Here is a 72089-nt window from a genome sequence, read left to right as displayed (position 1 = left end):
TGACATTTTAAAGCTTCTTTTTTTTTTATGGAAGCGATAATTTTCTTGAGTATATTATCGTGAATTCATTTAAACACCTAAAAGCTCAGCTGTAGTCTAACTGTGACATAGATATTGGTAATATGAAATCTGCTTTTGCAATGCAAATACCTGTATATTAGCAGAATCTTGTAAATTTGATTTTGAGTTTGGAGCAGCAGCTGTTTATTCAGTTCACAGGTTTCTTGTGGTTTGTGGTTTCTTGTGGTTTAAACATTTGCAGGGTGTAGACACTAACGAGAGCACTGAATTGTTTATGGTGATCTTTGAAGCAGCATGTCAGATTTGTTATGATTTTTTGCCAGGCCAGCAGAAACATATTAGCCTCTCCGTATGCAAAGTCCCACATGCAGAGTAACCTCACTAATCCAGTGCTTTGGGACCATGTCACCATGCAGGTCAGTGAGAGTTTATATTGCTACTGTATGGCAGTTGATCACGTCCTTTCTTTAGATCTAGATTTGGAGGATCGTCTTTTCCCCGAAACAGGGCATTCAGGCATAAAGCAAAAAAAAAAAAAAAAAAGAAAACTACTTTTAAAGTGCTCGCAGCAAAAGCCCATGTAAGAGCACTGAACGAGGCAGCAGGTTAGCGGTCATCTCAGCAACTTGTGAACTAGCTCTGTAACGCTGGCTCTGCACCGGGAGTGCATGAATGGGCCCTCCTAGTTGGAAACCCGTCTCTTACCACAACAATCTCCTACCAGAATCTGTGAGGCAGAGCTCCTCTCACCTTTTCTGTGTACTTTTGCTGGTAATTCCACGCCAGTTCCACCACCGCCTGTTTTCCACTTCAGTAGTCAGCAAAATGACTTTCCATGAGCCCCATCAGTTCATGCCAAGCTCCCTTGCATGAGCTTTGGGGATAACGGACTGGTTGTCCCAAACTCAGAGATCAAATGGCCGGACTTGTCCTAACGACTCCTAATTTGATAAATATTGATTGCAGAGTGGTACACTAGATTGTTGTCACCTCTATAGGGAAGGAGAGGAAGCTTATTTGAAGTAGGTTGGGCAACCCTCTGAAGAGATGTAATTGTTGAAAAAATATTGTGCTATGGAGGAATAGGAAAATTAATCTCACAAGCCCTTTCTACCTAATTCTTGATGACATGCCGTCTTCCTTAGGTACAAGGTGAAAGGGAGCCCTCTAGGGTAAGTGTTGTATAGGAAGATTTCAGTTTTCAAGATGCGTCGCAGTTGGTTTCATTTTGTACTTCAGCAGCTATGAAGGTTCATGAAACACAACGATTTATGTTGCAACCTCCAGCTCAAGGGAAACCCGAGCTGCTCACCCAAGCCCAGGACACTTTGCTAGCAGAAAGATCTCAGCATCTATGCCCTGTTGCTCTAAGCATCCATCAAAGACAGGCTGGAAGGGCTGAGAGACCTTTGTAATGGCTCAGACTGGCCATTCTCATGCTCCCTAAAATGAGGTATGAATGGGTGAATGAATGCTGGGGAGTGGACACCCCTCTTACCAATGTCCCATGCTGGTCTTCACTTTTTGCACTCCTATGAATGTTTCACAGCTGCCAAAGCCCCATGTAAATGTGCTGCTTCTCCTTTTCCCATCGTTATCCATCATCACACGCTGCTCCCACTCCCCATTACCTACGTGCTGCCAGTACTGCCAGCCATCATGTCCTGTTTGTCTCCTTTTTCTGTAATTGTTGTGTCTTTTCCTCCCCCTGCTCTCAGACTCCTTCAATAAACAACCAAACCCATGCTGCTCGGCTTGTGTATGCTGCAGCGGGGTTGAGGAGCACAGAAGGGCAGGAAAAGGAGAGCAGTTGTGGTGTCAGTGCTGTGCTGTGAGAGAGGTGAGGGAGGAAAAGGGACAGCTGGAAGGAGTGGGATTGACCATGATATCTAAAAATACAAGGAGATCTTTGTACCTAGCAAGTTAAGTGGCTTCTGGTTTATGTAGGGTCCCTTCCTTGCTGTTGACTGAATGCAAGACTCAGACCTGCTCTGGTCCTGTGACGGCAGCCCCGAGGACAGGAGGGTGCAACAAGACCCTCAACACCCAGTGGGATGGACGTCCTTCAAACCGGGCACGGCAGACCCCGGCCAGCTGCGGCCATCCTGCCGCTGCCTCGCCAGCCCTCCCGTCGCACCTGGCTCGGAGGCACCACATCCGCTGGGCTCCATAGCCTCATTCCGTTTTCTCAGTAAGGATTTACTGTCATGTCAAGTCTAACGATACTCCCTCCATTCTCCCTGCCATTTTGCTAAAGCACACAGCCATAGCTCAGGTAAATTACAAGCCTGCAACAGAAATTACTGGATGTAACTCCCTGGCCTGAGTTAAAAGTATGATAGACCCGGGATTGCAGAGCTTCCTCCTGAGCCTGAGAAACCATGAATCGCCTTGTGAAGCCTGCGGCTTTGCACAGGACTGCAAAGTCTTTTTTTTTTCCCAATCCCTTTTGTTTACCACCCCAATGGCAGTGCTTTTACTGGCTCGGGCAGCTGCATAGCTAAAGGATCATATGACTGTATCTTCTCTGGTCTTTCCATCTAATCCAGAAATACCACAGACAGTAAGAAATTCTGGTTCAGAAATTACTGTCAGTGAGGCAGTGTAAAGCATTTTTATTTTAATGGGATTTCCCATTTCTTCTTTTTCAACTCTCACACCAAAGAAATAGAAACAAGCAGTTTTGCCTTGGGTGCCAGCCTGTGGTGTTTCCTCTGCCACGTGTGGCAGCTCGGCCTCACACTTCCACCGGGATTGAGCTTTCTGCGCAGCGCTTGACTTCGGGCAATGAAATATGAGGTAAGAGAGTGCAGCTGTTTGGGTGAGAAAGGCACCGCAACTCATGTATTGCTGTGCTTGTTAATATTGGACTAGAGCAAGGGTAACAATAGCAAAATTCATTTCTGTTTCTTTCCTAATCAGGTGCCATGGCAGTGTCAGAGATAGTTATGCGAAAACTTCCTCAGACTTCACTGCTGACCTGGAGTGTGCTTTAGATTTCAATTTTTTAATTCCTCTAAAAGTTTCATCCAGTTTTGAACTGGCTTAACTTGGGGGCCATCCCTATGTGAATGTGCCCCTCTGCTATGTGCTGGGGTGTCTGGTGAGTGCTGTGGGCTAAGCCCGTCATGCTTCGCTCTCTGCAAGGATGCTTCGTTCTCCCTGCCTGGACTACATCTCCTATCATTCCTCGCTCTCCCATCTGACTGAATTTCTGAGGTGCATCCTGGTAACCACACAAGCACAGAGGGGCTCCAGGCACGGGAGCACGGCTCACGGGAGTGGGGAGGGCTCCGCTGGGCGCAGCTTATGGTGAGATCCGGCTGGAAGAGAAGGCAAAGGGAGCACTCACTGGAGGGCAAAACATTTTCAAGAGCTATCATCTGGCACAGTGCCCTTACCTTCCCCTGATGGGAACAGCCTGTCTTCATCAGAGAGGCATGAAGGCTTTGTCTTGGGTCACTAAATGGCATCAGTCTCCAAAAATACCTTCCTGCTTCTAGCACAAACCTGGTTATTGGGTCAAGCATATTCAATATCCAGTAACTAATACAAGGGTTTGGCTGTGACAGATGCTGATTGCAAAAGGCCTCACCTGATAAAGAATTGCTCCATTAGTTGCTCTGAAGGAACAGAGAATGGCAAAAGACCAGATTTTGGGGTATTGGCTGCCACCTCTGAAGTGACAGAAATCAGAGTGTAAAACACAGCACACAGGCGAGTTACGCAGTGTTTCCAGCCAGTGTCCTGGTCTCTGGACCAGAGAGTGGAGGTCAGACCGTGACTGCCTTTTCTTTCAAAAAGGCCTTTCTATCCCAGCAAGCTCCATGTTCCCAACACTTACACTCCTTTTTATCCAAATACTCCCTCTTTGGAAAAAAATCCTTTAAAAAGGATTTGGCCAAAACCCAACCAACAACAACCAAATAAACTAGCAAGCAAAAACTCCAGGAGCTCCCTCAGGACAACATTTCTGTTGCCTCTTGAACTTGGGAGACTCATTTCTCATGGCAGCAGGGCAGCACTCTAATGCCTAGCTAAGTAGTGATGATGCCACTTGCAAATTAGTGTCATCCACTGTATTACAAAGATTGATTCGTCAGATGCTCATAGAGACGATGTAGCTCCAGAGCATTTACAAGAGCAAAGAGTAACTTAACAGCTCCCAATTAGCTTGTAGAAAAGAAGATATGGTGCTTAAGGTACGCCAAAAAAGCAGCATGCAACTTTTCTGAAAAAACAATGCTGCTACTCCTTGTGATGCTTTAGCCTCCTGCGGTGCCAGATGTAGCTAGTGTTTTACTATTTCTTTCTTCAAATAGCAGTGCTCAGGGGGGATAAACTTTACTTAACCTAATTAATTTTAATCACAGCTTTCAAATCTCATACTGTGCAAAGAATTACAAATTGGAATACATTAATAGAAGCCATGGTTTATGCTGCAAGCTAATCGGGAAGTGTGCATTTACATTTTCTGCATGAGTTTGCAATTACCATTAAAATAAAATTCAGTTATGTCCTTTTAAATTACTAAAATGTGAAGAACAGATTGAGCTGGTCCCATTTGTTGTAGAAAATGACTTGAAAATGGCCTACATCTGAAAGAATTAAATGATTCTTACTGAATATGAGGTTTTAGAAAATGATTTCCAGTTGTCTAGAGTTAAGGTGCTTCCAGGCATTCTGGTTTAAACAATCTTTCTTTTAAAATAATGGATTGGTTAATGTTTCCTACCTGCTTCAGTACAGGTTCATGGAGGGAACAAAGAGAGTTCTCCCACAAAGCCTCAGCTACGTCTTCCTTTAGGAGTAAACCAGAGAAACAACATCTCAGCCAACCACATCCAAAACCTAACTCCAAGGTACCACAGCACTGAGCATCAGTCCAGAAAATTTCCTTCCCAATGGGGACGTTCCTCCTCATGTCATGAATAAGGGGGGGTGGGGGGCAAAAATACCCCCAAATACTAAATTGCAGCAGTTCTGGGGTTTCACTACAAACACAAAACTCCTCTGTGTGTCTTTGAAATTGTAATTCTGGTAGGACCAGGCTAAAATTTTTACATATACCCAATGATTTAAGAGCCTTTGTCCCATTTAAAAGTAATAAATGTATGCACTTGGAAGACTGATCCCTTCAGCCACTGATGGTGACCCATTCCCCAGTGCCTGGCTGTGGGATTACCGGACCACTCTTCAGCAATGCCTACTTCTGTATGTGAAAGGTTAGGTGCCAAATTTCTGTGTCACCCCAAGTCCAGGGGCTTCAATTTCAGGGGTGCCAGTGACTACAGAGGGAGTAAAAATAAGGTGGCCTTGGCCTTGCTGATATATGCCAAAAGAGCTGATTTTTTTTTTTCCCACAAGCTGTGATGCCAGGTCAAAATGATTTGGCCAGCTAGCGCTCATCTTCAAAAGCAACTCGACCATTTAGGAAACTAAGTCCCATTGACTTCAGTGGAAACCTAGGTTTCAAGGTGCCAAACACCCTTCTGAGCATGCAGCTCAGATACCCAAGTAAGTCACCTGGCTCTTCTGAGAAAGTGTTGTCTCACTAGAAATGGCCTTGTTTGCAAGAAAAGTTGAATCGTTCCCGAAAGGAGCATTGTCCTCAGGGTGTATTCTGTGTTGCAGTCTGACAGTGCCCAAAATTGGTTTTAATATAAAGTTTTACATCATAATGACAGTGTTCAAGAGAGTACAGCAGTGTTTGTATTTATTTTCCGGCGTAAACCTGCTGCAACTTAACTTTTTTTTTATTCAAGGTCATGTAAAGCAAGCAGTGCAAAATCAAGAGGAAAACCACAGTCTCATCATAGTTTGTACAGACACAGAAACAGTTTACTCTTTTGTATAGAAAAAAGGTCAAAATGTATGGCTTTCAGGAAAGCACAAGCAGATGTATCTATTATAGATGATAACCTTTAGCTAAGTTGTAAACTTCATGCTTATTAAATAATTGATAGTACATCAGAGCTTCAGGAAAGCCGTGTTTAACATGCTGAGTTTAAATAAAACGGCTTGTGATAATGATTTCTTGTAAAACATAATATAAAGTACAAATACTGACACAGAGACGAACAAGATGAAACATTTCCATTTTATTAAACAGATTATTATATCTAAAATAGCACTGAACCTCACTAAAATCTCTGGAAGAGGAAAATTAACCATGTTTTTACCGTGAATTATCACTTCAAACTTGTATTTGCAACAGAAAGCTTGTTGAGGGTTTCTTCTCTTTAAAAATGCAGCTTAAATGCTCTGTAGAGTGCTCATAACCACAGAATGATATAAGTAGCTTTAAAGGAAATGATGAGCTGATTCTTAACTGATGTAAATCACCAGAGCTCTGCTACAGTAAGTGGAAATCTACTCAATGGACAATTTTAATTTTAAATAAGATACAGACTGCGGATCCACCAAAATAGTTTCCGTATGCTTTCTTTAAATTGCAATGAGAAGAGGAAAATTCACTTTTCCACCCCTCCAGTTTCCGTAGGTGATTGTGAGATTACATGCTCATTTGGCAGAAGGAAGTGCAAAAACACACCTCATTTTCCTTTCTGTCACGCTCAGGTAGATCACCGGTAAGTTTAGAAAGGTTGCACTGCTGCAAAAAAATAGTCAGAGGGAGTACGTAAACACGGTGATGCCTCATCTCTAAGTAAGTGATTTGTCTGCATCTTTGATGCCAGGTAGGAGGATGAGAGTGGTGCAAATGCCACAATTCTGCCTTCAAAAGAGCCCTGCCCACTGCTGAAGCAGAAGTTGGACTCCAGCAAGCACTTTTTGAATCCCTTCAGGGTTAAAAGCCACTATGGGTATGAGGCTTATGCCAGGGCTTACCCATGCAGTCACCACCTGGAGCAGGAAAGCCCTGCACTTTGGCGACAGCTGAAAATACTGCAAGCATCCTTTGGCTGCTTGAGTCATTTCAAAGGCTACTCTAGTAATTAATCTGGGTGACCTAGGTACTGTGTTGTGGTTTTTTTTTTTTTTTAAATGTCAAAAATCCTAAAGCAAAAGTAACATCCAAGGTGTTTATTAAAAATAAATAAAGGCTAATTTCAGATACTTCTAAGATTACTTCTTCTTAACTGCTATAATCCAACTTCCTTTTTGTGTCCAAGCCTGTCCAGCTGTCATCAAGGTCAGCCTGGGTTTTAAGTAGGCTCTTTGTAGTAGCTGCAAACCCCAGCCTCTACCCAAGTGCACGTTTTCTTTGCTCTTAAATTATTAACAATGTCTAATTTCAGACACAAAACCATTTTGCACCCATTAGAGAGGCTTTGTGCATTGAACAGGCTCCACGTGACGTTCCTTCCCAACAATTCCGGACCAGAAGGAGGAAACCACTGCAATTCCCATTTCCAAGCTGTAAAGCAGCTTTCAGCACCACCAGCTGACTACTTAGTGCATTTTAATTAGCTCAGGAACATTCCCAGGCCACTGTGTCGAAATGAAATGTGCGCACAACTGAAGACTCCGCTCATTGGCAATCAAATTTTTAAGTTACCAGGCCTGCCGAGTACTCTCTGCAGAGCAGAGCTGCTTCTTCAAAAGCAGTGATATTCCTCTGGAGGCAAGGGGAAGAAAAAAAAAAAAAAGCCAGATTTTTGCATAATCACAGCTTTCAGTAGTACAAAATTCACTGCTCTGTGGGAAATTGCAAAACAAAAGTCTTAGGAAGTATCAAGTCCTCAGTGCTCTGACATGTTAATGCAAGGGAAAAATTGCCTTGCACAAAAGAGATTATGAGGGCTATTTGGCATCATTTTTCTGTTGCCAGGTCTTTATTCAGGGTCTCATCACAGTTACGGAGCGGAGCGTCATGGTTTGAAGGGCTCCGTGAGCAATATAGCTCAAAAAAAAGCTTTCTCCTGCTGCTCAGCCCTCCTTCAGCAGAAGTCTCTCTCACCTCCAGGAAACCCAGGTTATAGCATGATGTAATTTAGTCTCTGCTGGCAGTCTCAGTATTGTTTAATTAACTTTTTCAAATTTACTGTGGTTCCTCGCAGATCCAGCGTAAATGCTGTGTCTTAGCTACTGCAAAGCTCACACTGAGAAGTTTTGCAGAAAAACTACATGTATTTATTACCACTTACATAGTGAAAATATATTGCTTTTGTCTACTAGTATGCACAATAAAAAGAGGAATAACACATTTTTCTTTTTCACTTTGCTTGAATTTAGAGGCTAATTTGTGTCTATCATGTATTTATTTCTATATATTTATTTCTATATATTGGCAAATAAGGTCAATAATTAGGTAGTTTAAAACCCATCTGTGCACATGTCCAGTCTTACAACAGAGATTACAAGTAGAGGTTGACTGCGTAAGACCTCTGTACTTGCCTAAACTTCAGTGATGAAGAATATCAGAAAAAGAAACCTGAGCTGGGCATGAAGAAGCCATTGATCAAAACCATCGACTGATCATTCCAGTCATAATTTAGGGTATTGGTGGCGCAGATCTTGGGCACGCTCCACTGGACAGGCGTTGGCCTTGGCTGGCTCCCTGGCCAGGGCTGGGCGAGAGTCCCCAGGGAGGTTACAGCACCCCAAGCTAAGCATGTATAGAAATTTCTACAAGATTCAAAAAGGTGATTCTCCCAGCAAGAGACGACAAATCAGATCTTCACTAACACAGCAATGGCACACTGAGAGCAAACACAGAACACAGTGCCATTCTGTAGTGTGCTGGGTTTTGGCTGTACCCGCCTGAATTCAGCTGTATTTTCTGGATCATTGCAAGAAACTCTGGCATTTATTTTTTGTTTTTTTAAAGTAAAGAGAGTTTGGCTCGGTTTCTCAAGCCAAGTAGGCCACAGTTCTCTCAAAATGATGGGCCTCCAGGGAGCCAAGAGTAACTCAGCTAAGTCAAGAGACTAGCAAAATTTAGTATTTTGTAGAGCCTTAAAGGTTTTCTCCAGATATAAGTGAAACATGCATTTATTTAATTTTTGTTCGCTCTCTCACTGGTGTCACAAGGAAGTAATGCATTTTTATTTACAGCTTTCCAGTCACTGCTGGATTCGTAAAAGGAAGATGATCTTGCACTTCCTGCATTTTAAATAGTAGAAAAGAAAGAATTTGAGCTTGGTGAGAAATTCTTTCTTATGAGCACTGCATGTGGAGATACAGCTTTAGGCACATTCTTTCCTAATGGCACAGCATTTTAATGTAATTAAGCACAGCCACTTGTAGTGTATAACATAAATAGATCTCTGTTAACCTCTTATTTCAACAAAAAATGATACCATAATTTTTAAATGCTTTTACGGAATTTTTAGCAAGTAACAATGTGTTTGGTTTAGAATATTTTACTCCCTCCCTGAATTACAAAGTTCTTTAGAGCATTACCAGAAAGTTGTCTCTTAGATTATTTCATTAATAGTTATGACCCTGAGCAAGATTAAGCAGAGTCAGCTAGTCTGTAGCAAGCCCAAAACCCATGGTACTTTATTAAAGCCTTTTATACGTAGGAGACACATTATCTCATATTAAGATGTAATTTCATCACCCTGCTATGCATATCCAAAAGATGTACCCATTCATTCATCGCTATTGCACTTTCACAACAACAGCTGACCTGGTTTGTAATTGGTTTACTTCCATTTGTATCAGTCTAATCAATTTAGCTGCAAACAGCAGTTAAAAATAATTAAAAAAAAAGTACCCAATCCTTGCTAACTAAAAGGATGTACTCTCTAGCCAAGCTAGGTCCAGGAAACCTCTCCTGAATTGTGCTGCTCAACTGATATTTAATCAGGGACAGAATCACTGGAGCCCACTATATAAATTACTGGATGGACAGGAAGGAAACTTGAATCTTATTCCCAAATTAGGTATGGACCTTCTGGAAGGTCAGCTATGCTCCCTTGAGCCTCTATTTTCCTGTAATCGTGCTTTTTGGAAAGCGATTTGAAGCCTTCAGGTGAGAAATAGTCTGCAAGTGTTATATATCAGTAATAAAAGTAGGCCTCTTTTTCCCTTAAAGGCTTCCATGGGGCCACCATCAGCCATGGAGGCTGTTGTGCAGCATTTTGCTGGTGTTTTTACCCTACGAATTGTTGCAAGATGGGCTCCAGTTACTGGTTTATCATTATAAGCCTATGCTGAGACGTGTGCATCTAAATACTGGTGAAAATCCAATCACTGCTGTAAATTTTCTTATTACCTACGGTCTGTACGTTGCCAAATAAGCTTTTGCCTCCTGTTGCAATGACATTTTTTACAAGAGGCTGCTGCCTGTGAGACCAGATGACAGTGCTAATGACCCATGTCCTCGTTCTCTGCTTCCCTTGCTTACGCCTCTTGTTTCTCCACACTCAATTAAGGAAAGGAATTGAGGTTAATATTCCTGTCCTTGAAATTAAATCCATCCTTGCCCCACAGTGCAATTAATGAAAACAATCTGGATACAGAGCCTTTCATCTCTAGGTCACTGGTTTATTTAGTAGGAGTTGACAATGACTCACACCATTAATTTGTCTGCTGGGTGGCAAACAGAGAGACAATCGGCGAATTTAACCTAGATTGTAGACATTCACCTTGCAAAACCACTGCCACAAGTTAACACCCCTGCTGCTCTTTGAGGTGAAGAGTTGTGGTGGCTACAAGACTTCTCCTTGTATCACAGGTCCTCCTGCAGCCTGCCTGCAGACACACCAAGGGTACACATGGCCTGTGCTGCTCTTGATACTACTAATTCTAGGGATAATTAGATAAACGTGGTTATTGTATGTCAAACATTAGCCTTGTTCCAAATAACAGGGCAAGTTATGCTACGCACTCTTACTGTGAAAACTGCAGGTCAATTATATATTTGGCTATTAAATGATTTTAAGTTTCAGAACATGTTCAGCAGCACAAACACAACAGATGGGTCAAAATGGGTGTAGGTATCATCTCTGGTTTTCCTCATTGGCAGATGCTGACAAATGGGGAGTTGTTGGGGTATTCACAAATGCTAAAGGCATCTGAGAGTAATCTCTCCCAGATCCACCCGTGTAGTCTATGGTGAGACTGACTTGCAAGGCAGAGAGATGTATGTTCTCCATCATCCACTTCAGGAGCCTAAATTAGGCTCACGGCTTGAATTACTGTGGAGGAACACATCTGCCCCTTGCCTGTAAAGCAAGTGGGAGAAAGAGTCTTTATGAATACTTCTACCACCCCCTCCAGTTACCTGCTCCGAGGCTGAGCTCTGAGAAAATGGTAAGTATGGGAAGAATAGCCATATCCTGAGTAGAAACAGCATCATCCCTCTACAACCCTGATCCTTGTTATAGAGAAGGCTGCGTATCTTCAAGCTCACAGCAACAGGAACTTCTTCCATTTGCTGCTGCCCTGATATACTGGGGTAGGCTCTCCAACCCTGACAACCACGCTCAGCTCTTGAAAACAAAGAGAAACCTGTAGTTTTCTTTCCCATGTCTCTTGAGAACAAAACAAAAAAGATTCCCAGAGTCACGGCTTGCTTACAATCATGTTGAAAATTTTTGAACTCTGCTGTGCCTGAAAGAAAGGGGAGCCGGCATTAGTGCATTATCATCACTCACAGAACAACGATTAGGTCTGAGCAGATACCATGGGGAACATTAGTCCAAGTAAATACCAGCCACTGGATCATAAAGGTTCAGGAGAGCTCAAAGTGCTTAGTGTTTATCATCTGATTCTTAAGGGATTTGTATTTATGCCAAGTTAGTAAGCGAACAGCATAGCTTGCGATTCATTGCCATACTGCACAGCAATATTTTAATGCAACTGACTGCACTAACAGTGATGTTGCATTCAATTTTTGACTGGCTTGTGGAGGCAGCCACTTTTCTTCTCTTGACACACTCAGGCTGGACCGCAGGACAGACGATGGAGTTGATAGCATCGAGATTTGAGGAATCTGTTGTGATGATCTTGCAAAAAAGTGCTGCTGTGGTGGCTTGAATACAGATGAATAAATGCCTCGCCTGAATGCTTCTGTATTTAAGGTGTATTTTAGAGCTACCGCACACTTGTCCATCACACAGCAGGAGGGACACTGAACCAGAACATAATCAGTCAGCACTTCTAAACTTCTTTTAAGCACTTTTTAAAACATTCAGCTTATTCATCCTGCAAGCGAAAAGGGCTCTTGGGACCTGGCAGCACTGGCTGACAGAGGGCTACAATAGATAATTTGTATTACACTGCCAACATGGACAGCTCTTTTGTTTTAACAAGTGATCTAAACCTCAGATTTCTTAAATATTAATTTATAGATTACCTTTTAATTGATTCTAATGTTTTCTTTGGGCAGGGGAATAAGTAATTATGAGAAATACTGTCTTTTGGTGCAAGAAGCCAATTCAAATGAAGAAACCGCAAGCAGTGAGTTGCTTATCACTATAAACCATTTGTAAGAAACTTGGCCATTGCAGCTGCTCCTGTGATATTAGTGAGACTTTCCCGGGAAACGTGGAAGAACACACCCTCTTCCTAGCCCTGCACGAGCTGTTACCGATCACGGACTGTACTGTCTTGGGAGCCTAATGTTTGTTAAAGAGCAAAGAGTGCGATACTATCTGTAGTTGTGACAGCGAAAGAGTCTCAGCCGGGCACGGTTTGCTGGAAGAGTAACGACCTCTCAGACCAACTGACAGAATTGGAAAAAGCAAATTTTTTGTAACACCATCTCCCTCCTGCAGGTCTGAGGGTAATACACCATTTGCTTCCCTGCCCAGCCAGCAGACATCTGGATTAACATGCCAAATTGACTGCAAATTCATTTTCCTCACTGGCATTCTCCATTTTTCTTGGAAATTTTTGAGATTTCAGCATTTTGTTTGATTTCAGAAAGGGACTTTGCAGGTTCACTTTCTGTGAACCCAAAGCTCTGCTTTCTCTCAGCAACTTCAATATCCAGGCTAGAAGTAACCACTTAGGCAAACGAAGACACAGTGCTGCTTAAAAACTTGTAACATCAACACCTGCCATTAGTCTGATGTTCTCTCTACTAAAGATATTCTGAAAATGACTCACTTCACTGTTACAAAATCTGCTCCCAAATAAATCAGGTGAAGGCTAAACTTCTCTAGAGCCATCTTCTTTGTAATTAGATTTTATGACTTCAGCAGCTGTCTCATCTCTGTAAATGAGCCTCATTGGCAGAGACTGAATTTGTAGGAGCTGAATAGAATACAGAAAAGCTGTGCACAATTGGTTATATCAGCTAGCTCCTCTTCTAGCACTGAGACTGGGCATCAGGGAAGGAAAAAAATCCCCCAAATCTGAGCTCTGAGACAATTAAAACCAAGTTAGATTCTTAATGTTCATCCCTTTTTGCACCTTTCATGATTTATCACAATAGGATTTTACTACAAAGAGATCAAGTTCTTAGCCTGAGGTCCTGCTCCAGAAGTAGTTAGATAAAAAGTTATGCTTTATGGAGGGGCAAATTCATCTGCCCCTCCACCTTGCTCAAGTCACTGACTTGGAGAAAAGAAGTTGCTGCTGCTGGTAGCTCTCACATGAGTACACTAGCTCCTTCCACTCTTGGAAAGGAATAGCCCTCTCAGCTGTACCTGCTCAAAGCCAGTGAAGGCTCAGGTTTGCCCAGGAGGTACAGGTTACACGGTCCTAAAACCATAGAATTAAAGCAGCTGAGATTGAAAAATCAGTTTTACCTATAGCACTTTTTGAGGGGGCATGCCATAATATGCAAAATAAACAATAAGCCAGCCACATTCAGAGACCCAGCTGTCTTGGTAAGGCTTTTTCCTCTTTCTCCTTTCAGGTCTGAGAAGTCAGAGCACTCAGGAAAGCAACCGTGAAAGATTCCACCACACCACTTGTTTCACCACGTGGTTCCTTTGGTAGCGCACTCAAGAGGAGGGCTTCTGCCAAGGCTACAGGTGTGTTTCCCTGATCCAGAGATGTGGGATACAGTGCGCTCAATGACCCTCACCCTTGTTTTTTGTTTGGTTTTTTTTTCCAAAACAAATCCCTCCTCAGCCATCTCTCGGTACCTAGTGTTTTTGATGAGCGTAAAAAGATCACCCTAAACCTCACACTTGGCTACAGCTTTGGTGTCTGCCAGCACCTAAGGACACCTGGAGCGGTGGCTAAAGACCTCTAATGAAAAACAGCAGCACGGCTCTCACCCACAGGCCTGCTAACATTCAGCCATGGCACTGTGCTCTGATGTAAAGCACAACTGCACTGACCAAAATGGCTCCTTGCGCCGTCTCTGCCTCTTAGGTCCCATCCGAGCACTTTACTGACAGAGCAGTTTGTGCCCGGCAGCCCCCAGAGGATGAGCTAAATTAGCTTTACCTCCTACCTCACGAACAATTCCCGGCTATGCTCTAGCCACATTGCTACTGATGATGTAAGAAACTTTAATAAGAGTCTGATTTGCACGTACCAGGTTTAACTTTCTGGACACAGCTGTTCGAGGAGTCCTCTAGTGACGGGCCCAGGCAGGCTCTTCTGGGGCCTTGGGGAACAAAGATGTCCACAGGAACACTTCTGCAGCGGTGCCTTGGCAAATACATCCTATCATCTGAGGATGTCCAACTTATTCCCTCTTAGCCTAATCTTTGTAACTTTGCCTGTTTTTGGAAGGGAGTCTTGAGTAGTCTTAAATGTATATTGTATTGACACCAGCAATGCTGAATAAAAGGCTCAGTGCAAACAGCTCTCCTCCTTTTCTTAAGCTGCTTTTTGGCCACCCCTTTTCACACCGCAGGAGCTACCAGGAGAGTCATAGTGGCTCTGCACGTCGCTCAAAGGTGGCCCAACAGGTGAAGTCCACCCTGCTGCTCCTCATGAAAGAGGGGAACAGACCCCGATAGAGCTCTTAGGCATATCCACCTCATCATATGATCTTCAAGACTCCTACAACTAGGGATTTTTTCTAATTTTCTCCTACAAGCTAAAATCGTGTCCCATCCCACATGCTGAGCCCATAGGTTATATGACTGCAAGTCACTCCTTGGTCCTCTGCCTAAATACCACAGGAGAGCAGCCTACGTGCAGCTGCTCCACAGCCTCTCCCGTTCAACGCCAGTGGGAGGGAAAAGTGCGGCCAGGAAAAGGGAAGACCATTCCATTTCCACCAGCCTGTATGTCAGCGTTAGCAGATTCGTATTTACACGGGGAGCACCCACTGCTTAAGGACAGGAAGAGGTCTGAGGGAAGCCAGAACTCACAGCTGCAGTCTGCGCACTGCTAGGGAGCCACAGTCGGGGTGCACTGTCACCCCCCCATCTCACCCAGCACCGGCAAAGAGCTGTGGTCTCACACCAAGGAGGCAGGGGCTCCACTCCACCCGCATCCAGGTCTGCCTCTCCCAGTGCCTTTTGCTTCACAAGGCTGGATATGCTTTTAACTTCTTACAATGCAATGATCTGCTCCTCTCTTTCCATCCGTAAAAGGCAACAGTTCCCAATCATAAGAGTAGCTAGGCTCCCGTTATGCAAGTCAGAAGGGGGCTATCGACAAAGCATGTGTAATTATGTGAACACAAGCCTATTTTATCCTTTGGAGTATCTCACATTTTTAGCTACTAAGTGTAAAGCACACAGCTATGAATAAAAACCTTTTTTTTCATTAATACTTGGTTCAGGTTAAAGCTCTAGGATTAGCAGTGCTCTAAGTATTTTAAGACAGTATTTTATTAATAATTAAAAATGTAAAGTATTTGGTCTAAATTCAGTTTTGCTCTTTCATTAAGAACCCCTCCATGACCAGAGTCAGGATGTAGGTTCAAAGTCAAAACATTTGTAGCAAATCTGTCCAAGTGCAGTGGGAGATCTGAATTGTCCCTGCAAGAAGCAGAAAAGGGTTACATGGGCACAGAAAATAACTGATGCACTCTCACATACACACACCTGTATTCATCTGTCTCTATAGAACTTGATCCTCACAGGCTTAGAGCACCACTCATCTAGCGACATTATTAAAGTAAATAAAAGCTAACTACAGAAAGCCTAGATTTTGGAAATAAAAAGACATCTATCAATTCTGATTTGATATATGCAGCTTTCTACACCTATACCTACGTAAGTACGTAACAGTGTGTATATGTGTGCGTATACACATACACAGGCTTACTTTCGTAAGATCCTCTTCTTCAACCAGTTCACCACAGGGAAATCTGTATTTTGAGGGGCCGAGTGTGCCGCACCTTTTTTTCGCCCTTATCCTTTCGAACTTTCCTGCAGGCTGGAGCAGGGCATCTGAAACGGCCGAGTTGTTCAAAGCAGCTCAGAACAGATCTGAAGCACGATTTTGTGTTTTTCACAGGCAAGCAGACAGTTAAGGAGTTGTCTCTGTCTGTGGTACGGCAACGGAAACTCTCAAGCAGTAAAATCCATTATGAGCAAAATAGAGAAGTTCCAGGGAATGGAATTTGTCCAAACCGAACAACGAAAGATGAGCGCTTATCTTTTTGCGGAACATCCGTATGAAAGATGTGACATTCTTAAAATATCTTGATACTCAGTTATGAGTAGGACTATTCATCCTACACCCTACTTCTGCACACAGGAAGGGAAGAGCTAATAGCAGAAGAATTTTCTTTCGGCAGTGGGAACAACTGCATGATGATTATCCCCCACCCTGTGTGGGATTCCATCGGAGATCAAGGATGCCCTGGCAAGCGTTGGGGCATTACTACATGTTTGTGGAAGTCTCTCAGCTTTTATTAATTAGATTCCTGACAACGCAGTAAAACCCTGTAGCAGAAAGCCACACTGCTCATTCCTGAATCATATGAAATCATTCACCATTTTATGTACAAGTTTTGAATTACAATCTTCAACTTCTCATCAGAAAAAAAACCCAAAAGCTAAAAAAAAAAAAAAAAGGCATTTTTGGCAGAACTGCAGTGTACAGAAGCATACTTTCAATTACACAATATCTTACAGAACACATACTGTAACAAAAAGCAGAGCCTGTTACCTTTTCTGAAGGCAGTGCCCAGACAAAACTAGATGTTTCACCTCCATTATTAGAGGAACAGCTTTAACTGGACAAAAGAGTACATGAAAAAATTCCTGAACACTCCGGATAGTTTAACAGAAAAATAAAAGTACATTTGTAAACAACTTTAAAACAAGAGCCTTATGAAAATAATAAAGGTCACTGAAAGTTAAGCTGTTAAACTCTTTTTAGCCCAAACTGCTATATTCTACCCTTATCGGGTTTTTTTAATGATACACAGATTTTGCCACACAGAACACTTCACTGAGAAATCTGGGCAAATACTTTTTAAATTTTTGGTGGAATTAAGAAAGGGACAATTTGAAGGCAAAAGATCAAACTCCAAATTCCCTTTGACAATTACAAGAGCAATATAACCTAACTATTGTATGGAGCCAAGTTCAACAGTGCATGGTAGCACAGTACTTATTTTACTATCTGAGACCCTTTTTAATGTAAACCCTGAAAAGTCATAAGCAACTGTTAGAACAGACTTTTGTATTATGTACCATTAAGTTATGACAAGGCGAACTGTAAAAACTGTCCTGGGAAATGATTTTGTGTATGTAATTATCAACCATGCATCTGAAGTTGAGCATTAGTCTTTATGCTGCTCTACTTCATGCTTCAGCATATGTTAAGTAAGCTGCTGATCACCACGTGTGTCCATTTTGGTAGATGGACAGATGTATGTGAACAGCAATGCTTTGGATAACTTGTGCTATTCCTAATACTACAGTTATTTTCTCTGCCAATTACATTTTGCTATAAATATGTGTGCCCGTAACTTGATCCCAATATCAGTTTCAGCTAACTAATCAAATTATCTGCTAAGGTTTTGGGAATGATAACCCTTCCTTTATTTAAATAAAATGAGGGAATGGTTTCTAACTCCCAAAGGTTTGCCAACAACAGATTTATTTTCAAGACAGGATGACACTGTTCAGTGTCTTTGTTGTTCACAGATAAGCACAATAGTATTAATGGTTTTTATCAGGTAGGCAGGAAGGGGAAGAGAAAATACTGTGAGGTTTTTACCCTTAATGTTTTTCCAAGTTCTGCTCATGGGCTCTTATGAATAATTATTCATTTGAAATAAGCGTAAGTCAAATCTCAGATTACTTCTCTTATATTTTGAGGGCTCAGCAGCTAAACTTCAATTTTCTATTTTCCTTTTGCAAAAGAGTGTTATTAAAACCCCACCCACAACTGAGTACACCAAGAGCTTATGTAAGGAATAATTTCTCATCATATTTAGAAGTGCCTCATTTTTGTACCAGTTAAAAGTTAATTCATAATCCAACTAATCAATCTGCAATGTAAACAAGTAGTTATTTTCTCCCACGTAATAATGGTAAATAATGACACTGATCATTACATATTCTACTGGAGTTCATTAAATGCAATTCTTCAGTCACAAAGGCAGCAGGCATTCTGTGATGGACTTCCTTTGAACTATGTTCAAATGAGTGGAATAACTGAGATTCCTGATGGAGATCTAAGCCATTTCCCTCATTTTCTTAATAGCTTCCGCTATTTGCATACTCAACTCCATTCCATAATTTGCCTTTTAAAATAAATTCATTTCCCCAAACCCTTCTCTCCCTATCTAAAACAAACTTATTTACATTTATGGTAAATGCTTTTCAGCAAATAAGTTGTAAGAAGAAAAAAAAAATTCAAGAAGTGGTATAAAGGGAGCAAGTATTTAAAGTTTTGTATTAATTTGCTTTCTGAATTTCCTTCCAAAGATGCTACAGGGACAAAAGCTTTAAAGGTCTAAAACACACTTTCACACATTTTTGATTCTTTCTCTCTTTTATACAAGGGACCAACTTTGCCCAGTGAACCACCTTCGTAACTCTTGCCCAGTAACTAAATGAAACTGCATGTCATTCCCCCCAAGAAAGTAAAGAAAATACAGCCTTTTACTTCAAATATTTTATGAATGCAAGATTACAAGAAATATATTAGTCAAAATGCAGGGCTATCAAGCACTGAACCAAGGATGCTGGCATCAGTTTGCCTACCATTTTGCATGTGGAAAAAATACACTACGTCTACAGGTAAAAGGCATCACTAACGCATCATGAATTACTCTGGTCAGCCAACATCACCTCTGCAGCTTGGTGCATGTTTAAGTCCTGAAAATAATCATCATATTAATAGTTTGAGATGAGACACTGGAACAAAACCATTCTGAAACAGGAAAGTTTTTGTTTTGCTCTTATCGAGGTAACACCAAAAACTAAAGACAAGATCTTACAATTTAGCAGCCACTTTAACACTTGTTAGGCTAGCCTTCACACAAGGAGCATGCATACAGCCACTGTTCTTGCTTTAAATTGAGGGCTGTTGGTTAATTCAAGTCACTGTTTTCTCACCTTATTCGATTAACCTGTTGAACTGGATGTCCACCATAGGAAAAAGAAAATTAAATGATGTTAAGTGTAGCAGACAAATACAGATCACACCAAGAAGCTAACACTCATGAGTTCTCATAATAAGGGATAATAATAACAATAAAAAAAATATCAGTCTTTTCTGTGCATATTTTTCATTTGAAAGGTCCCAGGAAATCATGATGTGCCTGGCCGTTTCTGTTGCTGATTTCTGATGACCTCTAATTGTTTTTTGCATTGCTGATAGTAAGTTGAGAGACTTTTGTTTTCATCTAACAGCTTTTTATGTTCTTGTACCAGACGGGATGTATTTTGCTGGTCTTTTTCATCCTGGTCCAGTTCTGCTATTAGTTCTTGTCTAAAATTAAAAAAAAAAAAAAGTAATTGGCATTTATAATCTACTTCTATTTCTGTGTATAGATGACTTCAGGTGTTTCAAATGAGTATTTGATTATCAGTCTGAACTCATGGCTAGTGATATTTCGTAGAAAAAAAAAGTTGACAAAAAAAAATCTTATTCTTTACTGTAGTCTGGCGAAAAATTCTCTTCCAAATCAAATCCACATTGAAACTTTAAAATAGCTGCAAGCCATAGCCTCAGTCTCTAAAATTGTCCTTCATATAATGCCTTTCAGACGTAGTTCTATAGGTCACAGGAAAACATCTAAGGATCCACACAGAATTTCATAAATACATTCAACTCTAATTTTGCTTAACTATATGTACATTTAAAAACTCAAAAGGCAACTTAAAAGACAAAATTGCAATAATTTTGGTAACTTTTTAGTGAAAGTTTGTAACTTCTTAGCTGTTTTCTATTTGGACTTGAACTTCTTAAAGCAGTGGAAAAGCAGAATCAAGCAAATTATTTTTGTAACTGTTATTTCACTTAATTTATGCCGTAAGTGTTCGATATGTTTTTTAGCAACAATTTTAGAGGAACAAACACACTGATAAACTTGCTATATATTATTCTGCAAAAACTGATGTAGCAGTTTGTTTTACTATTTGTTTATGAGGTGACAAGAAGGCAAGCTGCCAGCAATATTTTAGCAACAAAACAGTAGAGGAGAAAGTTCATGTTAATTAATTGTTGCCATATGATTTGTAATTACAGTTAAAGAAAACTTATTAGTTCAACCTTTACAGAACGATTAACTACCTTAACCAGCACTAAATTCCTCAATCACAACACTATTTTTTGTTTTAACACCTATGTGCAATTATGTTCTGACTAAGAAAAAACAGTTTGGGAGAAATGTGTATGCAGACTTCCTAGGAAAAAAGATGAAGTAGGAATCTAAAGGTACAGAATTAACAGTTTTGAAACAGAAACACAGTTTTATATAATTTATTGACCCTTAGGGACAACAGAAATAAAACCAAAATTAAGATCCTCATGCTAGCTTCAGTATCTCCTCATGAAGTCTAAAAATTCTAGTTGCGCTTGAAAAAAAAAATTGTTCTCAGGATGTTAAGCCAAAAGCGAATAGATGATAGAAGGTCGATCTTACAGTAGCTTTTTCCCCCGCTCTGTATGCTATTTCTAATGTACAAGAGCTTTATACACACATTTTTCTCATTAGCTATCCACAAACACCAAGACAAGCTCCTCGTTAACAACCGCTTGCCTGCAGTGGCTCAGACACTGGTGGGTAACAAGCTGGTTACTTGGTCTAGCATGGGAGTACATACGACCTCTCAGAACTGCTCCCCAGCATCAGGAAACAGAAATGATGAGAAGCAGAACACAACAGAACGTATTGCAAACTGAAGTTCTAAATCAGCAGTCACTTTGGCCCTAATCCAACAATACATGCAGTTGCTTCACTTACATGTATACACAATGTAAGAGGAAAGAGTTTATTTCTAGCGCACAAGGATAAGAAGGTACATAACGTCTTTTAAGTATTAGGTCCTAAACCCCTGGTAGAAAAATGTAAGATGTGTGTTGATAATACCGTTGTAAATGTGATGATTGACAAAATTCAGATATAAGATAAAAACTAACTGCAAAATGAGTAACTGACATATTACTCAAAATTCTATAATCCATTATCCAAGCCATTATCTACAAATTACAGTTGAAGATCTTTTACTGGACAGCGTTGGAAATAAAATTCCAAGGTTCCTCAGCAGTCCAGGTCTTTCATTTGAGATGATACAAACAAACATTACTAGTATGTCACATACACAGATGTGCCACACACTTTAAAGTAAGACTGGTCCAGAAGACGAGTCTTGATATTGATTAAAACTTTCAACTACCTGCTCTAAATATCTCACCTGTACTGAGCAGCTCAGTATTTCTGAGATTAAGGCTGGAAAATAATTATGCCCTATGAAATGTTACTTCATAAAGCCAGAAATAATAGTCACAGATAACAGACTTTGTGTAAAAGAAACATACAGAAGAATAGAAAAGGTTAAACACATTTCACTTACTTCCTCTGCAACAGCAATGCAATTTCTGTCTGAACTTTCATATATTCTTGTGCCATTTTGCAGTGCTGTTCAAACACAGCCATAGATTCTTTGGAGTTTGGGCATGGTGCTAGAGGCTGAAAATAAATCAGACATGTTAAAAACTAATGAACTGATATCTTAGTATATAGTGTGTTAGAATGTCTCTGCAGTGTATTTATAACATCTTTTAAAAACCAGTAAGCTTTTAAAAATAAGTGTTAAACCATGCCCTGGAAAATGTCACTGCACTGATGTCAAAGTTGACTCAAACCTCAAATCTGCAGTTATTAATCTGATACTCTCTCTCTCACAAAAATCAAAGTAGTGTTTAATCCCCCACACAACAAATAAAGCGTATACAACAATTTAATTCAGTAACACTCAAGCAAATAATGTCTTATTTTGACAGGCAAACTCAGCTTACATTTGGTTTTAGGGATCATGTTTCCCAGGGCTTGTTTTTAATAGCTTGATCAAATCTGAGTCAACCAATCTCAGATTACATAATATATTTTTTTAGCCTTGGTCAAAAGTTAGACAGAATATAAACACAGGTAAATATGCGGCACTATATTTTGCAGCCCCAAATTCACACATTAGAATGAAATGCAAGATACAGAATCTAATAAAGCATACATTTATTACCTGTAACTGATGATCTAATGTAAGATATGCCATTGGGATGGAGTTATCTGACCCATTGGTCTCTGTAAGAATACCAAGAAAATTTTAATGTATTTTCAGAGTTAGTTCTATTCTTATAGGACAAAACCAAGAATTCTAAATCATTTCACAATACACAATCTGAATGTGGAAAGGCAAATGGAAATAGCGGTGTTCCAATCCCAAGGCAGATGAATCATTTTGTTTTTCTGATAAAGTTAAGAACTTCAAAAGTATGGTCTATCACACCAAGAAGAAATAAAGATTAAGGTTATCATCCTACACTTCTAGAAGCTATGTAACAGCATATAGATTTTAAAAATACTATTTTTGTACAGTTTGCAATCATGTTCTCTATTTATAAAAAAATTGCCATTTCATTCTTGTTTATGAAGGATCAGCCAGCCAGCCCATGCATCTAATGATTTTAAAATTAGAAGCTGTGCAAACCAGCTCCGCCAAAATAAAATAAGCACAACCTCCTGCTCAGTTTTGAAACCTGCTCCCAGTGAGGTCTGTAAGTATCTTCCTCACAACATGCTCTAGGGCATCCTCTTTGCTCTGTAGAGATACTTTGTGGGTAGCAAGGAACCCAATAACCAATCTATCTCCTGGGCCTGGCTGCTCTCTTCTTACACTGCAGTTACTCTGGATTTCTCTAGTGCTTTCATTCCAGATTTAACACGTTTCTGAATTCTTATAGATCCTATCTTTTGGTAGCCCACAATCTGAGGATCACAAGGTTACTGTTAAGCTTTAAGACACATAGGAGTAAGGACACATGGAGAAACTACTGATTTTATAGCTGTATTATTGCTACTAGAGGATTATATGGAGGAGGGTAGGTGGGGAAAAAAAAGGGGCTGCTTACCCATACCCCAAAAGCACCTGCCACAGAGTAGTCGTGGTAGAGAAACTAAGGTGTTGCCCTCAAAGACTATGCTATCTCCAAGAGCAGCTTCAAAAGGAAACAGAAATAAGAGGGTGGGAATGGAGAAAAAGTGGTTAAGTGTATGCTTGTAAGGAAACTGGAAGGTGGTAAAAAAAAAACAAAACAAAAAACAAAAAACCAACCCTAAAACCAGAGACTTAATCACCACAGTATCTTAAATGAGAACAATATAAAAAGTCCTTCCCTACATTAGACTATTGCCATATATGGAATACTGCTACAGCAAAGGAATTACTGCAATGTTTCAAATACATCAATACATGCAAAATACATCAGATTACATTCCCGAGCATTTCAGCACTGTGTCACAGAACTGTAACTTTTCCTGTGATTGACCAGATTCGGCTGCATCCTCATTTTATCATTTTGCCTCATGAACTTAAAAACGTACCCTCTTTTACAGAAAACTAAAATTATTTCTCTCTTTTGAAATTCAAACAATTCTTTCTTCATGGACTGCATAAGCCTAACTAGAAAAAATATACATGTGGTACATTCTGTATTTACCTGAGTATAAGGTGAGCGATTTCTGTGGGCCAGAAAATGGACCTGACTTCTAGCTCTAGTGCTGTGCTGCATTTAAGGCCAAAGACTTGGGACAAACTGCCTTTGCACTGGCATACGATTAGCAATTTTCAGTTCCCAATGAACTATTGACTGGGGTAAGAGCTTGCTTCTGTGCAAGGCAGCAATTCCCGTAAGTGTTCACTGCCTAAAGCAACTCAGGACGCATGCTACACAAAAGAAGGCACAGGGTGGGCTGTGGCAGTGGGCAAGGGCTTTGGGAAATTATGAGTGACAAGGCATAGAGTGTGAACAGGCAAAGTGGCAATGGACAGAAAGAAGAAAGCACAGAAGCAAAATACAAGAGTATGTTGCCCTTCTCCCACTAAAACAGGGGGCAAAAAAAGGAAAAGTACACATCTTACATACAGAATCACCTTATATTTGGTAAAATACAAGTCTGCATATATATATATACACACTTGTATATATACATGTGTGTGTGTATATATATGCTTGTGCAAGAGTCAGTCCACATGTGAGTTTCCATTCTGCAACTGGTTACAGGAAAAGAATGAAAGAGTCTGATCAGCCAAAGATGAAACGGATCACAAGAAAAAGATTTCAGAATTTGAGGCACTATGAGGTACCAGCCTGAGACTAAGTTTAAGATTCAACATGTACATTTTGGTAACAAAAATGTAATTCTTATTTATATTCGAAACAGGAATTTGTGGGGATCCATTGTTTTCACGCAGTCCAGTACTGGTTCTTTTCATAATGGAGTGCATTATGACTTTTAAAACTGAATTCAACTATTAAATTATGTTCATTCTTAATCCTATTTCATAACAAAAGAACTGATGCTACAGTAGAAGTATTTACAACACTTCTGCAGACACACTTGTTAGTTCATTTAAAAACAGTAAGATTGTGTGCACATGTACATTCTGCATAAGCAAAATTACAACACATAAAAAATAGAATTAACGTATTTCAGCTGATACTCACCTACGTAGCATTTCATTCCAGAAGTCAGAGCAATGAAAGCTTTAACTGTGCATTCATAATACAAATGCACAAGACTAAAATGCTCTAAGATTTCTTAGAGCTCTATTCCCCTAATTCCCCAAAACCACACTAGTCAAAAACTGGTGCTAAAAGATCTGCATTAAATACTATTATCACTGCATATGTACAGTACTTTCTTACAAGCAAAATGCTTACAAGTTTATGTAACTTAATACAATCTATATAAAAAAGTTCTTAAAGCCAGTGTGCAAAACGAAGCAGTAATGTAATGATTTAATTTAAGCAGAACTAAAATGGACTGTGACTTTCACTGCTTGATTTTGTTAATGTCTAGGCACACAACCCACAGTGTAATCAAATAAATATTTTACATTTTTTACAGGCAAAAAGTTAACTAATGAACAAAGGACTACCTGCATCATCAGGTGTCCATGGATTACGAGTTGGCTTTTCAGAGGTTGGTCCCGAGGTAGTGATCATTCTCACACTAGGACTAGATGATCTACTGCTGTTTCTACTCTCCTGAAATGATAAAAGAAAACAAAATAAAATGACAAGAAAAGTTAACAGAAGATTTTTTTGAAGGGTTCATTTTAAAAAACATTATTAGAAAGAAACATAAACCTGAAGAAACCTGAATCTATAACCCTCCCAAACACCCTCCTCCCCAAGCTTTTACCCTGAAAGCTTTCCAGACAGTTTGATAAACTTTACATGCATTGCAGGGATAATTTCATCCTCATTTCTACTCATCTTTACCGTATAAAAAGAAATGGATATAAGTTGGCTATTCAGCATAATAAAAAGCAGTGCTGAACAATGTGTTCAAGATCTTTATATAAAAGCGTGTCACTATGTCTAGTAATTTTCACACCACCATTCAGTGAAATCTAGCAGCTCCATAACATAAGGAAGAAATAAAGTTTGTTTCCAATGTTTAATCAATGAATGGAACTATATTCACCTAAAGGAATGCAGCTTAGTAACTGCACTGGACTGCAGTGTATTAATTTACAGTTTTCTTATGGTTCTTAGGTTATGTGATTCATCTTCAGAAAACATGAAAAAAGTGTTTAATCAAAAACGATCAATCAAACCAAAGCAATTAGAAAATGAGTACATTCTCTCTCACAAAGAAAATTAAGAACTAAAACAAAAATCTGCAGGAAGTTCCTTTATATACAGCTTGACTCCTCCAATCCTCTTGTTTACCAAAGCGCAAAAACATAATACAGACTTCATTATTCTACTGAGCTTCTTTTTCAGAATCATTATTTAAAATATATGTTCTTGTATTTCATATACCCCTCACTGACATAAAATTAACACAGTAAAGGACTTCGGACTATAAACCCCAGCGAGTTTTGCAGGAAAAAAATGAAGTAAAAAGAAAAGATGCTATTAAAATACAACTATTTTCAATATGGTGTATTTATCATGAAATGATTAATCAAATGTCCCTATTTTTCAAAAGAAGCACTCAAATATATATATTATCTGGAAACTGTGTTTCTTTATGATTCTAATTTCCAAACATCCTATCTTAATTTAGTTTTTAAAAGCCAGGATTTCAGTCAAGTAACAATCCAAAGAGTAAAAAGATTCTACACACTGAAATATCCATTATTTCAACTGTATTACGTTTCTCCTATAATTTTTATTAACCATTTAGTGGTTTATGTTAGTAGCCAGAAACAGGGCAATAAACTATTGTAGAAATAATCCGATGGATGACATTATCAGAATGACAGCATCAGACATTTTGAAGAAGCTTTTGTGTTGGAGTCTTTGTTGACATTAAGCAAGGTTTAAGTTGCCAAGCTTACTGCTTACTGTCAGGGTCCTCAGATATGAATGATAAACGCACTTTGCTGATGTGAAAAGTCAGAAGACAGAGCAAACACTTTTAACAGCGTCTAAGTCCTTTAAGCGAAAAGAGATTTGTTGAGTATCTACAGTTGACAGCAAAGGGCACCTGAGAAGTACTCTAGTTACAGTAACTTCTCAATGCAGTACTAGATTGCTTGCTGTACCAGATTGTTTTGATCCATCAACAGAAAAAAACCATTTCCTTGATAACATTATTTAGACATAATTAGTAGAGATAGAAATGAAGGATTCTTATCTGAAGCATATCTAAAAAGCACTGCAAAGTCCAAGGGAAGTTCCCAAAACTGAACACCTGTTAGATTACAGCATTTGAGCGTGTGTTGAGTGCGATGCTTTAGGTCTCCTGGACACCAGCCCCTCTGACAGGTAAGCCAGTGACTGTTCTTCAGCAATCAGTTTCTGCTACCCTTTCACAGGTATCCTTTCATCCTTGCTCCCTCCAGGTATCTCAGTACACTCAGACTTGTTATCAGGTTACTCTCAAATCACCTTTGCCAGGTGGCCAAACCCACATGGCATTGTTAGCTTCTTAGCTTCCATTTCTCAAAGACTTGCAGTCTTGAAAAAGCTGGTGTGCTCTGAGGAATAATCCCCCCGTAAAGTTTAATTTAAATGGGCAACTCAATTTAAAGTCATCATTACTAGCCCTGTCTTCTCATCTCTGGATTTTATCTCGCCGTGAAAGGGGAGAAAAAAAAAAAGTGTATCTGTGACCAGTTTCACAATTTCACAGGCAGAATGAGTCATCTGTATAATATCAGATTCCCCAAATTATCACACTTAGCTAGCATGCACGTGGGCACATACATTCTGATCTTGCTTCTCAACTGTTCAATACAGTACATGGTTTTCTTTAATATTAAATTTTTTTTCCACTTCAAAGTAAACTGTAAGAGTTATGAAGGCCCAGCAACAGTTATTAAACAAAAAACCACCACCACCAACAAAAAAACCAAAACAAAAAAAAACCAAAAAACCAAACCAAACAAAACAAAAGGTTTAAAAGAAGTAGTTTTGATATTATGATAGCACTGTGAAGGATGATGTACTGAAACAACCAACGCAATAAAAGATACACAGGCAACGACATGGATACTTTACTAGGCATCTGATCACAACCTGCAGTTGAGTGATTATGCCAAATATGTTTCTCAGTATCGCATAAAATATCAAATTCTGTAAAGACTCTACCCAGTGTAAACAGCAGGTTCGCTGTGTTCCTTCGAACCCCCAAAAGTTTTTATGGCTGCAGTTCAGAGTCTGCACATCTGTTTCTGTGTTACAAAGGTGTTTAGACAAGAGCAGTAGTGCTGGACAGACGGCACAATACAATGTTTTAAAATGCATGTACAGGGAAATGGAAAGGCAGAAGAAACAATTCAGTGCAAAAAAAAAAACTATGTGGAAAAATGAAGAGAGCATCACAGTATATGGATGGAAACAAATGGAAATGTAGCATTGGACTGTACAGAGAGGGTTGCATCAGTGCTGCTCATGTCACTTGGAGTAAGGTGCAGTCTAAGGTCACCAAGCACTAGAGAAATCTGTAAAAAAATTGGACTTAAACATGTTCTCAACACCGAACCACTCCAACGGGTGATCCAATGATGGAAAACCTTCAGCATAGCATATTTTCCTATCTAAACTGTTGATGTAAAAGGGTCAGTTGAGTAGTAAAATCATCTGCAAAGCACTATTACTGTCTGCTGTTGATAACATCAGTAAGAGCAATACTGAAAAACTCCTTAAGTGTCTCAACAACATAAAAATAGTAATCATCAGCCACACAAACCACACAAAAACTTCTTCTAACAGTACACAGAAAGAAAATAGACATACAATCATAAAACATACAAGAAGGTCAAATTAAAACAGAACAGCAGTTAAGCAGGGAGACAAGAGTCTTGGCCTACCCTTTCAGGTAAGCACCCCAAACTTTGGTATATTTATTATTATCAAGTCCAGTGTTTTCCTCCACTTTAACAAAAATTCCACTCTGAATTGGAAAAACCTTCTGATTAAAGAAATTGTTATAATAGAATCATTTTCTGTTGACACAGCAGCAATTTTGAGGAAAAACACTTTTAATAAAAAGATTTCTGATCAGCTTTAGTGTGTCAGTCAAAGAGCTAAAAAAAAAAAAGAAAAGCAGCACCGTGGCAATCCTTCAATTTTGAGCGGGATAGGGGCTTACAAGGGCTGGGTGCGGGAGCAGAGGCACGCAGTGCCATGGCGGCTTGGTGAAGAAGGCTGTGCCGCAGGGTGGGTGTAAAGGAGAATGGAATGTGGGCAAGAAGGATGTTTGCAATGAAGGGAGGGAGGGGGAAGGGGATTTTCACATTAGAAGGATAACCTATACATGGTATGGTGCACATGGGGAAATATGATAAACTGACCAGAGCTACGCTAGTCACAGATGTTTCTTCTGCTTTGGCTAGTAGATTGCTTATATGGATAGCAGTTCAAGATTTTTAATAAAAATTCAAGGCAGTGAAGTCCAGAGCTATAGAAATGCATAAAGAGTAATCTTAAGTTTCTTGCCATAATTACATTGTGCTTGCTTTCTTCATTGTTTTCCAATTGATTTTTTAAAAAAATGTACAAACATATGTATGTCAAAAGTTAGCATTAGTTTCAGCAGACTTTTCTATCTCTTCACACCAAAAAGGGGATGAAAATTCATTATTCGTTTATATGGACAGTGCAAAAATTTCTTCCAAAGTGCATTTTTCATGCCTGTTAAAATATTATGTTTTCCAGATTTTATCATAACATTTCCAAAAACTGCAAGATAGAAGCAGATAATTGTAATTCTTCCACTTAGATTTCCACTATGTACACTATCAGAAGCCAGAAAGTAAAATGTGATGCTGGTACTTCTATAGACCCTAATCAGAAATTGGTGAGGTAAACAAAAAAACTTTTCTGTATCCTCCTGGTCGCAAGGATAATTTAGGTATAACATCCATACAAGTAGTAGAGCAGCTTCCAAAGAAAGATTATTATAATAGTTATTAAGATATGAAGTAAATACTGAAATTCTCTATTTTTAAATATTAACCATTCATTAAAATGAACAGAATGAAAAATTTTAAATAAAAAAAGCTATAAATACATTCATACATCAATCAGTGCAATTTGGTATAACTGATGTACTGTTATTTAATTTTTTTTCCCCAAGTCTTGCGTAATTTTAGTTCTACGATTAACTGAATAGGCTAATCTATTTCTTTACTAAATTTTGCAGATTTATTTCTTTCTAACAAACATGTCTTCTCTGAAGATATTAAAATGTATTTAAGACTCATTTGTTATTTTCTGCTAGATGTACATAGTAAATTCTACTAATAATACCTGGGGGATTGATGAGGTTTCTGAGGCTATCACACTCCATGGAATTAAAGAAGGATCAAACGTTGATCTCCCTGATAACTACACACCCCCAAAATTACCACCTATTTTAGATTATTGCAGTAGGTTGTTTAATATGGAAACCTGATTAACCTGACAAATATGCTAAGCTCCAGTTTCCCACATCCAAATAATAGCAGGGATCTCAAAATTGCCAATTCACACGAACGACCAAATAGCCTCTTTGAATTACTGAAACAGACAACGAGGCAATTAAAAACACAAAATAAACACATCTGAATGAAACATTAGCTGTACTTTTCTCATTTAACATGTTCTTAGTTTAATTTGTTCTTAGTTTAATTTCAATTTTATGTAGCATACCACTGTGTATGTTACCATGGCACTTACGATACTAGATAAGAAGCTATGTTATTATAAAATGTCTTATTGAGATAGTCTTTTTTTTAAACAAAACTTTGTGACAGCACCCTCCTGTAAACCTTTCACAAGAAATGGAGAGATACTACTGTAAGTTACTATTCAGGGTTCAGAGACTGATAATAAATACATTTATAATACTGATGCACATGCTTTTTATTTTTATGCAAAAAGTGAGTCTAATGTATGTATAACTGCTTCAGACAATCGTAAGTAGTACTTACAATTGTTTTCTACATATAGAGAGGTGAAAAGGCTTTCCTGCATAACATCTGCCCTCAGCCAAATTAAGTGGTACACAAAAACTATGTGTACATAAAAATGATAAATGCTGCATGAGCTATACAGAAAACACTTCTCATCTAGAGCTCATTCATAGATTACCCTCATGGAATCTCATTTAAATGCAATACAAACGACACGACAGTCTGCCAAGCTTCCACATCATTTCTACGAAAGCATCAAAGGTGAAAATTTCCAGACCCGTTTCCCTGTACAGATTCGGTGTTGACTTTACTGAAAGATAAAGAAGAGACGAGAAAGACGTTACCTGACTGGACTCTGTTCCAGCAACACTAAGATCTTGAATGGATCTGCGTCTCTGCTGTCCGTTTCCTGCTGGGAAAAAAACAAAACAAAAACAAACCAGTGAAATCTATTCAGAACAAAATAAGAAGGGTGCGACTGTTGCAGAGGAGCTTGGAATTCGTACAAATCCACAGAGAGAAAGTGAGAGAGGGGAAGAGAGAGACAGCTGCAGAATTTTAACTCAAAACATGCTGGCCTGTCAACAAAAAGTATACCCTAATACAATAACCACTCCTACCACATGAATAGCTGCTGCACTCTACTCCACCATCTTCTGTCACATGTATTTGGTCAGGCTTAGTACTCGGGGCAGGAGCTGATGACGACATCTATTTCAAGTGCGTTACGTTATGGGGATTTCTAAAAGCTAGACCGCGAAGATAACAGGCTGCCAGCGTTAACCTGTTGCTCTTTGGCGTGCTCAAGGAACACAGCAAGGACTTCTGCGCGCATGCCACTCCCCTCACGAAAATTAAGAAGCGAAAGCGCTTCCTTCTGGTCTTTGTCTCCTTCAGATGAAGGAAACTATGTCCTATTCTCATGCTCTGAGAAGTGTGAAAAGGGGACTGTTCAGCTAAATCACATCTCACCATCAACCTACTGAGCACAATGCTGTAATCTTTTCCTCTTCTTCCACCTGTTAGCAATTATCCACCAGTGACAGCTACATAAAACAGTTTAAATTTTAACACTGACACACAATCAAAGGCATTTCCAGGAAACAAGTCTCCTTAAAAATAAAAGGAGATTATGCAACGGAATCTCCCTGGCTACTTTGATTTTTATTACGGTGATTGTTTATATTGTCTCTTGAGAGCAGGTCAGCTGTCCAAAAGGAAACACCAAAATGTCCTGAGTAACAGCTGACAATGCTCAAAATTCTTGCTCTTAGCTCTGCATTACGTAACTTTTCTACTGGAGGGGAGCATCTGAAACATGTCCTGCAGCCGTGGCAGCCCCTCGCCCAGCGACCCTGCACACAACAGCCACCCCAGCTCACTCAAAGCCCTGTAACAGGCATCGCATTTTTAACCTTTTAGATACTTCTTGTTCAGCATCATTTCCATATGACTCTACAGCCTATCTTGACAGGTGTTTTGATTTGCAACAGTTACTAAAAAAATGTAAGACTATTTAATATTAATCAATACATTTAATGGTATCATACTTTAAATTTTTAAATATAGGTACTATTACATGTAGCAACACATCACCACAAAACAGCAATACAAAATTCTCAGTGTCACTTTACCAATTTGTCATGACATTTTATAGTCTAAAATTTATAGAAAATACTATGAGAAACAAGCATATAAGAAAATCAAGAAGGATTCTAGCACAGGAATATATTCTGTGCTCTGACTACAAATGAACTTGAATTGCAACTTTTCTGTGGTCTTGATCTTTTGCTTCTGAAATTCAGGGAAAGGATATACTTACCTAAGGAACAGTGGCTATATTATGTTTAATACTTTGATATTAGAGATCGTGTGAATGAGAAATCTACGTCAAAATTTCTGAACTTGTTCATTTGCAGTGAACTTTTTCACTTCCTAATCATTTAACAAACAAGATTATACATTAATAGAATTCTGTGCTGTGGATACTTCATCTGGCTGCCACAGCTCATCTCAATACTCAAGATAGGGGCGATCCACCCACGATCGATACAAAATTATGTGCAAGTTTCATTCAACAACACTGTTATAAAATTAGCTCAGCTGAAATAGGCTTGCAAAAATATCTGAAATTCTCATTTCAGATTAGCAACATTTGTGAATTTAAAGAACCCAGCACATGTGTTGCTGAAATATTAGAACATGGCTGCCAAAACGTTAAAATAATCAGGGTGGGGTGCAAGAAAGAAAAGAAAATGCGCTCGGGGGAGAAAGAGGGGCCAAAACTACTGTGTTGTAATAAATGAACACCTTTAAATGAATTATCTTCAAGTTAGTAGCATGAGGGAAGAGCAAGCTCTACTAGGCAATGCCATTTTAATTAGTATAACTACTGCAGACATCTGGCAAATAGCTTAGACAAAGCAGAAACAGACTACGAATCAACAAATACTTATTGCTCCAGATTCACGACAAATTTCAATTGAAAAATATACAACATATAATCTTTATTTGAAATGATCACTGCTACTTCTCTATGCTTTCCTCTCACAGTTTTGATCTTGTTCTTACCTCTACGTCCACTTAAAACTGATTTTTTCTCATTATAAAAACTAAGAGATTTGTAAATGCACAGGATATACAGTAGCTTGATGCACTATGTCAGGATTTCAGTGGTTTACAGGATTCTAAGATCAAAAATCAAACATCACAAACATACTTCCTGGCCTCAAAAAAACCCATTTCACATATTGTTGTTTATTTTCTAAAATGAATTTCAAAAGGAACAGGAAACTTCCATCGTGTCCTGCCCCACATACTCTGGCAAAAACAAATTCTACAACTTATTAAGGCTTTTGATCACCGCCCCCCCCCCGCCAAATATCCCGACCAGCTATGAACTCTTTCTCCCTGCCCTTTAGCAGATACTTGCGTCTCCTTTTACACTTAATTTGCACACAGTACTCTCTCCTTACACACCTACAAGACCCAAACCTCTCACAGTGCAGGATGATCAGTGAATGTAACAGTGCTAGAAGACATTTTAAAGAAGTTAAAACATTGATCTGAATTCCAGAAGAATGAAGTGATCTGGGGAGACATGTGTGGGATTTCTGGCTTATATTGGTTTTAAAAGTAGATGGAAAAATTACAGACCTAAAGCATCTATAATGCCTATCCACTTTCTAAAGACACTCAACAAAATGCGTCTATCCTGAGTAATCATTTATGCAGTGTCAATGCTATAAAAATCTTAACGCTGTGGCACAGTTTCAGATGACAAAATTACAAAGCCAAATGCATGCAAGCTATATGCATGAGATGTCTAATGTTGCCAGTGAAGAAAAGGCTGTACTTGAAGGTATATTTGCTAGATGCTGCTTGACTGGTTTGTATCAAAAAGGTGTTCTGATTATTTTTGTTGATCGTATTAGAAACTATACTTCGATTTTTTTTTTTGTTTCTTTAAATATATAGCTACTTAAGCCTTTTGTACTTACTAGGGGTTTTATTTTTCATATATACCTACAAAAATAAAATGTTGGTGCTTATTATCTATATAATAAATTGAAAAAAAAAATTGATACTTCCCTTGGCTATCTGGTTGCAGGATATCACCACTGAAAACTCATTTGCTAAGTTGTTACACAAAAAAGGAATTAATTGATCCGTTTTTCAGTTTCTAAGTTTTGTCAGCTAGTAATACAAAACAGCATCTTAAATGAAAGAAAGTTCTATTCACCCTTATTTAAACCTATTTAGAAAGAAGAGCAAATATATATTAAAAACTTCCACTTCTGCCAACATTTTACCTTCAACTGATAAAAATTTGTATTTTACTACCTCAGTAGCATAATCAGTTCACGGATGAAAAGCAGCTGAGGCAACACATTACGAAAAACCCCAATGATAGCAGATGTAGTACTCATACTTCTAAAATAGCCCTGCCCCAAAGCAGCTGACTCATGGTAACATGCCTGCGTGGTGCCTCCCCTCTCTGGGAAGCAGCTGCTTTACCATGTGCTCAGCAGAACTTCAGGCAGCAGCACAGGCTGGGTTGGCACTCGCGCTGCCCCGTGGACAGAGATGGGCTGCTCGCCCCACTGACGGACGTGCCCGGGGAAGTTCGGAGGAGCTGGGTATGTGGCAGAAGTGCTAAGGAACGTAACGGGGTGGGATCGAGATGGAGGTGCCAGTTTGGGGTCTTGGATGTACAACTAGAAGGGGAAAGGCGTGTTAAGAGAGCAAGGAAAGGAAAGAGGTGAGAAATAGGCCGTGTTATACTGTCTTTCTGGCCTTGGGATTCTTACGGGAAAGCTGTTCTGACAACCAGAAAACTTTTAATATACAGCCCAGACTTATTTGCAGACAATTTACATCTTTCTTCCCTAGTGCCAATGCTGTCTTTTAGCTTAAGTAGTTCTCTCTTCCTAGTCTTTAGCTGCAGATTCATCTATAGAAAATAATTATTCATTTCTCAGCTTTCATTTTGTGGGCTAAAAAAGCCATGCTTTCAGATTCTTCTTTATACTCTCCATACCATCCTAGTAGCTCTTCTTGCTATTATTTCAGAGGACACATATGTTTCTTTTATATGGCTGCCCAGAACAGTATGTTGAATTCCTGATTAAACCTCAACAAGGGCCTGTAAATAGTGTTAGTGCTTCCTTATCTTTCCTGGAAATGAACCCTAAGATTTCACAGTTTTTCACAACTGCATTACATTAGTGGCTCATACCACCTGGCATTAATCTGCATGCATCTGTGTAGTCTCATGTTATCTCATTAAAAGAAACTGTTTGACCCATGGTGCATGACCCTGGATTTTACCCTATTTCTATTTTTTTTTCCCCAGTCACAACAAAATTCACCCTATGTGATACTCTAATCCTCCTCTTCATGGACAGTCGCTTCTGATAAAGCATTAACAGTGAATTTTATTATCGCTTATTTAAGACTTAAATACCTTAAAGAGTAAATTTTGAGAAAAATCATTAACATGCTTGCTCCAATCCTGTACCTTCTTTCATTTCTACAGGTTGCTATTTCTCTTGTATCTATTCCAAATTCACCTTGGAATTCCCATCCTGTCAAGTTCAATTAAAATAGTCCAGGTGAAGAATATCTAACTGACTTCCTCTGCCTAAGTAAGTAAAACCAATAGACTGGTACAATCTATTTTGTGAAAGCGACATGGCATTTTATTTCACTGACTTTTTAATTATTCTCTAAAAGTTTCAAGGTTTCTTGGAAGCCTCAGCGCTGTTAGATGCAAAGTGTGCACAGACAAGAGGCACTCAGTTAGCTTCTAGAGCTTATTTACCAGGCTCTCATCATGTGTTGACACTGCAAAACTTGACAGATCTCTTCACATTCTCTTTCCTTGCTCTCTCAGGATTTCATTTATGTCGTGGCAGGCCAGGACTGTTTGAAAATTACAGTGGAAAGCTACACTAGTAAACTTTCTTGCCAATTTGTAAGTCTCAATGCCAAACAGGTTTTCTTTTTATGGGTAGTGCTATTGTTCTTTGGAGTCTACTTTTTGACATTCTGTATTTTTATATGTAAACTTCAATAAAGTTATTTGAAAGAAACTTTTGTACAAAATTATCTTTTGCATTCAACTTTAAAATACCAAACAATGTCAGGATTTACAAGGAAACTTCCTCAGATGACACAAATTTAGAGTAGAGGGTCCATAGTTTTTAATGGATCTCTAGATTAGCAGTAGATACCATTACTTGCATCTCCTGCCTCTGACAAATCATTTTGAAGCGACTTGCGTCCCGCTAATGGTATACCTACCACAGTTTGGGATTGATTATACTTCTTTTTAGGCTTTGAGAAGTATGAAATGAAAGAAAGAAATCCCCTTTGATTGCAAAAAAGGGAATGGGAAAGGAAAACGATATGCTGCTAACTAAATATAGACTTGGGATAGATGGGAATTATTCATTAAAGTCCCAACTGAAATTACCAGCTATGGTGCCTGATTATACTGATTTTCTTCCTGTCAAAAGCCTCTCCTAATAATTTTACGTTGCATTAACTTAAACACAACAGAAATACCTCATGCAGACACATTTTAGTTCTAGAAAAGTGTAGTCAAATATAAGAATTACATAAATTAAGTATTAATTTTCTTTAATCACAAGTATCACGTGGATTTGAAGTTCTATACGTAATGTATTTAAGTTTTTTGTTCTACTAATATTTGATTCAATTAAAAATGGGTGCTCAAACACAACAAAGATCAGGGCAAGATAATTACCTAGACAAGAATTTTTCAATTCAAGTGCATTTTCACCAAATGAGGTATTGTAATAGAAGACTGCATATATAGTTTTGCTCTACAAGATGACTCTGAACATCAAGATCATGAAGGAAAAAATCCTTTATCAATAAAAGTAAATTCGAACTAGAAGATTGAATACTTTACTGATAAAAGTAAGTTTGTACTAAAATATCATGCCCCTCTTTACAGAGACATTATGAAAAAATTATTGGGATAATTTCTAGTTCTGTCCCAGAGCAACTGGAGCAAGAAGTATTTTTAGCAGTCTGATCATTATTCCGGCATCTTAACCAATTGACCCGTTCACCTGGTCTGCGATACCTGGTATGATGATCTCAGGGACATCCAGAATGTTGCCAAATGAAGCAGTTTTACGATGGCCTCGTTTAGGCTTGGAATAGGCTGAAAAAATACACATATACAATACACATGCAAAACACTAAAATGGCAATAGCAAAATTATTAAATTCCTAATATTGCATTTTTCATAAACTTGGTTAAACTATAGTTCATGCAAAAACGTGTCATGCAGAATAAACTGCATTGCCTTCCACTCATGCTTACATGTAGTAAAGCAACTGTTAAAAAGCAAAAAATGCAGAACTAGCCATCATTACAACACCGTGTAATTAGTTACAGTTAGCAACACAAAAGTCAAACACAGAAAGCAGCATGGCAACAAGGAAGGGAAAACCAAATGTAATTATCAAAGTGAGAACAAATTAAATTATTTCAGATCACCTGTATATTCAGAATAAATTCTTGATTGCCTGAACTTATATAACATTTTCTCTTCAGTGTTGGGTACAAACTATTTTATAAACAAGATTAATAGTTGGGTACTTCTGTTTCTTTAAATCACCTCCTTTTAAAGGAAATCTCATCTGTCTGAAAAAATGCTTACTCTTACTACATTTGACAATCATTCCTGCCTTCCATTCTTTTGTCCTTTTAGTGAAGATTTTTTGTTTTGCAAACTAGATATCACTACCAACCTTTTCATTTTTGAATGATGTTCAAGAAACATTATGTACTTTGGAATAAAATCTAATCATACATTTTTTATTTTAGTACTTGTGTAGTTTAAGATAAATAGTTCCCTTTTAGAGAAAAGTCTGAATACATCTCGCAAAGGTAGAACATTGCAGCATATCCATCTCAAATTTAATAAGTAATGGTGACGTGCATTATGTGATTTACTCTTACACTTAATCTAGCAATAGATGGAACAAGAAGATTAAATAATTCTTGACCTGATTTACTCTTAACAGCCCAATTCTCACCCAGCCACACAATTTTTTTCAGGTTCACAGCATATTATTTCTGTCACGCAGTTAACAAGATTAAAAAACGAAGCAAAACCAATACAGTGCTGTTTCAGCTCTTTTTGAAAAAATTAGTCAGATGGGTTTGACTTAATTTCTAGCAGTCCACTACTGCCTGAAGTGATTTCTTAAAAAAAAACCAACTAGTATGTTCAATATATACTTTTGTTTCAAGAAAAAGAAACCCTACAGTCATAAAAAAAAAAATCTTAGAATATTCTGAAATAATAATTGCTATTCAGAGCAATGTACTTAAGGAAGACAAATCAGGAAAATTAAAAACTCACACAAAGGAGGGCTAGGTTATCTCCACTAATGTCAAAAACTTACATTGACTTTAGAGTGTCAGTGACCAAAGTGAGTCCTGACATATTTTAAAATAAAACCAGCATGATGTTATTATCAGGTAAGTACACAGCTGCTGTCTGTGTTAGGAAACCTTTAGAGATATTCAGGGTGAGATGTGCTACACAATCATCCAGTCAAAAACTGACAATACAAAAGACAAATCTTGGAATAAGGCTTTAAAATAAGAACGTAAAAGTAAAAAGTGTTTAGGGCAAGATAAATATTATTTCATGAGTAACTTCAGTATTTAGTAAAACAAGATCCTGGAGTAATCATAATACAATGAAGAACAAAAAATGAAACAGTTATGGTGCACAAGAAAGGCATAATGATGCATATTTCCTTATTAATTACAGCTACTTGATCACCCTAATTTTCAGATTGGTAGAAAAATACTAGAACAGCTAAATTACCCTGGACTAACCAAAATAATTTTGTTTGATTATTTAAATCTGTGGTTATATACCATAACAGAAAAGAGTTTCACATATGAAACTTAAAATCTGAAGTTTGCATAGATTAACAAACAATATCTTTGATGAAGAAAAGAGACAAGAAAGTGTTTGCCAAGTATACACATTTTTATTAATTCGCTCTTCTGGGAAGAATAAAGATTGCTTTCACCATAAAATTATGTATTTATACTTACACATAAATTCCAATTCACTCAAGGATTCAATGTTTAGACACAACAGTTTATAGCTACCTGAAGCAAACCTGGCAAAACAGCTGTAGCTTTTTTTTTTTTTTTAAACAAAAGATACCAATGCTTTGTTAATCTGATGAATAAAATCTAACTATGTTTCTCTTTCTGAAATCTGTCAAAGTGGATTTTAAAACTGATTTGGGAACACGCTGAACTTTAAACCCACCTCTTAATTTCAAAATATTATAGGAATAACCTTGAAGGAAATGTTATTTTAGAAATAATTATGCTAGCAGAGATGGAGTAACGTTATTTCAGATGCAAAGGAGGAAGTTGTGCATTTGGAATAGGACTGGTATTTAGAAGTCTCATAATGATTTTTTAAAAAGGTAAAAGCCTATTCAACAAAAGTAATCTCTTCCGCAACCTTAAAAGTACCCAATTAAACACTTGTTGAGTGTACAACCATGAATGAAGCCATTTTCTGCCACAATGAATAAGGACAAGAAAGACTACATGAAAAGTTAAAGTATTTTCATACGGCTAATGGTATTAACCTTCTGTAAGACTACGCATGTTTTACATCTTCCTTCCTCCTTTCCTTCCTTCCAATTCCTTAGCCTATCTCCCAAACATCCTTTAATTTTACCTGTGATGGAAGCTATTCTTGCTTCTATTTCAGACATGTCAGCACTCATCCTTTTGGCTTCTCCTGAAACAAGGGCTGACTGTGGTCGCGCACGAACATCTGACAAGCTCTCCACACTGCTCCCACGAGACGGGGGTAAACTCAAACGGCCAGGATCACCCTGTTTCAACAGTAACATTTTTAAAAAGAAAAAAAATTCTGCAGAAGCCCTTCCATGATATGCACAGTATCTAGGTTAAAATATATTTCTATAATGTGCATTTTAGAAGTGACAAGATTTAAAATTTATAATTCAATAAATGGTAATAATTTAGCTATTATTGGCATACAAGAACCAAGTATCTGCAACTTTCAAAAGAATCTAACTTTACGCAGATAAAAATTGACTAGAACTAGGCCAATATTGTCACAAAAGAATCTTTGTATTTTTTAATCCTACTTGAAATAAAAACATAGTATTTTCAAAATTCATTTAAATGTTTAATCCTTTTATGTCATACCAATATTTTGGTTCTAAATTAAGGCAGCGATTTTCAAATATAGATTTTTTTTTTAACCTAATCAATCCCTTTAAATAAAATGAACTATTTTTTGATTTCATTGGAGATCTTATTAGAGCCTTCCAGTTTACCTTTTTGGAACCATTCAGCATTTTTCCATCCCCTTTCATGTTCTTTTCCTATAACTAACTGGCTCCAATTTTGTAGTATTTTTGAAAGAAGACACTAATGTTTCGTAGCAGTTACAACACTTCTGTCCGTCTTTGTCCATTTCATTATTACGGGTCAAAATTGCACGCGTTGGCTTACCGGCTGCTTAGCTGTGTTTTTCATTTGCTGCGCCAATTTTGACTCTAAACGTTTAATAGTGTCATTGGTAGAAGCTCCTTGGAAGTCACTTGGTTCCACGTTAGCATCACTCTTGTTACTTGTGTTTGTAGAAGTGATGTCCATGAATGAACCTATTCCAAAAACAAGGAAAAACATTTGAGAATTTCTGTTAAAAATACTGAAGTGCATCTCTTCACTTGAGCATTCTCAGAAGCCTAACTTTGCTTTAAAGCAACACTTTTGAAAACTTTTAATGAAAGGCAAGCTGCAAGATTGCAACAGATCCATTAATGTAAAAAGTAAAAGGACTGAAAAAGACAAAATACACGACTAAGTACTATGATGACATTCTGAAGTCAATCTTTAGCTTGCTTTGAAATTGCTAGGGTAGATGTTATATTAACAACACAACCAGCAACCTCATTCACAATTAATGACAAAGTCCATCGTTAACCATAGAGGAGCACATATACCTGAAAAATAACACACAATATATATTCACAGTTTGAAGTGATAAATCATATCTTAAAGTCATGTGCTGAGGGGTAGCTGACAAGCTAGTAAAGTCAGTACAATGCTGCAGCTGAAAAGTTTTTGTAATATACAGGTCACTAAGTTGCAAAGTAGCCAAGGAAACTTTATCCAAAATAACAGCAATTTGTTTGGAGATAGAAAACACACCAACCAAGCAGTGGGAAGTGAAGACACCTAAGATAAAAAACAACTGAAGTGGGAAAACTGTACTCTAAAAAATGAGAAGACCGAATGATCTTTATTTTCTATTATTAAAAAGATTTATCTGAGGGCACGACTACCTGAAAGCCTAGCCCACATTTTGTTCCATTCACCTTTCTAGTGATTTCCTTGCACTTAATTTAAATTACTGTATTTACTGCATCTTAACATAAAAGAACTGCAAGTTTAAATTGTGGAGATCATAACTGAAAGCAGGAGCAGCTTTCAAGAATAGTAAAAAATTTAAAAACGCCATCTCCTAAACATTACATATGAGTGAAAGAGTGTCAATTGCCAGCAACCTTCATGGGGAAAAAAGGAGGAGACCTTAAACCTGGACATTTGGAGACAGCTTTTATTATATGCTTGTTCTCCATTAGAAGTACACTTCAGCAAAACCATTTAGCTGAGAACACTAAATATGATGTGGTATGAGGTCTTAACAAAAAAATAGATTCCTACCAATGCTTAAGGTTTTGGAAAGGTTACCTTTCCCAATTTGAGTTCAAAATCAATATGAGAACGTGCTTTATAATCCATCTGCGTCATTTCATGTTGCTGTTCTTTTCTCTTATTTATACCAGTGTACCTGTACTAGTGGCAGAGTTGCTTTGGCCTTCATCTGAATACTGGCAAGGATACTGCAGAGGTTCATCAGCTCCTGGAAAGTACTGTGAAAAAATAGCAATGATTTGATAAAAAAAGTAATTAACAATTGTTTTAAAATTATTTAAATAGTACCTCATGAAATAATTTATAAATACAGATTATATATTATGTTTATAATAATTTATTTAGAAGATAAACGCAGTTATTTTTAGTAATACATTAAAATACATCTATTACTATTTTCATTTTCCCCAAATCTGTTATGAGTTAGTGTACCTCTCCCATAAGGAGGAATGATCTCCCTTCTCTACTGTAGTGATTTAATAATTTTTATCAAAAAGAGAGAGAAGGAGAGAGAAGACATGCAAGCCCGCCTTTAGAGTGTGATAAAAGGCATACCTTTTATAATTCGATTTCCCAACTTAATAGGTTAAGAAATGATTAAGACACTAAAATAAATTTTTATACCCGCATCAAGTGTGTCATTATTTTAACAATTTCCTCCATGGATGGTCGTTGTGAGGGATCCTTGGACCAACAACGGGTCATTAAACTCTCAATTGGTTTAGGTAAGTTTTTGATCAGTGGTGGCCGAGTACCTACAATTGAAATTACAAGAACCCTTAATTTGTTAAACAGCCTATAAGACAGCTGACAGCGACTGATCTCTCTCCAGTATTTTGTTAAATAAGTACAGGAAAATGTATAGTTAATTGTAGTCTGAAAGAACTGACCTCTACTTAATTTTCTCTCTTACAAAGTTCCTTTGCACTACATACAAATTACAATTACATACAAACAAGTAGAAAGAAAATTAAACTTTTCCTTCAGTAGTGGTTTGAATAAATTCACTGACTGACCAAATACAACATATTACAATAGCTAATGAATATGTTACCACTTTCTGAAGAATAAAGCTCTAGACCAAACTAGGAAGCAAGCAGTAACAGTCTTTGGTTCCTAATGCTGTACTCACAAGGGGGGGGGGCGGGGGGGGGGGAAAGGGGTGTGTGTGTGGTGTGTGTGAAGTATTTTTGAGGGCTGATTTTGCTCTTAAGAACTTCCTGAAAAATTATTAATCACTGGAAGTACCAATTTCGGGTGACTATTTCGTGGCCTATATACATTTTTAATTACGTATTGTACTTCAACTGTTGTATAACTATTCAGCTGTTTTTTGATTCAAGTTTCTACTCTTTTTACTATTTCAACAATGAGTACAATTAATGGACATCCAGCTGTGTTTAATACATGAGATGTAGTGACATTTTGCATGGAAAGCAGCAAGTATTTAAATATGTATTAACCATAACAAGTAATACATGAAGTAAGAGTGCCACAATGGTTTCAAGTGAGATGAAGCATGCAAACACTTCCTTCCTAAGAAGGAAAAGAAGAAAAGGAAAAAAGAAAAAAAAAAAGAAAAAAAAGGTGAGAAAAAGGGAAAAAGAAAAAAAGAGAGAAAAAGGAGAAAAAAAAAAAGAGATAAAAAGGAAAAAAAGAGAAGTTTTTAAAGCAGAAGTAGGGACAGATAGGGAATTTCTCTTCCCCTAAAGGATACTCCCGCACCTTACCGAGGCTTTCTGATTTATGACTATTACATTTACGCTTACTTTTACAGTTAATGCTTTTATGCAAGGCACTCATCACTCCTAATCTCAAAGACTCGTGTCCTTGAACAACTGAAATGGAGAATCTCTTTCTTCATTCAAAAATGCCATTTGCAAACATCTATCTTTGTGCGTTATTGTGACTATAATGCTCATCCATCCTATCACTGTCTGCCCCTTTCTCTTCTTCATCGAATAGGATGCCTGTGCTCACCTTAAGCTTCTATCATTTAGTACTGAAGCAATGACACTCAGACAGAGTACTGGCCTTCTTTGCTTGTTTGTTAATTACATCTTCCAAACAAGTTTGTGCTTTCTTTGATGTTGTCTTTCACAAATGGCAGAAACTCTTTGCAGACATTCACTGAACTACTTCACTATCATTACCTTATTCTTCTTAAAACTCTGCTTTGCCATGGTACCTAAAACCACACTGTTAAAAAAGTTACACCACTAGCATGAAGATACTGCAGTCTATTATTCTGACCAATGTTGTACCACTGCTTTCTTTTGTCCATTTGAATCCAACCATTATCTCCTGTTTATATTCTAAGCTCCTGAGAATCTGTTCTGTATAGTACCTAGCACAGTAGAGTCCTGCTCCATGATTGCAGGTACCTAGACATAAAGATAAAACAATTCAAACAGCAGAACAACAACAAAAAAACCCAGATGAAAAACAAAGTAACATTTTTAATGCCTAATGGTGCTGCAGAAGTTTGACAGTTTCTAGCATTTCTAAAGACAGGTCAAGTTATTTACTCACACATTTACTGTAGACGCCCAATTAAAAAAAAAAAGCCAACTTGGCTAATAAAATCATCATTCATCCAGATAGACAGGTTGTGGGGTTTTTTGTAGCAAATGATTCAGATCACTTTTAAAATGGAGTGTCATAACAAAAAGAACATGGCTCCTTTCCCTTGTTTGTTCATACACTAGTTACATGTAGCAGGAAATGCAAGCACTGTAGCAGCCAAGTAACACAAAACCCACACTGACACAAAAGTGGCAGTGTCTAACTGTTAAGTCTTTATGACAAAAATGCATATTTAATGAAGTATAAAATGGAAAAACTAGTAATATAAAGCTGCACAGTTAAGAGTGTTTAGCAAATTTATAGGTCAAATACACAACTTAATGCAATAAAGTATTTTCAACTCACCATTGTGAACTGCCCACATAATGCGGAAAGCTGGACCACCAATCTCATCAAAAGGTTTCCTACGGGTGATTACCTCCCAGAGAATAATACCCCAACTGAAAACGTCACATTTTTCACTGTAATTGCTACCTGGAAGAAAGCCATCAATATAATTTGTCTCTTTTCTATATAACACTTTAAAAAGAAGTACAGTTTGAGCTGATAAATAGCTCTACATGCTTCCTTTCACTTCACATTTGTTTTGTTGAGAAAAAAGTTTTCTAAAGCTGGCTGATTCACGCTAACTTTAGTCTGAAATCATTTGACAGTAGGATCATTAAGAATGCCTCTCTCTGGAAATCAATCCTTTTCACTTGGAGTCATCCTGAAATGATAAAATGCGTCAGTTCTCTTATATAATATAAAATGCAATTTATTAAGTTTCAGAGATCTCTTGCATTCAGGATTTAACTGAGTAGGCTTTCTTCCTCTAAATATTCTTCTTCAACTCACTTCTTACATGTTAGTCACAATATGCCAGCCAATAACATCTGTGTCATATCCATTACTCTTTATTAATTACAGGTCTTTAGCAGAACTAGTAAGTTACCATATGAACAAATCAGCAGATTGCTCACCATCTTACTTCCTCCCTGTTTATTATTCTTACTTTTTGTCATGTCATTACTTAATTAAAGTTCTTTGACCATAAGTTCAATATTTCTAAGACTGCTGTAAAAGGTGCAGAAGACACGCAGGTGATATAGAATAATGAATAAAAATGTTCAGAGACTGCAAAGAAAGAATGTAAACTTTGTAACCATAACTCACGCAAATACTAAAGAGAAATGTGAATGGCTAATGACATGATAATAAATGTGTGACTATAAATGATAGACTTGCTCATCTGTCTTCAAACAAGGATCAAAATTGGCATCAAGCGGCCAAGAGATTTTTTTGTTAATGCATAATCAGAAAGCATCATTGAGACAAATCATTTCATAAACAGTGAAATTAAAGAAGCCTAGTTTCATATAGATACCCATCATATAGCATCCAGTTGCAACAGGCTCCACTTTAGCTATGAGCCATCTTCCTCTGCCCCCATACCTCTGACAAACTGTGCAAGGAAAGCAGCATGTTCTCAGGCCAGTTCTTGCAGACCAACCAGTTTGCAAGGCAGACAGAAGAGACAGGCTGCAGCGCGAACCACAAGTCCTCTCTAAGCGAAGGCACTAATTTGGACTTCTCCCAGCTACTGATTTTACAAAACTCTTTATGAACTTGGCATCTCCAAAACTCTTTACACCAGTATCAAAGTAGCTGAATGTGGCTAACGAGTTCAAAAGTTACTGAAGGGGAATAACAAAGTCAGCTTTATCAGTCAGCTTATTTTCAAAGGTGCTGGAAAAAAAAGTATCTGTAAACAATGGCATATTGTTAAGGGAAGCAAAACAGTCTCTCTCATCTATGCAGCCACAGCACTTCTGTGACACACAGCCTAGGACAGGGAAGTAGCGTTATTCTCCTGTTTGAGCAAGGAAATTCTATTTCGTGGCTGAGAAGTCTTGGACTAATTCTGAAAACTGAGAGCGCAAAAGAAGTGAGAGAGTATTCTCTATTGTTTCACTTTGTAACAGACCAAGGTAGGACAGACACAATCATTCCTCAATTTATCCAATTATCCCAAAGCAATTTTAAAATAGTTTCTTCTAAAGGGAGTTCTGAGATTAGAGCACTTGCTCTCTTTCACTTTATCCTGATCTAAATGATACTATTTTCATTTAGATTGTTTGATCTGTACACGGCTTTAGGTGCCCTAATGTTTAAAATAGGGGGAAAATCTTAATATTAGGGCAACTACTTCAATGAGCACGCTGCCATCTACAACAGATACTTCTCATGCCTTTATTGTTCTCATCTAAAAACGTTAGTACTACAACAGTACTAAATATTAGCATTTATTCCATTGTTGAATTCTGATGCAGTAGCATAAGCAAACAAATTTTTAACAATTTTGACATTTGACATGATAATTTTAGTAGTTTAATGAGTGTTTCAAGAGTAATTTGATATGCCGCATCATAGAAGCTACTAGATTCCTTGCTTTCCTTGATACTTGTTCTTGTATAAAGATTTCTGTCATTATCAGTAAATGCTTTCAGATAAAAGTACATCAAACCAACTGTAAACTGAAGGCTTTTGCTGCTGTCCAACAATAAATTTGCAATAGAAGACTTCTTTGTTCTGCCTTGCTGAATTCATACACCAGAGGAATTAGGATATGCACTCTAAATCTCTACTACAATATAGTTATTTCAAAATCCGTTTTAGATTAGGATTTTTCACTCAAAAAAATCTAGCTTTAACATTGATTGTCCAATTGATTATTTCTAAACGAAAAAATTCTCTCTTATTTACATGATTTCATTTAATAATAAACAAATGTTAAGAAAAGAAGCATTCCCAGCTAGAGTTAAAGAAACAGAATAGGTGGCTCAATATCAAGTGACATAATGGAAAATTTTTAGGCACCAGAGTGAAACAGATCACCCTTGGGTTGGTCGGGATCTCCCGGTTGGCGGGAGAAAATGGTACCTTCAAAACAAAAGCTCCAAAGGTGGTGTTCGGGAGGAAACACCTCCTAAAACTGTATATGGACATATAATTTGCTGCTCCTCTCTGGAATAAGGACAGTAAAAGAAAAGAGGCCACTTGGACCCAGAATCTGGGAAACCACTGCTGCACATAGGCACTTGCCAAATATATCAAAGCCAGGACACCTGCTTCCTAAAGCAGGAAGGTGACTTCTCCAGACCACTCTACTAATCACAATGATAATTTAAGGTACTGACTGGCCAAAAGGTGTTTAATTTCCAATCTGATATTGACTGGATTATTTCTCTGATAATCATGTAGCAATTATAGCTATCTAATTATCAACTGTCATCAGTCTTCCCCAGCTACACTCTAAGAAATAGCTTGTTTTCCTACTTAACTAAATTAACTGCTAATAACAAGTTCCTCAGTATGTAGGAAAGAGGAAGTACATCAAATCTCTAGATTACACAAAAAGCAGATGAAGATGGAGTTACAAGAAAGTGGGGGACTGAAAATGAACGCAATTATGTTCAATTTAGAGACACTAACAGGGAAATTCTAAAGATAAAAGCTGATCAGAATAGGGAGTGAAGGTAATGACAGTGTATTTAAATGTCAGAAGAGTTTGACATGACTTAAGAATCTTGGAAACAGCACAATCGTGGGGAAATAGCCCTCTGGCTGTGTTTTACTTATAAAATAAGAAACAGCAGCTGTCTAAAGGCACTCATTATGTAAATCTCAGCAATGACACAAATAAAGGTTCCACATCTTCATGTAATTAACTGTCTAATAATAACATGATAGAGTCAGTTCAGTGCTGCTCTTCGAAACTCTGCATAATTATTTGGCAATATACAATCATACAGATTTTTAAATAAACGTTAGACTTCTGCCTAGTCTCTTTCAGCTGTTACCTCAAACTTTAATACACTAATTGAAATAAAGTAAGATTACATGATGCTTTTATTTCCTATACTAAATTCATTCGCAGTTGCATCCCTAGAAAGAACACATAATATTGACGCTGTAAATTATTGTTACCTTCAAAAACTTCAGGTGCCATCCAAGCAGCACTTCCCTTGTTGTTGGTCATGTGTGTTTGAATATCACAGGCTGTACCAAAATCGCAGATTTTTAAAACTGTCCCCCCAGCTACCAAGAGCAAACTGTCAAAGGAAAAAAAAAAAAACAACCTCAGATTAAAATTGTAGGATGAAATAGTCTGGTAATAAACCACTGATTTTTTTTTTTATCCCAACAACTATTATTCTAATATAGTTGAATATCTAAGGCTTTGCTTCTCAGTGCTTTAGTTTTATAATTTGAGAAATAAGTAAGGTCACTTGGGCCTAATCTGAACATATGAAATATTTTAAAATAATCAAATATATATTGTAATTTATTAATATTTCTACATGCTAGATTTTAAATAAATATCTTTAGCCGCAGTAAACCACTAAGCATATCTTGACAAAATTAGTCTTTCAGATGCCAGAGGTTGAAAAACAAGAAGTGCTGTAACAATTTTACCAAAAGAAGAATGATCAAGACTCCCATTAATGTCAGTCAACATAGCTATTTATTTAAATGAAAGCACTTGAAGTTACATGTTAACAGCTCTCTGAATCAAAACTGGGGATACAAGAAAGAATTCAAGATTTAAAGTGGGGCTTCACGTCATAATTTTATCTGGTAATAACTGCAGGCTACCACCGAAAGGGGATGATTCTGCTGATCCCCAAATCTCTGCACCTAATCTGTGGAGCCAGATCTGAAGCTGTAAAGTGAGTCAGATCAACAAACTGACTCAATAGAAAACTATTAATTTTTCTTTCAGTGGAAAGTGATGGGAGATTCTGGCAGGGGTACTGGAACAGGCAGAAGGAGGGGATAGAGGAGGATGGCCATGTCGGGAAAGAGCTCTAATATATCAGATTAAATATGACGTTAAAACCAAGCAACCAAACAGCCTCCCCACCTAATGTTCTCTTATTGAACGCCACAACCCATTGCAAAATTGGGGCATTTTAAATGCCTCTGATTAGAAGCCCTACCCCATCAAAATCCTCTTCCATGATGCAAGGCAGGAGCAGGATGTTTTTCCAGTTTAACAGAAAGTAACCAAGTACAGTTCATTTCCTGTACCGTGCATCATCATTCTGTAACTGAAGTTACAGCTTTCATTTAGAACATAGTACGTCCAATAAAGTTAGTATCAATTAAAGGTGTTTCTTTCAAATGCAATGAAATTATTATAAATGATCTTAAATTCCAATTGTAAGAAAATATGAAATACGAGCCGTAAACCTACTTTGGCGGTTTCAGGTCTCTGTGAATTAGAGCCTTTGGTTTCATACTGTGGAGATATGCCACTCCTTGGGAACACTGTAAACACCAACTCATGGCATGCGCAGCAGTATAGTGAGGCAGAGGTTCAGCACCATGCAGCACTGGAAAACAAAGGCACAAACTAAAAAGAACTTTATTGCATATTACAACAGATACAATGGAGTTAACAACATACCAGTCAGAAAGCTCTATGGAATCTAAGTAATTATCAATGCCTCATTACTGCAACTGAAAATATCCTTCTGCAGACTGTTAAAATAATGGAAATGTAAAATATTTTCCATTTTTTAGTATGTTTTTCATAATTTTTGATGTTAAAATTCAATATGAAAGGTGTTGCTTGTTCTCAGCTATTCCTGGTAAAGTCTATGTTAAACAAATGCTCAGGGAATTTACAAGTTAAGGAAGAATCTTTTCAGATGTTCCATTAGAAAACCTTAAATGACTTGTATAAAATATAACAAACTGATATCAAGAAACAAACCAGTGGACTGAAAAGTGGTTTTTAAAAGCACACTCCTTTCTCCTTAAAATTATTTTAAGAATTTCAAAGAATCACAGACTGGTTGGGGGTGGAAGGGACCTCTGGAGGTCCACCAAGCAGGGTCAAGCAGGCCACCTACAGCTGGTTGCCCAGGACTGTGTCCAGGTGGCTTCTGAGTATCTCCACAGATGGAGACATATGTATGAAACAACTTTATATTTTAGATCATGTTTGCCTTAACACTAGCACTTCAGCTCCAGGAAGACACTATGTTGAAATGATACTCACCATTGTATAGAGAACCTCCTTCAGCATACTCCATAACAAGACACACCTTTGGGGGGCGGGGAGGGGACAAAAAATAGGGATGTTTTAAATGCAGGGGTGGAAAACAGCTTTTGTAAGCTGAAAGGAAAGTTGTTTGAGAGGAGCTGCAAAGTCTCCATACCTAAGCTAATGGAAAATTTATCTATGGGGTAAAGAGTCATATTTACATATATAAGAAACAGAAATCAGTTTTATACTTAGTTCCCACTGTAAGTTAGGAAAGAAGAGAATGACCTCCCTCCCCCCGAGTCTTGAAAAGCAAATGCTGTCGCCAAACTGCAATTCATTCGCCTTTACTTTTGTTTTAGTGACTTATAAAAAATTTTAAATACCATGTCAAAAGAATTTCACTAGTACTAAGAAAAAAGGGACGCAGCATTATTTTAACCAATTAAATAGCCCATACTAGAATTAGCTAAGGATACATCTGCCCTGTCACAGTACTTGCTTTTCTGCTATTTATGGGACTGTTTGCAGCTGTGGCAGAAAGAAAGCAAATCCTGAAAATTGCATATGTGAGAATAGGAACTGATTTACAAGCGATGAATCACGTGTTGCTAATATATTTTCTTTTCATATTGCTGATTTGCAATTAATAGGACTGTAGATATGAATGACACTACATATGTAATACACCAGATGCCATTCTGACAAACTGAAGTATAATCAGTGTTTAGAAATAGCTTTGGGGTTTTCTTGAAAGAATTTATTTCTCATAGCAGGGGAAAGAAAAAACAAAAATCTGAAAATATCAACCAACCTACATATCTATATATTACCTTATTATGGCTAAAACATACAAAATATATATCAAATATACATTTTTGTATATAAAATACACATTTTGTGCATTGATGCTTGCATATGTTAAGCTCGTCATCTTTTGTCATACTGACAAAGCTATAACTTACTGGGTTTAGACAGGCTCCATATAACTTGACAATATTGGGATGGTTTACTCGTGACAGTTGTCGAAGCTGCAATACAAATCACACTTCATTTCAAACCATGGGAAAAAAAGGCTAATGCTTTATTTTCACATCTATAATTCATACACTACAATAGCAATTACAGTTTTATATGTCTGCATAACCCTAGATGGTGATTTTAGGAATTACAAGACTGATGCCCCTGTTTGCATTTTAATTTATGTAATTAGGTTTGTGTCTAACTGGAACTGTATTTTAAAAGAAATTTTGAAGAAATTAAAGAAAGTATTTTTTTCACGGTGTAGTAAAATCACTCAAGTCATAAGCACTGTGCAACTATGACCTCTATAGGTTCAGTGCTCTTCCTAGAGCCTCCCATTTTGGAATCCCAATTGTCTGACTACATAAACAATCTGAACCATATTAGCTTTATTCACAATATAGAAGATTACTGTTCTAAAAACCAAACAAAACCCACAACTCTAAAATAAGCCAGCCAGTTTAATATTAATGTGATACAGTTCCAGGAACCTACTACTGCTTGTACTAACTGACGATCACGCTATTTTGTACTGAATTTTTCTTTACCAGTAGGCAGTAGAAGGGAAGGAAAAAGGAATTTTTTTCCCCTTTACACAGACTTCTGAGGCAGCTTATGCTGTTCATCATCTAGGGAGCTAACGTTATTTTTTCTGTACACTTCAGAAGTTCTAAAAAACCAGAATGGAATATTACAACTGTTGCTTGCACTCTGTAGGGTTTCCTGAATCCCAGTAATTACTGAAGTATTTCTGCGATTATCTTCTCATATCTCTTTGAAACACAAAAATGCTAAGAGACTGATCAGATCTACTCAGTATTAAATTAGACTCAGATTAATAACATTAAAAACTTTCCATGGTAATGAACAACATCTAAATAATTACACAGAGAGGTCTTTTACAAATATGTTTCCTTTAACCCTTCAGTGTGTTACATTTTCAGTTGCAAAATTAAAGAGATTTAACATATTTTGTATATCTTGAACATCCTACATTCTTACTGACTAAATACTAAGCAGTGTGTCACAATGTATCTCATTTAAATTACATGGCTAACTTCTGATTCTAGAAAATGTTATGTATCTTGGGAAGTTTATCAGTATATCTGAACTACTCAAGATCTTTCTGAAGAAGTAGACATTGAATGGAAAGAGCGATTGCCCTTAAATGAGTTACATGTATTAATAAACTTATATGTAAGAAAAAATAACAAGGTTATTAGAACTGCTGAAAAAACTAAGAAACAGTTTCAAGTATGGACTTGATTGTATGAAGAACCTATGCTGTCGCCCCTGGAAGTGTTAATCAGCTCCAAAATTTTGGTGGGTATTTCAGCTGCACCCTGACTCCACACTGGGACAGAATCTAGGAACCGGTGTTTCCCCGACTGTGTGCCCTCCTCTCTCCCGCCTTGCCTTCCAGTTTTTATCAGAAGCGAACTAAAGGAGCTGCAATGTGCTCTGACAGGTGTCCTGTTCTGCAAGACAAGGGGTCCCGGCCTGTCCTGGGTACCACAGGCTGCATTCACCTTGTAATACAGACATAGCTTTTAGTACATCAAATGCACCCATGAATTTAAGAAAACAAGCTCTACCAAGCCCCACATTTTCCAGCAAACTTACTGTACCTCTACAATGAAGGCTTTTCTTTCAGATTCACTTTCTATTTGTTTAATGGCTACGTCTTTAGCTCGCCATTTTGCCTTGCAGACCACACCAAAGGCTCCTCTTCCAACAACCTAGAACAAAATATGAAACACTTGAGGTAAAACTTGAAATGGTTTCATTTGCTGTGCAGGACTTCACAAACAGAAAAGAAATTTAACTTAGAAAATTGAAGACACACAGAATCGAGTTTTGCAGCAGCAATTTAATATTATGCCGTCAAAGTATAACTGGTGCTTAGCTAAGCTTCCTCCAGAGATCATTTACAGAAGAACTGGAAAACACACATACAAAACATTTTATTATTAACATGCAGTAACAGTATTTCAGAAAAATATGTTCTTAATTATTTCAAACAAGGTTTGCTCAGAAGAAAATTAGGGGAATGATGGCAAATTTATTTTTATAGATTTGACCAGTGAAATTATATCTATCTGCTATATTCGTTTATTCTTGCTAGTAACAGGAATTCAAACTTCTGAAATTTAAATGCATATGCAAACAATTGCATAGGACTATGATGAAGTCGGAATGAAGTATTCAATGTACTCAAAGTTATCCTTTCATTTTCTTACAGGTGCCTCAACAGTGTGAGAGCAGTAAATTCTCCTGAGAGTCCTCCAAATAAGCTCAGCGTCTGTACAAACTATGCTTTCTCTATTTTTGTTGAGGTCTGCTTTCTAGTTTATTTGGAATTAACATTGCCTAAAAATACACAAAACCAGACAAGAGTTATAACTCTTCACTGTAACTTCACAGAAGCAGTAGCAGCAGCTTCTGCATACTATATTATTCAAAAATCCTTTAACGTTTGCTGTGAAGAAGCTCTAACACCACCATTATTTGGAGTAGTTCTTTGAAACCAAGCTCGAAAATGAAAGCAGGATAGAGAGGTGTGTCCTTTTCTATGAGGTCACTTTCAGTTATTGGTGAGTTATAAACTATGGTAAACTGAAATTTCACTTCTTTTAATTGTGTTCTTCAGGGGAAAAATGGCAACATACAGAAATAACAACAAAACATGCATATGCAATGCATACTTGAAACTACAGTATCACCAAAACAGTGACTAGCTGCTACAGGAAAACACAGACAAGCAAGTTGTTACACATACGCCCAAAAGAAAGGTGGAGAGAAGAGGAGAAGGAAATGGAAGGCACAGAAAGGCACAGAAGAAGCTAAGGGATAGGAGCTCCTCCAACTCCAAATAATGCAAGGCAGGGCAGATGAGAAGGATGGGGAGTGAGGGAGAAACAAGGGGCTAGGTGGGCTGGTCTCAGATTCTGTATTTGGCCCTAGAAGCCTTTCTTCATCATTGGTTTTAACAGCATTCTGCGCTTCTGTTCCTAGTCCTTGATTTCAAGTAATATCATATGTATCCTGAGGAACAAAGCAGACACTTCTAATGAAATAAACACTTTTTGGGGAGGTGAATGAGAAGAGAAGGGAAAGGAAGAGAGAGAGTGGAGTGGAAGCATTTACAAATGTGATTATCATAGCAGTTTATTATGGCAGGATTTAATTTTACTGTCTTCCTTATATGGGTAATACACACACAAGAAAATTATTTTGGATGGAAAAAACACACTTCCCAAAATTACAAAGCTCTTCACTAGAAAGTCATAGTTATTTATGACTTTATCCAATAAAAAACGGCAAAGATTCTTGGCCGGGGGGGGAGTCAGGAAGAAATATTCAAAATTAAAATATAGAGATGCAACATAATTAAAGGACCCACAAAATGTTCAAACATAATATTGCATTCACATCATAAACAGCACACTGATTCTTACAGGTTCACTAGTGAATTCACTCCTTAACAGGATGGTTTCTTAAAAGAAAAGTGTGATTTGTAGGAGATCAGTGAATAACCACACATTCCCAGTGCTGAAACAATGCAAACTGCCTGCTGCCTGAATGCTCATCCTTTGAGGAAATAACATTTAATAATTTTACCTCTTTTTTTTTTTTTTTTTTGAGATGTCCCCCCAATATAGTAATAATCCAGAAGGTAAATTAGGAGTGCTGATCCAGAGAAGGCAACTCGGTAGCCGTGAATGTACAAGCACCAGACTGTACTTGTCAAGGCTCCACGTCAAAGCAAACTGACTACCATTTATGTAAACCATACTTGGGTTAGGTTCTCGCTACATGCTTTCCTAATAAATAAATAAATAGTGAAGCTGATTTCCCCTGAGAATGGGGTGGAAAAGGCTGCAGGTGCATAGCTCAAGACCCGCTAAACTTTCATGATGAATACCAGAAAGTCTGCAACCAAGGCCCCAATTTGAAGAAGGGAAAGATATGAATTAAAAAAATAATCAAGATTTTGCATTAAGAAAGATGAGAAAAGGGGAAGCACGCTCAATATTTTTGAAAGGTTACAAATGGATATGAGAGACAGCTGCCCAGCAATGGTGATCAATGGCATTTTCCTCTTCTGGTTTCCTTAATACACACAAAGAAGTATTCTTCTCTTTTACATTACAGCATGCACTTAGCCTTCCAGGAGTTCCTGGCTTCTCACCTTTACCCTCCACAACAGCGGTTCATAGACTGAGTCTACCACAAGATATCCACAGCAGATCCACAGAACATGCCCCATTCTGCCCCATGTAAAAAGGGACCTGTTGATTGTAACCTCCTCCCCCAGCTACAGTATAGGGCCTTGACTCTTCTCTTGATATAACACACACCAACTATTTTCTTGCAGTCCAAAACTGAGATTAGAAACACCAACCTATATGAATGATAGTCAAGCAGCCTACAAAAATAGTACATATAAGCAAACTGGAAACAGTGAATCACCTGAAGACCTAAAAGTCCCAAATAGTCTCCCTTGGTATCTCCTCTTCTCTCTCAGACCACGCTTTCAATAAAATTGTCCAATTTCTTTGGGTTGGCAGGCCCCCCACCTTCTTCTACTGGCACAAGAGAGTTGTCCATTACAACCCCTCTACCCACCTCGCACAGTGCATGACCAGGCCTACAGTTTAAGAAAAATCTCATCAGTCTCTGTGTGTGTCATTAAGTCTGCATTTCATAGAAGTGCTGATTTACTGAGTACAGGGAAATCATCCACCGTGCAAGCATATGTAACTCAGATAGCAGCCTGCTCACACCTGAGAAGTACAAAGGACAGACAGTTAATGAGAGAAGGATGCCACAGAGCAACTCGGGCAGGATGAACTGCACTGGCAGCAGCAATTCAAGGTCTGCTGCTCCCCTATGATATGGAGGAACCCAAATTGGTCAAGTAACTGGGAAGAACTCTTCCCGCTACCTAGGGAAAAGGAGGCGTGCATATAATGATTTATCCTAGCTGGATACAACTGGCCTTATGGTACAAGGCTGAGTGAGACTCCTTTTAGAATGCTCCTTTTCTCAACATGCCTTTCCTGACACTCTTTCACGGTTTTTGACTACAGTTCTGTTACATTTAATTCAGTGACACGGAAAAAAAATTGTGAAAACAGTGCATATACGTCAGTTAAAAGATTGGTCTCGGATACATCTGATAAAATTTAATGAAGCAATTTGACTTTTTTTGGTTTTTACTTAGCCTGAATCATTTACAACAGTTTGTGATGGATCATGCTTACTTTTTTTGGCTAGTCATACCTTTCCTTGCTGAAAAGACTCATATATGTCCATATGTACAAATATATGTATTACAGATATAATTTTATGACTATGTAATAAATACTACATATATTTTAATATATTAAATATATTTATTTTTCACATATATAAAAATAAAATTACATGTAGAAGGAAAAAAAAAGAAAGCCCAAATATCTCTTGCATTTGATTCCACATGGTCAAATTCAGCCCATAAGCCAATGCAACTGCATACTGTTCCCCTGCATATATAACCCCAAAGATAAATCCATGACTATTTGCAAGTTTAATACCATGAATTGGTACATGTACTTCCAGCTCACACTCTAGAGAAACCATTATTTTTCAATTTTGCCCTATTTTTAAATAACATTTCTATTCAATGAAGAAACTAAGATAAACGAGTGTACCACCCAATGTAGTATTTTACTTTGTGCCATGAATGTCACAATACTTGGTCTCTAGTTGAAAAGTGGAATAAATTCCAAGAATCAGGTGTACTTTATGAAATCCCGCTAATGACTGGGGGGGGGAGGAAATCAGTGTCAGGCACCAACAAGAAGAGCTTACCAGGCAATCTAAATCTTAATTACATGACAGAAAGCTGTGAGAGACCATCAGATATATAAATTTTATGGTTGGTGAAAAGAGTTTGATAAATGACTGTGCAGTCAAGGTTTCATAACAATTTATCAGTGACTTGGTGCCTGCTTAGGCAGAGGGTTGAACTTGAGAAGAGGACACGAATGCACTGAATATTTACCTAGGATACAGGGAAAACACAGAAGAGCCGATCCTCCATTAAAGCAGCTCAGCCTCTTGGACAGCATATAAAGGAGCAACCGTCAGAAGCAATGACGGATCTGATACAAACTTGAAGTTTACCATATGTGAAAGCTCAGTATATCTTTCCTACTTAATCTGGAAAAATATCTTACTCATAAAAACATCCTTTATAATCGACAGAATGGAGCTCGTGGTCGATTCCACTTATATTTCATTTTCTTCCTTTAAGTTTTCACTGAATTTATTCTTTAAAGGAGTAAGTCTTAGAATTTGTCAGAACAGTTTAAACACTACGTAGTTTCCTTCAACACCGTGTACTGGAACTAAGAAACTTAATAGCACAGGAGGGGGCGCTGCCTGAACTTCAGTTTCACGCTCATTCCTTCTTGTGCCCTGCTGTTGGTGCCACACCATATGTTTGGGCAGTAGTGCATATTCTGAATTATATGAAGCACAGTTAATGGAATTATTGACACAACAAATCAATAAACAGAAGTTGATCTGTAGCACTGTGTATGTTTGGAAAATGATCTAAAAATAAACACATTCTTTTGGTAAAAGATTTTCTCTCTCTAAATATCTTCTAGGAGAAAAAAGAAAAATATAGGGCAGATGACACATTTAGAAATAGAACACCAGTGCTTCTACTTTTCCACAGAATAGAGTTAAGTTTGTCAAGAACCACTCGGTTAGTACATGACACAGACACATTTTAAACTGGCAGAAATGCTTAAAGAGCTTTAAAGATTGAAAAGTATATACAAATTTATTCCTCTCCCTATAAAATTTATACCAGTAAAAAGCTATGTTTTACTGTGCGACAAAGTGACATGGCGAAAGAGAGTGCCGTTTGCATGTTTTCCAGATAATGTATTTGGAGTCTTATTTAAAGAATATGAACCATACAAGATCCCTGGAACAAACATTACCTCTGCCTCTGTGTACAAATAGAATCAAATGCTGTACATAAACAAAGATACATGATACTGACTTGTAAGTATGTATACTATACTGACTGGTAAGTATGTAGACTAGAAATCATGCAGGAAATAGAGACTGCAGATATGTTAAGCCCTCAAGGATATATTTTGTCCTAAGGATGTGACCAATAATTTCCACCCTCCCAACAGTAAAACAAGAAAAATGCACCTGTTTATTCAGATGCATCCTATTCCCCTATCAAATGTCAAAACTTTGGAAGAATTAATTTCAACTTTGCATTAACTGCACAGGTTTCCTATTCACTCAAAAATATAAAGATACAAAGTTTTCATCTCTATCCATGAAGTTCCCATGTTAGTTAGCTCTGCATGCTGCATATCTAGTGCTTTTCTTTCTAAAAAACCTTGCTGGATATATAAGACAGCAATAAAATAGAATAGCTCCCTGGTTAGCAGATGTAGTATTCTTTGGAGAATTATCTTCATAATTTGCAGGATCTACATGACAAGTTTGTTTATGATTTTGGGAAGCAAGACAAGCAGTTAAAAAAACCCAACACAAACCCAACAAAACCCATGCTTCCAAACAGACAGCAGTCTCTAAATTATCTTTAATATCTATGTCCCTTTGGTTACTAGTATATTTGCAAATGAAAGGTTTACGCAAACTGAACTTTTGTATCTCTCAAGCTTCAGACACAATGCAAGACGGGGTGGGGGGGGGGAGGAAATGTTCTACAGTGCTTTGTAAAAACAGAAACACTTTTTTAAATTTAGTTGCTTCTATTCTTTCTATCTACCAGAGTTCCAGCAGTACCAATAAAGCATACTAATAATTTCAGTTTTTCACACATCTGCCCGTATGACACACAGAAAGCATACAAATAAATTAAAAAAAAAAAAGTGCCAAAAGAACAGTTTACAGCCCCTAAAAATATACGCCTACATTTTCTATCATTCATTCAACCAGCCTCAAATTCCAACTTTGGTTCCTCTGTGTGTGCTATGCTTTATTAAGCAGGTTGAAGCAAATCGGCCCTGTGCCACAAATGACTGTGGCCAATACCCTGGCAGCACTTTTAGGAAGGAGTTTAGATCTGCCAATTCTTACAGCTATGTTCTTTGACTGGTTAAGTTTATTTGTACTAGTGCTCAATCCAATTCTAAATGTTGCTTTCCCTTTCTGGGATTCATACAGCAATGAAAAAAACCCAAACCCCCTAACCACTCCCCCCCCCCCCCCCCAAAAAACCCCATGAGCAATCCCACTAATTTTAAGTAAACTAAGTAATTTAGTTTAGATTTAGTTTCCAAGTTTCAACTTTAAAGTTATGCAAAACACCACAGGAAAAAAAAATATTTCTTAATGAAAAAAATCAGTTATTAAAAATCAACTTATATTCTTAATAAATATACGTAACTTCTGCTTGCCACAAACTAATACAGTTGGTCCATATTTAGGGCATCATCTGTTAGAGCTGCACAACACTGTACAGTTATTATTTAGTGAATCGGCTATCTGAATTTAGTTCTGTTTTAAGAAATCATTCTCTTTTCAACTTCTTCAGAACATGTTTATGGAGAATCAAAGTTCCATCATACATATTCCTAAAATTATGGGTGTTTCCAGAAATTCTTCATTTGCTCTAAACACACAACCAACCCTCTTTGCATTTCGATAGCTCAGTCATTCTAAGAAATGTGTGTATCTCAAGCAAAAGTAAGTTTATCAGGTTATACTTTCAGTCCAGCTTTTTACATACTGATAGCCTTTTACACATCTGCCTCAAGAACTGAACTCATTTTAATTGCCAGTAATTTAAAAACACTTGTCTGATGTTCTAGTATGAATCAATTTGTTCTGTTACAGCAGCCCAGACAGGAGATTCTAGCTTTAGGCACAAAATGCTGGGTCATGAGGCACTCGGGGTGAAGGACTCCAACATGAGTTGTGCTTGCTGGGCTGGCAGAGTCTAAAATTACTGGTCTTTGAAAAACAAATAATCATTCTGCAGTCAGTAAAATACTGCTAGAATCCACTGGGTGGGATAAATAAGAGACACATGAAGCTTGTTCTGTTGTTTTAGTTTTTTTCTTAGGAAAAGGCTTTCGCTGCCCCCCCCCCCCCCCCCCCCCCCCCCCCAATTTCTGATAGCAGTTACACTGTCACTCAGTTGTGACCTTAACTGCTGCATTAGACATGGAACTTTATTATTCTCATAAATACGCATCTTGCTTTCATCACTGGAATAGAAGAGCCTGTGAGGTTTCTTTCCCACACATTCTTTATGAGAGTAAAATATAAGTTTATTTTGCAGGACGCAAATTCATTCATTGAATAAATCTGCATGTGTAGAAATAAGTGTCAAGTCCTACATTAACAGTTTAACTAGCTTATTAGCTATCTTCTAACACACTGCACACTAAATTTCATCCATATGAAATTGGTGGTGTGTAACTTCCACTATAAATTCACACACCAGCTGACACTTTGGCTATTTTCTTATGTAGATGAATGAAGAGAATCTTCCACTGGTATAACAAAACAAAATTTAAATAGTGATTTGAATTAAATCAGAAATGTATTTAGAGTAAAAATCACAGAAAATTCTGGCGTATGTTTTCACCACGTACTAATTTTTTGCCTTTGCTTCTGGATGCCCAACTTTGCACCTTGAAGGCTTACTTCCTGAAAAAGGCTGAGAAACTGTAGATGTGACTGACTTCAAACGGATTCCTACCTACCACCCTTGGCTCTTGAGAACCAAGCCTTTCATACTCATGTCAGATATCCAAGAATATCGTTCAGATCTCAAACCACACCTGCGGTTCTTGTCCAAACTTCCTCCAATTTTGCAGAGTAGTATTCTACAACTGGACACAATCCCCCAGGACATAAAAACAACGGAGGTAGTAACAACTCCATGTTCAGCAGCAGCTTACACAAATCCATTTTACCTTGTAGTGTAACAGACATAATTGGTCACTGCACCTCATCAACTTTTAAAAAGTTAACTACTATAAAGGGGAGGAAAAACCAGTTGTCTCGCTGTATTCCTCATTCTCTTGTCTCTGAACTGCTCTGCTCCATAACTGCAAGGAACACATGCAGTTGTCAGCACACTTCTCAGACAGTTAATGGAATTATTCAACTGTTTCAAAAACGTCTAAGGTAGGTGAACATGCCATAAACTGCATCTCCTTAGTTGCTGGCACCTTAAGTAGGTTTTTAAAAATAAATATTTAGAAAGCTTACCTGTTCATCTCAAAGAAAACATGACCCTAAATCCCCTTAGAATTAACTACTGTTGCCCAAATAGATTGTTGAAAATAAACTTCAGTGTATACTATAATATACCAGCAGAGCATTAAACAATAGTTTTCAAATAATTTACACTTTCAGACTGTTCAAAGGTAACTTGGAACTATGCAAATATGGCAATGGTTTTCAACCTGGCTACATCAGACAGTGACTGAGCAGGGCCACAGCATACATGACCAGACATGCATCTTTTGGCTGTGCGATCCAAGGCATACACACATCATGTGATAAAGAGGTCTGCGTTTTGGTCATGTATGGGACTGTTATCGAGTTACGTGATGGAGGAAGGGCTGTGGGATTTTCAGGAAAGAGTGGCAGGGAGCAGGTTGCCAGAACAATTCAAAACCAAAGTCTGTTCATTACTTAGACGTGAAAGCTCCTCTGGGAAGAAGAGACAGCAGTATTTAGGCTAGATTTAAATATGAGATTCTAAAATAGAGCTATCAGGCTTTTTATTGTTAACTTGATTTCAGTTATATTAAGTTTTCAGACAAATTCTGTAGTTTTATTTATTCAGTTTCTAATGATTTGCCTATCTAATACCTGAAAACTTAAGAGAGGACATTCTCACAGTCAAAAATTTGCATGGTAAAGTAGGGAACATTTCTCAAGTTTTATGTTGTTTTTCCCCTTCTAGTTTTGAAGATGCTCCCACTGCATCACATCAATTTTGACTTGACTCCAACTCATTCATAATAATTATCTCTATATTTTACTTCAATCTAAGCACTTTAAATAATGAAAAGGCAGCTTGAAGTCAGAGACAGGTTTGACTGGTGGGAAGTAACACTACAGTACAGGTAGTCATGTGCACAGTAGCTAAAACAAAATACGGTATATTCTTGATATTATCCAGTAGAGTTCAGCCAAACCTAAATGAAAGCGCACTTATAGATCTCACATTTATTAGCAAGGACTCGGGGCCTGCAAGTATTCCAGAACTTCAATATCTATTAATAAACCAGTGGCAGAGTGGGACTGCTATCTGCTGACAAGACAGCCTTGATAATACAACAGCAAAGCTATGATTATACAAGCATTCGAGTTCCCAGTGTAGATCTGTTGACACTCCGTTTTGAAACATCTGAAGTTTGCCAAGCATATTAAAATCTGACCATTTTGAGTCCTTACAGCCATTTAGAAATCCTTGAAAATATCCGAACCTGATGCGAGAGCACAGAAAATCCTCAGTAATGATGCATGTTTTGTTACGACTGCAAAGTTGGCTATTTGCGCTGAAACTGCATCATAAGAGGTCAGCATCATAAGAGGTCAACACCCACGGTTGAGAAAAGCAAGGTCTAAGTATGGTCTCTAATTCACCTGTTTTATTGTAAAGTAGATCTTATTTCTTCCTCTGTGCAATGACGTTTAGACTGTGTTCAGCACTATGGTATCCCCACTGCCTATAAGAATTTCTGGTAGGACAGGTACACTGAGGGTAACTCAAAATGCTACACCAGCTGTCATCAGATTTTCTCATGAAGAGAACACTTTATCAGAGCTCCTCTGCTTGTATCACACTACTTTGAGGATAATGCAACAATCACATTAAATAAAGCACAAATTACTGCTTAGGCATCATCTCTACATACATTTTCGTGCATATAGTCCCGTCCCAGTGGGTGCTAGGCAGGTATGTAGGACACAGACAAGCTCCAAACTCTAAACCTTAGAATGATAAATTCTAGTTACACCAATTACACACTACGCAGCTCCACATTTCCTACATGTAAAAAAGCAATATAATCCTTGCTAACAGCCTTCCCAAGGGTAAGGATTAAAGATTTGCATAGCGTTTTATTCATTCAACATGCTACATGTAACATGTTAGATATGCTACTCACTTCTATGAGCCATCACAGGACACCTTTTTATGATGGATAAATTTCTATCAACTTTATTTTCTTCTTTGGGTGGGAAAAGGCATTTCTCCCAAAGCATGTGATTTGACCCCTGTCCATTAGTAAATGTTGCAAAAATGTCAGCATATTATCAAATGCAAAAATACTTCCAGTTCCCGAACACCATAAAATTTTCTCTCTTCAGAACAGTTAAATGCATAAAGGGAAGAGGAACAATTAGAGTCAAAAACTTTCGTGATTGCCATATTCGTAGAAAGGGGAAAAGGCAATATTTTGGAACATATTATCTTCTGAGAATTTCCAGTGTCTGCTATGGTGAAAGCCAAAGTTACCACAACACTACTTGAATACAGCATAAAGTGCCCTCGTCTTCTATGAAAATATTGCAGATTTTATGTTCTGTGAACTCTCCCAGGCCACGCGAGCCCAGCATAATAATTATAAACAAACCAGTATCTAGCAAACCACTTTAAAAACATGAGACACTGGTTGTCATAGCTTTGTCAAAATACAAAACTAAATTCACTTCCACATGAACTTTTTAAGAAAAAGAGGATAATTATTACTGAAAGAGAAAGACGTTAATCTACAAATAAAAGCACAAAGACTGTTTCAGCAGTCTTGAGTGTCTGTTAGGTCCAAGCTAGGCTCATCAACTTCAGTATGGATCTGCATGAAGCAACTTCATTCCTGTAGAGACGTTAGCAGGGGTGGAAGAAAACAATCCAACCGCAGCAATATTTTTGTGTGATTCTGAGAGTTAAACAACATTGTGGTATATACATACTACTGAGCCCATTAGTAAAGCATGTAAACTATCCTAGATCACACCCATCCTACTTTCACAGGAAATCCAGACAGATGAAAGGTACATACGAAATTCGGTACTTTATCCATCCCATTCCAGCCTCAAAGAATTTAAGGCAATAATTTTACTATGAAAGTTTCTACAGAAGAAGAAGAAGAAATACTTGCTTCCAACTATGTTATATGATAACTGAACGCCACTTCCTGGGTGATATGCACAGGTCACAAAAGAAATGTTACAGATCCATGAGTGCAACATCACTAGCCTGTGTTAAGATAAAATAATAAAAAAAGATCTGTACATCCTTACAGCTAACAGAGCTGTAAATTTAGCAAATAATTAACACTGGTATGATGATTATATATACAGTGGTTCAGTTAGGCAGGCGAAGGAGAAAGCAGGGGCATACAGAAATAGAGATCCCAAAGAAACATCAGAATTAACAGTTCCCTCTTGTGACGGCGTTTGACAACTGTGTTTGCCACCCATACTAAAGTGGGTGGCAAAATACGCGGCGAAACTTTAATTTTAAAGTCCTGAATAAATCTATTCCGCTTAAATAAAACCCCACAGTACAGCACCCAGCACCAGGGCTGGTAGAAGTAAGTTGGCACCGCCGCTCCCAGCCATACCGCCTTTGTTCTCTGGTGCCACAGCATCCAGAGGCGACGGGAACCCCCGGGCAGGTACACCGCGGGGGGGGGGGGCGGGTGTCCCGGCAGCCCCGCGCACCCAGGAAGCCTCCACAGCGCCTTCCGCAGCGGGGAGACGGCGCCGGGGAGGGCAACCCCGGCGGTCCTCGGGGGCTGCGCCGGGGCAGGCGCCGCGGCGGGGGCCAAGCTGGCCCCCCCGGCCCGCCAGCAGGCCGCGCCCGGGGAGCGGGTGGGGGGGGGCCGCCCGACGGCGGGGCCCTCACTCACCTCTTCCACCTCGATCTCCTTGTAGTCGATTTCTTCGAAGTTGAGGACCGGGGGGGTTTCAATCATTTCAGCGGAGGCGGCAGCGGACATCCCTCCTCTTTCACCTGGGGGAGGAGAGGCCAGGGCAGGCCGGTGGCGGAGGGCTCGGCGCCGGGCAGCCGAGGGCCTGGGCCGGGGCTACGCGGGGCGCGGCGGCGGCTCCTGCCCTCCGCGCGGGCGCAGGTCGGGGAGAGCCTGGCCGAGGCGCCGCCTGGGCCGCCGCGCGGGGCGAGGCCGCATCCGCGGCGGCCGCGGGACTCAGCGGCGGCTGGCGGAGGCGCCGCCGGCGGCGCCGCCGCTCCGCATCCCGCGCCCTCCCGCACCCCCGCGGAGCGCCGCGCCGGCTGCCCTAGGCCGCGGCCTCTGCGGAGCCTGGGAGCCGCCTCGGCCGCGCGTCCCCGGCGAAGAGAAGGGGGCGCCCCCGGGGCCGAAGCTGGCCGCCTCCGCCAGCCCCGGCGGCAGCAGCAGCAGCGGCGGCGGCGGGCGAGGGGGCCGCGGCGGGGGTGGGGGGAGCCGCTCAGAGCCGCGCCGCGGCCGCCGCCGCTGACATCAGAGCCGCTTCCTGCTGCCCCGGCCGGGGAGGCGGGGGAGGGAGCGCCGGGGGAGGGGGCGGGAAGGGGAAACGCGCCGGCACCGGCTGCTACTCAGGAGGCCGCGGCGGGGCCACGGCCTGGCGGCGGCGGCCCCGCCCCCACCGCGCCCCGCCCCGCCCCGCCCCGCCGCCCGCCTCCGCCAGGGGGAGCCGCCGCGGCCGCGGCCCCGCTTCCTCTTCCTGCCGCCTCCGCTGGCGCCGGCAGGGGTGGGCCCGGGCCGGGAGCCGCGGGAGGGGCGCGATCAGCGGCGGGCAGCGCTGGCTGCCCCCGAGGCAGGAAGGACGTCGCCGTTCTCGGCGGCGGTCTCAGCCGGGGCTGGAGGGGCAGAGGCGGGCGGGCCTCCCCGGGCTGCAGGCAGCTGCCGGGCACGGCGCACGCCGGGGCTCCGCCCGCTCCCCGCGGCCGCACGGTGCCTCTGCTCTGCAGGAGGCCGGCGGGGGCAGAGGGCCCCGGCCGGGGCCGGGGCAGGCGCCCACCGCGCGTTACTGCCGCGCGAGTGCGGGGCAGCGCGCCTCGCGTGCTGAATTACACCCTTTCCTAAGATGTATACGTTTCCCCCAGGGGAAGAGGTGTACGTATGGGGGACACGCTTCTTGGGACGTGTTTTCTCTGAAGGCAGAAGCGCAGCGTTGGGTGGCCTGTGCTCTGCAGCGGCTCTTTCTCAGGGGGAAGCATGCGTAGGAGGTTAGCTGGGGAGCGGAGGGTAATTAAGTGAATGATGTAAACACAGAGCAATAAGGGGATAGGACTGGGGAATGAACGTATACCTTAACCACTCCGTCTCCATTCCCCAGCTAGTGGGAATCTGGGCCCACTCTTCCAACAGCTAGCGCCTGCTTCCACTTCTGGCTGGAGCAACGCATCAGTGTTTTGGTGGTAAATCTCCCAGGCTGAGGCTTCAGGGCAACCCACGGCGTGAAATCAGTGCTGGGATGAGTGGATATAGCTGCTGTGTTTCACCAAAACAGCTGTGCTTCATTTCAATATGTTTAGCCTTGGGGCTATATATAAAAAGTTATGTTACGGTACAATACTATTAATAGTATGTAATTTTAGTAGATCTAGTAAGCTTTCCTAGATCTTCCTCTGCTAAAATGCTGGTGAATGTCTGTACCTCACAGTGAAGTCTCATAAATGGGAGATAGAGCTGGTTTACACAGCTAGCCTGAGAAAGCTGCTGTCCTGGTTTCGGCTGGGACAGAGTTAACTCTCTTCTTAGTAGCTGGTACAGTGCTGGGTTTTGGATTTAGTGTGAGAATAATGTTGATAACACGCTGATGTTTTAGTTGTTGCTAAGTAGCGCTTATCTTAAGCCAAGGACTTTTCAGTTTCCCATGCTCTGCCAGCAAGCAGGTGTGCAAGAAGCTGGGAGGGAGCATGGCCGGGGCAGCTGACCTGAACTAGCCAAAGGGATATTCCATACCATGGAAGGTCATGCCCAGTATATAAACAGGGAGGGGTTGGCCGGGAGGGGCGGATCGCTGCTGGGGCATCGGTCAGCGGGCGGTGAGCAATTGCATTGTGCACCACTTGTCTTTTCTTGGGTGTTATTTCTTTTTTTTTGTTATATTCCTTTTCATTATAATTATTATTATTCTTAGTTAGTAGTGTATTTTATTTTAGTTATTAAACTGTTCTTCACCCACGAGTTTTACTATTTTTTTCTTTCCTCCTCCCCACCCCACTGGGAGGGGGGAGGGGGAAGCGGCTGCGTGGTGCTTAGTTGCTGCCTGGGGTTAAACCATGACAGCCACTTAAGCAATTAACTAGGAAAGAGAAGATCAAGGATGAATATGGGCAGTGACCTACTGTCACGATGGCTCAGCTGATGTTAGAAAAACTAAGGTGAAAGTGCCTCTGTCAGAGCTCCTGCGCCTTGTGACAGGCTGTCATTTTGGATTGTTTGCTCCCCTCTTGCCTTTTTCTGTCAGCTTTAGTAATTTGTCCAGGATTTCCAGATGTCTAGCAATCCAGAAATGCCAGACAAGCAGTCATGGTGCGTGTACCAGTTGAGTGTGGTGCGTGCAAGATGAAACTAGTCTCCAGAACAGGCTGGGTCGGTGCAATTGCATCGCGCAAGCGATCTCTGTGTGCGTGGGGAGCAGACTCGTATGCTGAATGTGTTCTGTTCCTGTTGCTTTTTGATTTTCTGATATGATTTGATCTAGAAGGATCCGAAGAGGTTTCTGTTAGACATGGGAAGGTTCCAGGTACCACAAAATCTGGCTAATTATCTGCTTCATCCAGCAATGGGATTATTCAGAACTCCTAGTTTCTCAGAGGTTGTATGTAGGTTTGGATGTTCATATTGACCCTGGTGCTCTCCAGATATGTAGTCTCTGGATGATTCGGTTCTAGCACTTGCTTATACCCAGAGGTCTATTTGAGTTTCATTTTCATGAAAGCCACCGTTAGTACACATCTTGATCATATTCTGACATGGAGTCACAAAGTATCACATTTGTACCTGGACCTGACGACTTCTTAAAGGAAAGCATATCACTTTTGTATAAGCAGCTGCTACTGTCTCAGCTGCTGAGTGTGCATTATATCGGTTTTTGGAAGATGAAGAATATGGATTTCTGAGGTATTGAGAAACTGCAGATCACATCAAAACCAGACTCCTTTCAGATAAATTCATAGTGCTGGATGAATTGCTTAAGTTCTCTAGACACTTTTAAGACAGGGATTCAAGGCAGCTGACACACAAAGTCAACCAAAGCCAAGGAACAGGAGTGAATGAAAAAAAAGGACGTATGAAAATTTGTCATTGCTGGTCTTGATACCTAGTTGCAATCTGTCTTGAACGTAGCATCAGGCAGAATTCAGAACTTAAAACTTTTTTTTAAAATATTTTATTTGGACACATATGCTATGCATTGGGGAAGGTGAACTACAGCTGTGCTTTTTGGAAAGCTGGCTAGGTGGGTGGTGGTACTTTAGGTGGCAATTGGTGATCTCTAGTAAAAGTAGCTGAACATTTGGCTTTTTGCTAGGCGTCACAGAGCTCTCTTGAGGATATATATCACGCAAGTGACAGATGCAGTCTTTTATATTTTAGTGGTGAGATTTTTCCGTTACCTTTTTTTTTTTTGTTGTTGATGAGAATTAAGAGCGCAGAGGAGAGCATTCCAATTATAGTTGCTTGTAAGGTTCATTTCCTTTCAGAAATTGATGTAGAAATATGTATCTCAAAAATAATGAGTTCTCTCTTTGAGAAGGCAGAGTCATCATCATTATCAAAATGTCACTGTCATGAAGATCAGGTGGGGTTTTAAGGATGTGGTAATTTTGTTGTTACTTCTTTTTGTTTTCTGACTGACACAGTCTTAATTAGCTGTGTGTTGGGGACTGGGTATAACTTGTACACCCCCAAAATAGAACATTTTAAATATTTATTCAACAAACACATTTGAAGGGTGAAGGCAAAGAAAAGCTGCATCCTCCACAGGCTGTGTTTATCTGGGAGAAAAGCAGCTCTTATGTTTAGGAGAAAAACGTAGAACCTGGGAAGCCCATGTTCTGGGTCTCAATCACCTGTCTCTAACATCGGAAGGAGGTTACGCTGCTGGGAAGGTGAGCTGTTAAAGATTGTTGGAAGTCTCGGGATACCGTGGTCAGAGCACGCACAAATGCTCAAACCTGAGATAACTGCTGCGGAGCTGTTTGTAGCTCCTGTCATAGAGCAGGTTTAAGAGCTATATTTTTTCGAAAGACTAGGCAGTAGGTCTTATGCAAAATATAAAGTAAGTCTACAGGGCCAGCTTAACAAACCTGAGACTTTGCCCAAACATCTGGATAGCTTAGCTAAAATTTATCCAACATATACAGAATCTTACAGCTTGGAATTTGGGCACATTTTCATGAGTACAAAGGCGCAGATATATTATCCTGGCTATCCTCTGTCCAGCTCCCTTAAAGTTACTCCATGTAACAGTTGTAGGAGTTTTTTAAGAAGAGCGAACTAGCATTATTTTTCTCTAAATTTAGAAAAAAGCTAAGTGATTTCTTCTTTCAAAAGATTTCAACTTGTGTCATATTTTCAGTATATGCAAATTTTTTTTTCAGTTGGTTAAAATATCTCATTTATGCAATGGAAGAAGGATTACTAGAAAGTAGTGGTGGAAGGTGTTGGATGGTCTCAACAACTGGCATACCTACAACAAGAAAGGTTCCCTTCTAGCTTTAAGCACAGGAGTAGTTCAGATTTCTGACAAGACTGACTCTTTTTTTTCTTGTTAAGTATTGTCTTGTAAATATGAAGTGTTGTCATTTCAGTTCGTGGGAACCCTGTGTCATTAAAGACCTTGACACCAGCTGTAGAACTGATTGCGAGTCATCAGCCTCGTCTCACCTGTGTGTTGGAAAGTGTCTGGATGCATGCTCTTCATAGGAAACCTAGAGGAATTAAAAGGAGAGGAATTAGCCTGGATGACTGAGTGACAGGAACTGGTGGATCAACTGTCTTCTGCATTGCCTTGCAAGTGTGAGGCCAGAGCAGGTCCCTGGTGACCAGTAGTATGGAGCACGCCATGAAACACGTGTGCTGTACAAATTCAGCTCCCAGCCGGGAGGGACCCCAGAGAAGCCCACTTCTTCTTCCAATGCAGATACAGTGAAAATATCTCCTGAGGACAAATCACCATGATGATATTGAAAGATTTCTGTTGCTCAGCGTGACAGAGTTGTTGCCTGATCCACTCTTCTGATGTAGCTCCTTCGGCTCTTGTGTTAAGATTTCCCAAGAGCAGGTTGCAACATCTTGTGTGTCAGATTTCACTATCAATCTATCTCAGTGATTTCACTAATTCTGTCTTGCATTAGTGGTTTGCAAACTCTTGCAAAGCAGCACAAGGGCGTCTTCTGCCAAATACACTGAGATAGCAGCCCCAACACGCTTCATGTTTTCTTATTTTTTCCCTTTCTGGGAAGACTTCCTCACACTATGTAAAGTTTTCAAAAAAGCTATGAATTCCTTCAATTGTGGTGTGCCTTATCATTTGTAATAAAATGCTTCTATTAAAAAAATAAATAAAAGCCTTGCAAAATAAATGCATGAGCTGCTTTGCTGAATACCAAACATAACTGTATGCAAGGAGCTGTATTCACTTCGGTAAAAAGAAGTTCTCTTGTATGAATGTTACAGGAACTCAAATGGTCACAATTGTTTCTGAACCTTATTTTGCCTCCTAATCTGAGGCACGTTAGGTGTCTCAAAGTTTTCCAGCAGCCTAAACCACCAACAGAGCTAGGAAAGAGGTGTAATGCAGCCACTGTGCAGTAAGGGCAAAGTAAAGGTGAGAGATAATCTAGATGCAGTCCTGAAACCAAACTAACATGTTTCCCCTGTTGCAGCTATCAGCAGCTGGGGTTGGCTGACTAACTGACTAGAGGGAAAAAGATACTAAAAAATTTCGCACACAGAGGAGGAGAAACAGATGGCAATAGACCGGCCGATCTTCAACTGAGAGGTCTGAAAGACATGTTACATGAAATTTCTGATAGAAGATGTGTTAGAGAAAAGGCAGAAACGTTACCAGGTAACTATAAAGTAGCAAAGGTATTTTAGAAAGGTGCAAAAACTGATCCAGGCATCTAAGTATGTGTTGGTCTGCTCTCAGTAGGCTTTAAAATAAAATGTGAAGGAGAGAATTATAAAGAGCATGGAGGTAAATGGAATGAAATGTCACATCTTTTTAATCAAAGGTA

General features: G+C 39.0%; 1 protein-coding gene across 14 annotated transcripts; it reads right to left on the bottom strand.

The window, feature by feature from the left end:
• Positions 1-16696: 16696 nt before the first annotated feature.
• Positions 16697-65982, bottom strand: MAP3K7 (mitogen-activated protein kinase kinase kinase 7). 14 transcript variants are annotated; one of them, XM_050893257.1, is made up of 19 exons: positions 65749-65977; positions 53449-53559; positions 51763-51828; positions 50813-50858; positions 50003-50141; positions 48733-48857; positions 45109-45237; positions 42802-42932; positions 42314-42395; positions 40969-41120; positions 40160-40319; positions 37513-37593; positions 31241-31308; positions 25422-25530; positions 24988-25032; positions 23392-23478; positions 22503-22564; positions 21837-21952; positions 16697-19749 (listed from the first exon to the last, which is right to left on the bottom strand). In XM_050893257.1, the coding sequence occupies exons 1-19, from the start codon at positions 65836-65838 to the stop codon at positions 19569-19571; spliced, it is 1980 nt and encodes a 659-aa protein (XP_050749214.1). In that variant the 5' UTR covers positions 65839-65977; the 3' UTR covers positions 16697-19568. The 14 variants fall into 14 exon arrangements, with proteins under 14 accessions (XP_050749214.1, XP_050749223.1, XP_050749215.1 ...); XM_050893266.1 differs by lacking the exons at positions 23392-23478; positions 24988-25032 and having other exon boundaries at positions 25419-25516; positions 31236-31305; positions 40160-40222; positions 40253-40319; positions 65749-65978; XM_050893258.1 differs by lacking the exon at positions 24988-25032 and having other exon boundaries at positions 65749-65976.
• Positions 65983-72089: the final 6107 nt, after the last annotated feature.

The sequence above is a fragment of the Gymnogyps californianus genome, chromosome 3, assembly GCF_018139145.2.
Source record: "Gymnogyps californianus isolate 813 chromosome 3, ASM1813914v2, whole genome shotgun sequence".
Taxonomy (NCBI): Eukaryota; Metazoa; Chordata; class Aves; order Accipitriformes; family Cathartidae; genus Gymnogyps; species Gymnogyps californianus.
This window is presented reverse-complemented; position numbering and strand designations above follow the sequence as displayed.

Coding starts and splice junctions, on each gene's coding strand:
- MAP3K7 (XM_050893257.1), bottom strand. CDS start 65,838: ATGTCCGCTGCCGCCTCCGCTGAAATGATTGAAACCCCCCCGGTCCTC. Junction 51,829..53,448: donor GAAAAGCCTTCATTGTAGAG/GTACAGTAAGTT, acceptor TTTGTATTGCAG/CTTCGACAACTGTCACGAGT. Junction 25,531..31,240: donor CTGGAACAGAGTCCAGTCAG/GTAACGTCTTTC, acceptor TTATCATTTCAG/GAGAGTAGAAACAGCAGTAG.